The sequence below is a fragment of the Coregonus lavaretus genome (assembly GCF_964263955.1).
Source record: "Coregonus lavaretus genome assembly, chromosome: 25".
Classification (NCBI taxonomy): Eukaryota; Metazoa; Chordata; class Actinopteri; order Salmoniformes; family Salmonidae; genus Coregonus; species Coregonus lavaretus.
The window spans coordinates 23,354,533-23,426,621 of record NC_140012.1 but is presented as its reverse complement, the minus strand read 5'-3'; the positions used below and the strand labels follow the sequence as shown (position 1 = coordinate 23,426,621).

General features: G+C 44.4%; 1 protein-coding gene across 1 annotated transcript; it reads right to left on the bottom strand.

Annotated features, from left to right (window-relative positions):
* Positions 1-16,977: 16,977 nt before the first annotated feature.
* On the bottom strand, positions 16,978-70,137 carry LOC311100825 (myocardin-related transcription factor A-like). Its single transcript, XM_084141797.1, has 17 exons — positions 70,040-70,137; positions 68,698-68,765; positions 53,326-53,511; positions 32,925-32,990; positions 31,170-31,225; positions 30,881-30,956; positions 30,470-30,637; positions 29,462-29,619; positions 29,168-29,296; positions 28,754-29,001; positions 28,390-28,558; positions 25,371-26,747; positions 24,783-24,995; positions 19,465-19,581; positions 19,162-19,317; positions 18,593-18,653; positions 16,978-18,450 (listed from the first exon to the last, which is right to left on the bottom strand). Exons 3-17 carry the CDS (start codon positions 53,447-53,449, stop codon positions 17,930-17,932), a joined length of 3,639 nt encoding a protein of 1,212 aa, XP_083997923.1. The 5' UTR covers positions 53,450-53,511; positions 68,698-68,765; positions 70,040-70,137; the 3' UTR covers positions 16,978-17,929.
* Between the last annotated feature and the right edge of the window lie 1,952 nt (positions 70,138-72,089).

Below are 72,089 nucleotides of genomic sequence, written 5' to 3'. Positions count from 1 at the left end.
CAGCCCATTTACTAAGCCAAGAAGATGGAATGAACTCTTATTTTGAGAAACAGGAACCAGAGGTCTATGTGGAACCTGAACCATCACCTGTTGAGTTTGCTGCATTAGGTGCAGTTCCAAAGACCCCACTACAAAGAGTTTTACAACAACCGACCACAAAGCCATCAAACCCTATTCCGAAAACAGTCGTAAACCACACTCTTCAGCAGCCAACAGCAAGGTCTAGCAATCGACACAGAATCAACACTGCGGGTATCAGCCATAATACCAGCCATGATAACCTCTCTACTGTCATGCAAAGGCAGAATGAAATTGCTGACCTCCTTGTACTACAGCACAAACAAGCCACACTCCCTGTTAGGGAGATACCTATGTTTGACGGTGATCCTCTAAACTTTAGGCCATTCATGCGTGCATTTGAGCATGGTATAGAAGATAAGACAAGCAGTCACCAGGATAGGCTCTATTACCTGGAACAATACACCTCTGGTCAGCCCAAGGATCTGGTCCGTAGTTGTCTGCATATGGAAGCCAGAAGAGGCTATGCAGTAGCTAAGAGGTTGTTAAAGGAACACTTTGGCAATGAAATCAAAGTCACCACTGCTTACATGGAAAAGGCTTGGAACTGGACAAACATCAAACCCGATGATGGAAAGGGACTGGGTGGTTATGCACTCTATCTAAGAGGTTGCTGTAACGCTATGCAAGACCTACAGAACATGGAAGAGCTTAATCTTCCCTCCAACATAAAGCTGATCATGTCAAAACTTCCCTACAAACTAAGGGAAAAATGGAGGTCTATGGCATGTGATATTTTAGAGAGAAGTCACCTGAGGGCCCAGTTCAGTGACCTGGTAACGTTCATGGAAAAACAGGCCAAAATACTGCAGGATCCGTTGTATGGAGATATTCAAGATCCCCTGTACAACAAAAGGTTTTTAAAACCCAAAACAGAAGCTGACTTTAAACAGCAGTTCAAGTCCAAGAGTAGGGGAAGCAGCTTTGCCACTACAGTAGCTGTAGTGGCAGATTGTGACTCTGAAAAACCTTTAAAAGAACAAACATTCAAAGTAAAGAGACCAGGCACCTACCCTTCTGATGCTCCCAGTATCTCATGTATATTTTGTGCTGGTGCGCATTTATTGGTCGACTGCCAACAGGTGAAGGCACAGCCATATGAATTCAAGGTTGAGTTTCTGAGATCAAAAGGCCTTTGTTTTGGCTGTTTGATGAGAGGACACTTAAGCAGAGAATGTAAAAGAAGGATGACCTGTCAGAGCTGTCAAAGAAAGCACCCCACTATCCTGCACATTGAAGGAAGAGAGAGATTTAGATCTCAAAAGGCAGATATGAGTGGTGTAGCAGTAAAGCGGGAGGAGACTGTCAGCAGTGCTCTTGTTTCACTGGAAGCTGGTGAAGATACCGGGGCCGGTACAGATTGTGCACTTGCAATTGTGCCAGTTCAAGTAAAGGTGGCAAATGGAAGCAAGTCTGTGTTAACCTATGCGTTTCTCGATTCTGGTAGCTCAGCAACATTTTGTACGGAGAGACTCATGAGGCAGTTGCAAGCTAAAGGCAGTGCGACTGAAATTCTGCTACGCACAATGGGGCAGGAGAGTCCTACCAAGAGCTTTGAGATATCCGGATTAGAGATTGGCAATGTGGAAGGCGACACATTTCTTGCATTACCAAAGGTCTACACCCAACATAAGATCCCAGTGACAAGAGAGAACATTCCCACTCAGAAAGAGCTCAAAAGGTGGCCATACCTGAAAGAGGTTCAGTTGAAGGAGATTGATGCCGACGTCGAACTTCTGATTGGCGTAAATGCTCCAAAGGCAATGGAACCCTGGCAAATCATAAATAGCCAAGGCAACGGACCGTATGCAGTGAAAACCCTCTTTGGATGGGTGATGAATGGTCCTCTCAACAGTTGTACCATGGCAGAAGAATCCGGGCGTCCTACGGTGATGGCCAATCGTATCTCAATGGCCGACCTGGGGGTTCTTCTTGTAAATCAGTACAACCATGACTTCCCTGAGAGAGAGTATGAAGAGAAAAGTGAGATGTCAGCTGAGGATCGTAAGTTTATGGAGATAGTATCAAGCTCCATAACCCTCAAAGACCATCACTACTACTTACCGTTGCCCTTTCGCAACAAAGATGTAGTCCTGCCAAACAACCGTGACATGGCAAAGCAGCGGGCTCTAAATATTATCAGGAAGTTCAAGAAGGACAAAGGTTACGCTGCAGAGTACAAAGGCTTCATGGAAGAGATGATAACAAAAGGTTACGCCGAGAAGGTACCACAAGAACAGCTCCTCAGAGAGAAAGGCAAGGTATGGTACATACCACACCATGGCGTTCACCATAAGCGCAAAGGAACGATACGAGTGGTGTTTGACTGTTCATCATCCTATAAAGGTACATCTCTTAACAGTGAACTCCTTCAAGGCCCTGACCTGGCAAACACGCTTATAGGAGTCTTGCTAAGATTTCGGCAAGAGCACATTGCCATGATGGCAGACATCAAAGGAATGTTCCATCAAGTACGTGTCCATGAAGATGACTTAGACTTCCTGCGATTCCTATGGTGGCCGGATGGTGATACTAACAAAAGATTGGAGGAGTACAGAATGACAGTACATCTTTTCGGTGCTATATCCTCTCCAAGTTGTGCAAACTTTGCACTGCGAAAGACTGCAGAAGACAACTGTGAGGGGTACGATGAAGAGGTGATTCAAACAGTCAAGTCCAACTTCTATGTTGATGACTGCCTCAAGTCAGTGGCCACAGAAGAACAAGCCATAGCTCTCACAAGAAACCTCAGGGATGTGTGCTCTCAAGGTGGGTTCAAATTGACCAAGTGGGTCAGCAACAGCCGCACTGTACTAGCTTCTATCCCTGATGAACACAAAGCCAAGCAGATAAAAGAACTGGACCTGGACAGAGAAAAGCTGCCTGTTGAAAGAGCACTTGGAATCCGATGGAACATTGAAAGGGATGTGTTTACCTTCCAGGTCACTGTCAAGAACAGACCCCTTACAAGAAGAGGTATTCTCTCAACTGTCAGCTCTATTTATGATCCATTAGGTTTCCTCGCCCCATTCGTATTAAAGGCAAAGCAAATTCTTCAAGTGCTCTGCAAGCTAAAGTGTGGATGGGACGAAGTCATCCCTGAAGAACACTCTATTTCATGGAAGAGATGGCTCTCAGAGCTGGACCAGCTCTCCAGATTCCAGATCAACAGGTGTATGATGCCGGAGAACTTTGGTCAAATCAAGACCGCACAGCTGCATCACTTCGGTGATGCAAGTGAACAAGGTTATGGCACGGCAAGCTACCTTAGGTTCACAAACGTTATGGAAAAGGTCCACATCGCATTCATACTGGGGAAATCAAGGGTGACCCCACTCAAGCAGATGACGATCCCCAGACTGGAACTAGCTGCAGCAACATTGGCAGTGCGAGTGGACAGGATGTTAAGGTTGGAGCTCCAGATTGAACTTGAGGAGTCAACTTTCTGAACAGACAGCCAGTCGGTGCTAAAATACATCCGCAACGATACCAAGAGATTCCATACTTTTGTGGCTAATAGGGTTGCTATGATCCGTGACCTATCGAAAGCAAAACAGTGGAGGTATTTGAACTCCAATCACAACCCAGCCGATGATGCCTCAAGAGGATTACATGTTGAAACTTTCCTGAACTCAAAGAGATGGCGCAAAGGACCAGAATTCCTGGAGAAAACAGAAACACAATGGCCGAAAGTCCCCGAGGAGCTTGGCTCCATCCCTCCAGATGATCCAGAGGTGAGAAAAGACGTCATCGTAAACAGTACATGTGTGGAAGAAAAGAGTCCGACCAGCAAACTGATTGAGTACTATTCAACATGGAACAGCTTGAAGAAAGCAGTTATCTGGATACTGATTCCTGCATCAATGCCCTGCGCAGGTTCATCTGTCGAAGGGGCCCAGTAACAAGTATCAGAACAGACAATGGCACCAACTTTGTCGGAACACACAGAGAGCTAGGAGAAGCTCTGAAAGAGCTGGATCACAACAAGATTAAAAAAAAATTACTGAAGGAAGGAGTGACATGGTCATTCAACCCTCCCTCTGGAGCCCACCATGGGGGGGTATGGGAGAGGTTGATCCGACTGGTGAAAAAGATCCTCTATTCAGTCCTTAAAGAGCAAGTACTGGATGATGAGGCTTTGCAGACAGCCTTGTGTGAAGTTGAGGCGATTATGAACGACAGACCAATCACTACTGTAACAAATGACCCTAACGATCTAGAACCCCTGACTCCGAACCATCTGCTTCATCTGAAAGCAAAGCCAGTCCTGCCACCAGGACTATTCCAGAGAAGTGACCTATACTCAAGAAGGAGATGGAAGCAAGTACAATATATCACTGACCTCTTCTGGAAGAGATGGATCAGGGAGTATCTTCCACTTATGCAGGAGCGGAACAAGTGGAACAAAACTAAGAGAAACTTCAGTCCTGGTGACCTTGTGGTCATCGTCGATGACACCACCCCAAGGAACTCTTGGCTAATGGGGCGTGTGGTGAAGGCTTTGCCAGGGGCCAAAGGTCTTGTCCGGAGCGTCATGGTTAAGACTAAGACCAATATCCTACAGAGACCTATCAATAAACTCTGTCTGCTCCTTGAGGCGACGAAGTGAGACACACACACACACAGTGCTCCATCTTTGAATCACGTGCACCTCTGATTCGTTGATGTCGTACTCTTACATTCTTTGATGTCATACATTTTGTGGACGTCAAACTCTTGAAATTTTTTGGAAGTTGAACACCTTTACACTTCAACTCAGACTGAGATCTATGGACTATTTTCCTATATGGCACCTTGTATATTTGTATATAGCTATGAACTGTAATGGTGCTCTGGTATAGAATGTTTTTGTATTGGCTCTACGTTTGAATATTAAGTAATTGTTGTGCATTCAGTGCAGTCAACAATTAGGGGCCGGTATGTTAGAGCCGATTTGGGCATATTTTGTATAAAAGACTGAACATACTGAGCTCCATGTACATTTGTGTAAATATATTAAATATTAATGTATATGATGAAATATTAGGTACGTACATTTATGATTTATTTACCGGATTGAGATATATTCATTTGTTATTAGTGTAACTCAGTTTTTGGCCCCCCCTCTCGCCCATTCATTGTACTGTGTTAATTGTGTTAGTATAAAGGCAGGAAGTTGGGCATTCGGGGGGAGGAGTCCTTGCTAGATGCGGGAGCGGTATAGTTTTTTGACCATATAGACATACAGAAATACAGACAGACAGGTCATATTATATTATGTATTTGCATTTCAAGTAATCTCTGCTTTAAGTTGATTGGAGAATACCTTTTTGTTAGATAAGAAGAATAAACATTTTCTGTTGCACTATATCCCTGGATCTCATTGAATGTTTGGCCGTTTGGAAACGAAGAGTGTGGACTGTATGCGTCCGAAACAACCCCGCTTCAGGCTAGGGCAGTGGCTATGGTAAAGAGGAAAGGAAGCCACTACAATACTCATTTAAAGAGGAGGGGGAAGAGGAGTAGGAGGAGAAGAGCGAATAGGGGAGTCTGACTTTACTTTGCCCTGTAAGTACAACACAATAAGTGTGCTTTGGGAGTGGAGAGAGGAGCCAAGAAACATCCCAAAACACTACCAAGAGCATCACCTCAAGCTTCTCCCATCCAACCACCAACCCCCCAACCCCTCAGCCCCCCAGCCCCACCAGAGCTTAACATGCTTTGATAATGAGGACATTAATAACTCTCTCATTAATGAACATTCGCAGCTTTGAAAAAAAAGTCAAAAGTTTGGAGCAGTGCAGAGAAGAGACTCAGGATTCTGTTTGTCTGTGCTGAAGTGGTGGTGATGGAGTTAGTAGTTGGTAGTGGGGTGTTGGGGATGGGAATTACTGTAACTATAGGGGAAAATACATTTGCACATTCAAGTGTTGGAGATCAATGAATATGACCAGCAAAATGTAAAGACTGCCTCCTGCAGTGTATACCACCATGTGTGGTTTATTGGCAACAGTTCAACCCTACACATTGTTTTACCACAGATTATTTATAATAATAATAATAATAATATGCCATTTAGCAGACGCTTTTATCCAAAGCGACTTACAGTCATGCATGCATACATTTTTGTGTATGGGTGGTCCCAGGGATCGAACCCACTACCCTGGCGTTACAAGCGCCGTGCTCTACCAGCTGAGCTACAGAGGACCATTTCTCTCCTGGTTCAAGCCCATGGACATCGTTGTGATCCAAATCAATTAATTGTTAGTAATTCCCATAATTGGCTCACAAAATCTTCCCGATTACATCTCCACGTTGTCCCATTGTGTTAGGGTTGGAGTCCAGGACCGTTATGACAAAGACACGAGTCAATTAATTGATATTAAAATCATGACACCTCAACCCAACTCTCACCATGGTCATTCTAAATGAAGGTTCCAAATGATGCATTAATTCTAGGTTAATTACCATAAGAGTGAATTACAATAACGATAATTCACCATAAGGGTGATGCAACAATTTATATTGTCTGTATTGTAGGGATGTGTTTTGAATTGTGACTATGTAATTCGGTAATGAATGGGTAAGGCTTTTTAACCCTCGGCTTCCAGACTTTCTCGTTTGTTCGGAACCCTAACCCTAACTTCATGTCCACACCCCGGTTTAACCCTAACCCTAGTCATGACCCTAACTTTAACTCTAACCCTAGCTTCATGTCCCAGGTGACAGAGCAGCATAGAGATGTATACCAAAAATGTATGTGCAAACAGACAACTAACTGTGCCTGTCTACCCTCTTCATGTCAATACGGTATTGTAGACTACCTAGCTGTCAGTCTACCTGTCGGTCAGCTTACTATAGGTCTCCCATATGCTCATGGATATTCATTACATTTTAGTCATTTAGCAGACACTCTTATCCAGAGCGACTTACAGTTAGTGAGTGCATACATTTTTCATACTGGTCCCCCGTGGTAATCGAACCCACAACCCTGGCGTTGCAAGCGCTATGCTCTACCAACTGAGCTACAGGAGGGCTAATTCATAGATGTACGATTGTGACTCTACAGTAGCGTAGCTCTGCAGTCATTGTCAGCAGTATGCAACACACCACTCCCCTCTCATTCCATCACAGCAGTCCAGAATTACAATTTTCCTCTGTGCGTATGTATGCGCAAGTGCCTCCCCACCCCCCTCACTCCCTCCCTGCCCACACCCTCTTCTCTCTCTCTCTCTCTCACACACACACACAGAGAACAAAATGAAACAAATCTAAAACTGGCTATCATTAGAGCATTGCGTAACTCATACAGTTTAGCTGTCCAGAGGTTACGTTAATAAAGACTTGCTTAAATTGTCAATTGTTGGCAGAGTCAACCCACTAAATCGGCGACCGGGTGTCACTCTTCACAACCAGTGGTGTCAGAAGGCATGCCATCACAGCAGGGAAAGACTGGCCAAACCCAGCAGCTTTTGGGCTCAAATCTGGACATTTCGCCAAGAAATTAAGGAGTGCGTGTGTGTGAGTGAAAAGACAGGGGCGCTCATACACACAAACACACATACACAGGCATGCACACTCCCACAAGCCCTCAAACCTTTTCTAATTCCACACTTGAACATACTAAATCCACACAATTAAACATTTTGCCCCCTCCAGTTCACTCTGAGCTGTTTATCCACATGAGCCACAGTCCAAGAGGCAGTGCTGTGTGTGTGCTGTATGATGTCTGTGTTGTATGATCTAAGGCCCCCATACTCAACTGGTGGACCGCGATCCGGATCCCGACCCAGAACAGTCGAGTACCCCTGATCTAAGGCTTAGGACCCAGGCTGGCTGTATAAGAGCCTGTGGAGTGTAGCTGTTAATTATTGGCAGCCAGAACCTGACTTCTCTTCTCTCCAGTCCCTTTGTGTGGAGGGCAGACGCCTCGGCACTCAGGGAGCCGGCATCATAACACACAGTCGCACATGTCTGTATAGAACATGGACACACTTGGACTCATCTGTCTCTGTGAGACTGTGACAGGCTGTCAAGGAGGGAGGGATGGAGGGATTGGAGGGAGGAGGTGATATTAGGGTTGAATTCACAGCGGGGGACATATAGAAAAGGCTGACGTTGATGTCCCTTTATAAGAACTGTTCAAATCCAGAGATCAGTAATTATTGCCTTTGTCCTGGGTGAGCTCAGAGGGAGAGGTGGTGTGTGTTTTATGGACTCAAATCTGTCCCCTAAAACAGGGTTTCCCCAAGAGAGCGGAGTGTGTAAGTATGTGCAGAGGGAGAAATTGGGAGAATGAATTCACTGATGTGGGTAATACAGTATCTGCATGGAGTAGAAGGAGGGTGGGGGAAAATGTGTGTGAGCGTGTTCGTGCGTGTTGGGGAGGTTCAGAAATTGCACAAACATTTCAGGCGCATTCCTATGCTTAGACGTTGCTGACACCTGACAGATCTTACAACGCCTGGATAGGCATTTTAAGTATCAGCTAACCATGTTATAGAAATGTGTCAGTCGATGACACACTACGCAACCATTGGTTGTTGTGACGCCTCGCCTTAGCTGTGGAACCCGCCCTTCATGTTTTAGCTACAGTACCAATTAGATCCAGACCTGCTGATTCTGTTGCAGAGTAAAAGGAGTCTCTGTCTCACATCCTTTAATACTTCTGGTAATTTGTCATGAAAAAATGCACGTACTGAAACAGAGGGGTGATGCAATTTATTAGCAATGTCTGCACCATGCCTGTGTGTGTAGAGAGAGAGGGTCTAGAATGCACACTGAAATCCCATGATAAGGAGAAGAAAAGGGTTAAATGACTAAATGGGATGAGGTGCACCCAAAATGTCTGAAGAGATTAGAGAGAGATGATTTCATTTGAAAAGACTGAAGGTAAGGATTGGGTGAGACCTGGTTTGCATCTCAAATGGTACTAGGGTTGAATAGTTTCCCTGTATTTTACAAATCCTGAGAAAAAAATCACTTTTCTCCAGGGTAACCCAAAACCAGAAGTGTCATTCAAAAGCATTATAAAGTATATAAATAGGCCTATGTATGGATTTGATTGGAGCCTTGATAGAAAATTCAAACCTGATGCTACCTGAGCCTGATGAGCCATACATTAAATACATTTTATGAGCCCTACATTAAAGACATTTATTGAGCCCAAGCCCAAATGATTGTGCCGTTATCTAATACATACAGTTGAAGTCGAAAGTCTATGTACATACACCTCAGCCAAATACACTGCTCAAAAAAATAAAGGGACACTAAAATAACACATCCTAGATCTGAATGAATGAAATAATTGTATAAAATACTTTTTTCTTTACATAGTTGAATGTGCTGACAACAAAATCACACAAAAATGATCAATGGAAATCAAATGTATCAACCCATGGAGGTCTGGATTTGGAGTCACCCTCAAAATTAAAGTGGAAAACCAAACTACAGGCTGATCCAACTTTGATGTCATGTCCTTAACACAAGTCAAAATGAGGCTCAGTAGTGTGTGTGGCCTCCACGTGCCTGTATGACCTCCCTACAACGCCTGGGCATGCTCCTGATGAGGTGGCGGATGGTCTCCTGAGGGATCTCCTCCCAGACCTGGACTAAAGCATCCACCAACTCCTGGACAGTCTGTGGTGCAACGTGGCGTTGGTGGATGGAGCGAGACATGATGTCCCAGATGTGCTCAATTGGATTCAGGTCTGGGGAACGGGCGGGCCAGTCCATAGCATCAATGCCTTCCTCTTGCAGGAACTGCTGACACACTCCAGCCACATGAGGTCTAGCATTGTCTTGCATTAGGAGGAACCCAGGGCCAACCGCACCAGCATATGGTCTCACAAGGGGTCTGAGGATCTCATCTCGGTACCTAATGGCAGTCAGGCTACCTCTGGCGAGCACATGGAGGGCTGTGCGGCCCCCCAAAGAAATGGCACCCCACACCATGACTGACCCACCACCAAACCAGTCATGCTGGATGATGTTGCAGGCAGCAGAACGTTCTCCACGGCGTCTCCAGACTCTGTCACGTCTGTCACATGTGCTCAGTGTGAACCTGCTTTCATCTGTGAAGAGCACAGGGCGCCAGTGGCGAATTTGCCAAACTTGGTGTTCTCTGGCAAATGCCAAACGACCTGCACGGTGTTGGGCTGTAAGCACAACCCCCACCTGTGGACGTCGGGCCCTCATACCACCCTCATGGAGTCTGTTTCTGACCGTTTGAGCAGACACATGCACATTTGTGGCCTGCTGGAGGTCATTTTGCAGGGCTCTGGCAGTGCTCCTCCTGCTCCTCCTTGCACAAAGGCGGAGGTAGCAGTCCTGCTGCTGGATTGTTGCCCTCCTACGGCCTCCTCCACGTCTCCTGATGTACTGGCCTGTCTCCTGGTAGCGCCTCCATGCTATGGACACTACGCTGACAGACACAGCAAACCTTCTTGCCACAGCTCGCATTGATGTGCCATCCTGGATGAGCTGCACTACCTGAGACACTTGTGAGGGTTGTAGACTCTGTCTCATGCTACCACTAGAGTGAAAGCACCGCCAGCATTCAAAAGTGACCAAAACATCAGCCAGGAAGCATAGGAACTGAGAAGTGGTCTGTGATCACCACCTGCAAAACAGTCCTTTATTGGGGGTGTCTTGCTAATTGCCTATAATTTCCACCTGTTGTCTATTCCATTTGCACAACAGCATGTGAAATGTATTGTCAATCAGTGTTGCTTCCTAAGTGGACAGTTTGATTTCACAGAAGTGTGATTGACTTGGAGTTACATTGTGTTGTTTAAGTGTTCCCTTTATTTTTTGAGCAGTGTACATTTAAACTCAGTTTTTCACAATTCCTGACATTTAATCCTTGTAAGAATTCCCTGTTTTAGGTCAGTTAGGATCACCACTTTATTTTAAGAATGTGAAATGTCTGAATAATGGTAGAGAGAATGATTTATTTCAGAATTAATTTATTTCATCACATTCCCAGTGGGTCAGAAGTTTACATACACTCAATTAGTATTTGGTAGCATTGCCTTTAAAATGTTTAACTTGGGTCAAACGTTTTGGGTAGCCTTCCACAAGCTTCCCACAATAAGTTGGGTGAATTTTGGTCCATTCCTCCTGACAGAGCTGGTGTAACTGAGTCAGGTTTGTAGGCCTCCTTGCTCACACACACTTTTTCAGTTCTGCCCACAAATTTTCTATAGGATTGAGGTCAGGGCTTTGTGATGGCCACTCCAATACCTTGACTTGGTTGTCCTTAAAACATTTTTACATTTACATTTTTAGTCATTTAGCAGACGCTCTTATCCAGAGCGACTTACAGTTAGTGAATACATTTTTTTATATTTTTTATTTTTATACTGGCCCCCCGTGGGAAACGAACCCACAACCCTGGCCTTGCAAACGCCATGCTCTATCAACTAAGCTACATCCCTGCCGGCCATTCCCTCCCCTACCCTGGACGACGCTGGGCCAATTGTGCGCCGCCCATAAGTCTCCCGGTCGCGGCCGGCTGCGACAGAGCCTGGATTCGAACCAGGATCTCTAGTGGCACAGTTAGCACTGCGATGCAGTGCCTTAGACCACTGCGCCACTTAAGCCATTTTGCCACAACTTTGGAAGTATGCTTGGGGTCATTGTCAATTTGGAAGATCCATTTGCGACCAAGCTTTAACTTCCTGACTGATGTCTTGAGATGTTGCTTCAATATATCCACAACATTTTCCTTCCTCATGATGCCATCTATTTTGTGAAGTGCACCAGTCCCTCCTGCAGCAAAGCACCCCCACAGCATGATGCTGCCACCCCTGTGCTTCACGGTTGGGATGGTGTTCTTCGGCTTGCAAGCCTTCCCCCTTTTTCCTCCAAACATAACGATGGTCATTATGGCCAAAGAGTTATATTTTTGTTTCATCAGACCAGAGGACATTTCTCCAAAAAGTACGATCTTCGTCCCCATGTGCAGTTGCAAATCGTAGTCTGGCTTTTTTATGGCGGTTTTGGAGCAGTGGCTTCTTCCTTGCTGAGCGGCCTTTCAGGTTATGTCGATATAGGACTCGTTTTACTGTGGATATAGATACTTTTGTACCTGTTTCCTCCAGCATCTTCACAAGGTCCTTTGCTGTTGTTCTGGGATTGATTTGCACTTTTCGCAGCAAAGTACGTTCATCTCTAGGAGACAGAACGCGTCTCCTTCCTGAGCGGTATGATGGCTGCATGGTCCCATGGTGTTTATACTTGCATACTATTGTTTGTACAGATGAACGTGGTACCTTCAGGCATTTGGAAATTGCTCCCAAGGATGAACCAGACTTGTGGAGGTCTACAATTTTGTTTCTGAGGTCTTTCTTTTGATTTTCCCATGATGTCAAGCAAAGAGGCACTGAGTTTGAAGGTAGGCCTTGAAATACATCCACAGGTACACCTCCAATTGACTCAAATGATGTCAATTAGCCTATCAGAAGCTTCTAAAGCCATGACATCACTTTCTGGAATTTCCCAAGCTGTTTAAAGGCACAGTCAACTTAGTGTATGTCAACTTCTGACCCACTGGAATTGTTGGAAAGATTACTTGTGTCATGCACAAAGTAGATGTCCTAACCGACTTTCCAAAACTATAGTTTGTTAACAAGAAATTTGTGGAGTGGTTGAAAAACTAGTTTTAATGACTCCAACCTCAGTGTATGTAAACTTCTGACTTAAACTGTATACAGTGCAATAGGAAAGTATTCAGACCCCTTCCCTTTTTCCACATTTTGTTACATTACAGCTTTATTCTAAAATGGATTAAATAAATACAAATCCTCATCAATCTACACACAATATCCCATAATGACAAAGCAAAAACAGGTTTAGAAATATCATATTTACATATTTCAGACCATTTACTCAGTACTTTGTTGAAGCACCTTTGGCAGCATGGTGCCAGGTTTCCTCCAGATGTGACGCTTGGCATTCAGGCCAAAGAGTTCAATCAAACCAAGGCCTTTCTCCCTCGATTGCTCAGTTTGGCCCGACGATCAGCTCTAGGAAGAGTCTTGGTGGTTCCAAACTTCTTCCATTTAAGAATGATGGAGGCCACTGTGTTCTTGGGGACCTTCAATGCTGCAGAAATGTTTTGGTACCCTTTTCCAGATCTGTGCCTCGACACAATCCTGTCTCGGCGCTCTACGGACAATTCCTTCGACTTCATGGGTTAGTTTTTGCTCTGACATGCACTGTCAACTGTGGGACCTTATATAGACAGTTGTGTGCCTTTCCAAATCATGTCCAAATCAATTGAATTTACCACAGGTGGACTCCAGTCAAGTTGTACAACCATCTCAAGGATGATCAATGGAAACAGGATGCACCTGAGCTCAATTTCGAGTCTCATAGCAAATGGTCTGAAAAATAAGGTATGTTTTTTATTTTTAATACATTTGCAAACATTTCTAAAAACCTGTTTGCTCGGTCATTATGGAGTATTGTGTGTAGATTGATGAGGATTTGTATTTATTTAATCCATTTTAGAATTACACTGTAACGTAACAAAATGTGGAAAAAGGGAAGAAGTCTGAATACTTTCTAAATGCACTGTATAGGGCTATATATCAAACTAGAACAGTATTATCTATTTTTTATGCAATTTTAATGAAGTTGATGGAGAGAGAGAGAAAGGCTGCGAGTGTGCTCGCGTGTTCACTGCTGTAAAGCAACGATATTCGAGTGATAGGCTGTTTTAAAACGTGCAGCTGCAATATACAGTGGGGAGAACAAGTATTTGATACACTGCCGATTTTGCAGGTTTTCCTACTTACAAAGCATGTAGAGGTCTGTAATTGTTATCATAGGTACACTTCAACTGTGAGAGACGGAATCTAAAACAAAAATCCAGAAAATCACATTGTATGATTTTTAAGTAATTAATTTGCATTTTATTGTATGACATAAGTATTTGATACATCAGAAAAGCAGAACTTAATATTTGGTACAGAAACCTTTGTTTGCAATTACAGAGATCATACGTTTCCTGTAGGTCTTGACCAGGTTTGCACACACTGCAGCAGGGATTTTGGCCCACTCCTCCATACAGACCTTCTCCAGATCCTTCAGGTTTCGGGGCTGTCGCTGGGCAATACGGACTTTCAGCTCCCTCCAAAGATTTTCTATTGGGTTCAGGTCTGGAGACTGGCTAGGCCACTCCAGGACATTGAGATGCTTCTTACGTAGCCACTCCTTAGTTGCCTTGGCTGTGTGTTTCGGGTCGTTGTCATGCTGGAAGACCCAGCCACGACCCATCTTCAATGCTCTTACTGAGGGAAGGAGGTTGTTGGCCAAGATCTCGCGATACATGGCCCCATCCATCCTCCCCTCAAAACGGTGCAGTCGTCCTGTCCCTTTTGCAGAAAAGCATCCCTCAAGACTGATGTTTCTACCTCCATTCTTCATGGTTGGGATGGTGTTCTTGGGGTTGTACTCATCCTTCTTCTTCCTCCAAACACAGCGAGTGGAGTTTAGACCAAAAAGCTCTATTTTTGTCTCATCAGACCACATGACCTTCTCCCATTCCTCCTCTGGATCATCCAGATGGTCATTGGCAAACTTCAGACGGGCCTGGACATGTGCTGGCTTGAGCAGGGGGACCTTGCGTGCGCTGCAGGATTTTAATCCATGATGGCGTAGTGTGTTACTAATGGTTTTCTTTGAGACTGTGGTCCCAGCTCTCTTCAGGTCATTGACCAGGTCCTGCCGTGTAGTTCTGGGCTGATCCCTCACCTTCCTCATGATCATTGATGCCCCACGAGGTGAGATCTTGCATGGAGCCCCAGACCGAGGGGGATTGACCGTCATCTTGAACTTCTTCCATTTTCTAATAATTGCGCCAACAGTTGTTGCCTTCTCACCAAGCTGCTTGCCTATTGTCCTGTAGCCCATCCCAGCCTTGTGCAGGTCTACAATTTTATCCCTGATGTCCTTACTCAGCTCTCTGGTCTTGGCCATTGTGGAGAGGTTGGAGTCTGTTTGATTGAGTGTGTGGACAGGTGTCTTTTATACAGGTAACGAGTTCAAACAGGTGCAGTTAATACAGGTAATGAGTGGAGAACAGGAGGGCTTCTTAAAGAAAAACTAACAGGTCTGTGAGAGCCGGAATTCTTACAGGTTGGTAGGTGATCAAATACTTATGTCATGCAATAAAATGCAAATTAATTACTTAAAAATCATACAATGTGATTTTCAGGATTTTTGTTTTAGATTCCGTCTCTCACAGTTGAAGTGTACCTATGATAACAATTACAGACCTCTACATGCTTTGTAAGTAGGAAAACCTGCAAAATCGGCAGTGTATCAAATACTTGTTCTCCCCACTGTATATATTTTTAAAATTTACAATCAAAAGATAAGGTGACCCCCGAAAGCCAGATGGAGATGTGTAAATTAGACGCACATTCGGTCTTTATATTACTGTAGCATAGGCTATGCTGCAGCAAATGCATGCCTACCTCTACATGCATTGTGAACTGCGCTCCATACTGTGATGGTCTGTCCCTACCCTGAGCGTTAATGATTCATCATGCAGAGGCCGTAGAGAAGCCAGATTTAGACATTGCATATAATTTAAGTTCCATTTCATGCCATGCTGTTCTTTATAATTTATTATAATTTACAGGTTTCTCTCATTTTTTTTTTATCCAGGGAAAAGGGAGTGGTTTTGGGCGGTAAATCCCGGTAACCAGGTTCCCGCCATTCAACGATAAAAGGCACTCTATTCCCTATATAGTGCACTACTTCTGACCTGGGTCTATTGGGCTCTGGACAAAAGTAATGCACTGTATAGTGTTATGGAATAGGTTAGACAGCACACTACCACTTCCACTCAATTCCCCCAGTGGGCAGCAACAACCTTGTCCAAGTGCTGAACCTGATTGATAAGCACATAAGTGCTGCCAATTAAGGTGATGGTCAGTCAGTGTCCCAGCTGGTAAGCTGTGAGGCTGCTGGGTTTGTTTGGTGGCCATGATTTGCATGCCTGTTTGTAGTTTTCCTTTTTGTATATATTTCTTTCTGTCACCATCTGAACATAATAATTAGCTTGGGCTTGCCGACCCAAAGTAATCAAGACAATGCTGGCCCTAAGGTAAGGTTGCCATATCTCTGGGCACATGTGCATCCAAATCAGTCCTCAAACGCTTATTTCTCACAAATGCACACATTAATTTAGGTTAAAAAACAGTTAACTAGGCCCAAGACTTAGCGAGCGCAGCAATATTACATTTTAGTCATTTAGTAGACGCTCTTATCCAGAGCGACTTACAGTTAGTGAGTGCATACATTTTTCATACTGGCCCCCCGTGGGAATCGAACCCACAACCCTGGCATTGCAAGCGCCATGCTCTACCAACTGAGCTACAGGAGTCCTATTAGTAGGCTAGTAAATCGATTTTGTAACAATAGGCAATAGGATGCGATTTGGGATGCAGCCCTGGTCTCCCATCAGACCAGACTGATTTAGGAGCCCTCCACCCCACTCCTGTTCCCCATCGCTACCCTGAACCCATGACTACATTTCTAATGAACCTATTTTAGGATAGAATGAATGTGTCATGAACTGGAACATAGAGCATGGATTTGTGGGGGGGGAGAGGGGGATGGAAAGGAGTTAGAGGGTGACTGAATGACTGACATAGCAAAATATAGATGAGCGTGTGAGTGTGAAAGTGAGAGTGTAAAGTTTCGATAGAATAAAGGGAAAAAAACGAGAAGTGCAGTTGATCTGTTAAGGGAACTCTCAAGCAGTATTTTTTCAATGATAATGTTGCCCTCCAGTGGCTATATCCAGTAATACAAAGACTGTACCAAGGTATAGACGTCACCAAATCAGTGTGCATTTACAAAAGGTTATGGTATAATAAAATAATACAAAGACATTTTCAGGTTTTCATTGACTTTTTATTTTTATATATATTTTTCATATAAAATGACAAGGTCCAAGTTGTTTGGAAACCAAGCCGTGACCCCTTTATTCCCCACCTGCTATTCTAAGCAACCGGGAAGAAAAATATGAACAATCAATAATACACACCCCATATACAGAAATGCATAGTGATCTAGCAAACACCTCTAGTAACTGCCTCCTCCAATGAGATTCATTTCATCAACTGGAGTGCGTTCAATTCAATGCAACGATTGCTACGTTGCGTGGCGGTTTGTAGTGAACGACACGCTTCCCCAAAACAGTGTGTACTGTTCTTCAACAGCCTTTGAGGTACGTTTGCTCCTGTTTGGTGGATGTGGCGAGGTTGATCAATATGGATGTGACCATTTAAAATCTTAAAACTAGTGCAGCACACACCATACACAATCTCCGTCTGGGCCACCATAATCACACCGTTCTTCCACTGGTCGTTCAGTACAGTGCAGTTTCCGTTGAGTTAAACACAATTGTAAACGCTCCCCTGGTTTGCACCAATGAGGTTCGATTCATTAGGTTCCCACCAATGAGGTTTGTTCATTACAGCTTTCCACCAATCAACAGTCTCAGCATAAGTGCAGGCACCACTGACACATCGGGGCTGCCCTCCACGTGTATTACCCTTTGTCACCATAAGGGTGTGTGAGAGCATGACCAAGCTCCACTAATGCAGTATTCTCCTTCACCCACTGCCTCTGATCTAAAGTCAGTTTTGTTCTCTAGCCTGTCCAAACATGAGGCCAGAGTGAACACAGGGCAAGGCACCCCGTCTCAGTGTATGATGCTGGGCCAGTGAACCTCCAGAGTGGTGGACCTGCTTAGCGAGTAAGAGTATGTGCGTGAGAGATAGAGCCTGTACGCAGTATGCGTGAGCGTGTGTCTTTGTGTATGTCTTTACCACTGCTCACTCCGTAGGAGCTACAAACAGGAGTCCCAGTGCAGAGTGAGGTCCGAGCTGTCCAGAAAGTCTGCTGAGAACACACTGGGGGGCGTGTGGGGGCCCAGAGGGGCGAGACTCATCCCCCCTCCACCTCCCATGGAGATGTCCAGCCAGTCCATGCTGTCCAGGGCTGGGTCCTCAAAGTCAAGCCCTGCTGGGTGGGGGGAGAAGCCCAGGTCGCTGGTGTCCATGTCCATCGGGGAGGGGGGATGGTCCAGGATGCTGGAGGTGCTCAGCATTTGGCTGTGGAGGTCGTCAATTAAAGTCAGGCCACCGTCAGGCTCCACCCCCAAGAGGGGCGTGCCTGTGGTGCTCTCCAGGAAATCCTCCAGACGACCACTTCCTATGCAGGGCGATGGCGAGGGCTGCTGGGAGGGCAGGGAGTGCTCCGGAGGGGGGGTGGGGGGCGACAGGTGGAGAGGGGACAAGGGAGGGGTGGGGGGGTTGGAGTGGAGGTGGGACAGGGAAGGGTCTGGGTTTGCTCGTAACCCAGAGATTTCTGGGTGGGGAAGAGAAAGAAAAAGCATGAATATTAACAATGCTCAAACAAATGGGTTTACGCTCATGTATTGGTAGTAAGACATTATGAAGATATTTATGTGTGAGTGTTATGTTGTGTGTGTACTGCTCTGTTCTCTTACCTCCACTCTTCAAGAGGATGTCAAACAGGTCGTCCATCTGTTGACTGCTCAGGCCGTTCTCCTTGGGGCAGAGAAGACATTTAGTACAGTTTACAGTACTCATGGCTGCTTAACAAAACCGGCAAACATGTTCAGTACTATAAAATCACTACGATACTTTGAGCAAATTTGAGATGAGACAGATGCTAACAGATGGACTGGGAGAAAATGCGAGAAAAGAAAAGATGGAACAGAAAAATAATGGACAGAAGAGAGAGAAGAAAAGAGAAAAGACATGGATGGACATGCAGAGGGACATGGCAGGAGTGAAGGGCATACTCTGAGGCGTTGAGTGGAGGAGAAACAGGTCTGTTTAGGAGAGCGAGGGGTGAACAAAGTGTGCCGGTCAAAAGTCGGACACACTTCTTTCTGAAAGGATGGAAGGAGAGAATAAAGAAAGGATGAAGGGAAAGAAATAGGCTGCAAAGAAAGAATGAATGAAAGTAAAAAATGTAGACGCAGATTAATGAAAAGCCAAATATGAGATGATGTTGACATCCAATAAATGATCATTGCAGAATTGGTCTTACCTTGAGGAAGGGGGGAGCGGTGCTTTGGCTTTCAGACGAGTTGGACGCCTCGTCAAAGAAAGGATGGAGATTGGGCGGAGCAGAGACGGACTGACTCGGCTCTGGCACTCCATTGGTCATGCCATTGGTCTCCAGATGTAGACCCGCCTTCTGTTCCTGAACGAGACGGGGGAGAGGAAGAGGAAAAAGGACAGTAATGATTTTAAGAGTATTGCCAGACAGTGACAGCTAAAATTGTGTGTGTGTGTGTGTGTGTGTGAGAGCAGACCTTGTTTTTGTCTTGATTTGTAGTAATTCTCATACCTTTTTGATAGGCTGGTTGACAGGGCCTGGTTGTAACTGTTGTTTTGATTGGGTGTCGGGGCTGAATATCTCAGCTGGCGATTGGCTGGGGAGTTTGCTTGGAGTTGACTGCAATCGCTAGAGGAAGAAATGGGAGATTGAATTCACCATTAACCATTGATGGGATTCAATTAAACTGGCCCGGGTGCACAGAGTTTGCACCGGGTGAAAAGTGATTGCATTTGTTTTGGATCGGGTTGCATCCCTTGCGTGAGCTGGGTGCCCCGCTCTGGCCGACGTTGAAATCGGCTCAAAACAAAAGTGACATAGGTTAAGCATGTGGAGTAATGAAAATTCTAACATATATTTTATGGAAAAGGGATGTTGTATGTTTTTGAACAATGCAGTCATATTGTCTGTCTTGTTGACAATATGACTGGGCGAGTCAAAATCACTTTGAGTCAAAATGCAAGCCGAGATCTACTACTCAAATAAAAATAAATAAAAAATAAATAAAAAATCTGTAACAATGAGGTTTGTGCAGTAGGCTATAGGCCCAATACATTATCACTGCATATTGGCTACGCTTGACCTGCCAATGTCGTTCTTCTCAGACCATATAGAAAATATATAAAAAAAAATAAAAAAAAAGGTATATGATCACACTGGTAATACAGTTGTGGACAAAAATATTGGCACCCTTGCAATTTTTTCAAATAATGCACAATTTCTTCCAGAAAACGGTAGAAATTAAAAAATATTTAGGAATCCACATATGTATGTCTTTTGGTTTGCAGTTGAACAAAACAAACAAATCAGAATAATTTACTAAGAAATCCTAAAATGGCCTGGATAATATTATTGGCACCTTCTAGAAGTCGTTAGAAATAATTTGATTTCAAGCAGGTGATTCTCCTTTACTTTGGACTTGAACTCACCTCTGGTGAGTTGCAGGTGCCTGCAATATAAAATCCCTAATTCAACCAGTTTGAATAGAGAAAAGGACTCATTCTCCTGTTTTGTGTCACTGTGTGTACCGCAATGAGCATGCAGAAAAGAAAGAAAACCAGAGAATTATCTGTGGAGGTCAGACACAAGATTGTAGCCAAGCATGGACAATCTCAAGGCTACAAGTCTATCACCAGAGACCTTGATGTTCCTGTTTCCACCGTACGTCATGTTATCAAGAAGAAGGCCCATGCCACTGTAGCCAACCTCCCTGGATGTGGCCGCAAGAGAAAACTTCATGGAAAATTGCAGCGAAGGATTGTTCGAATTGTGGAGAAAGCACCTCGATCAACTGCCACACAGATTCAAGCTGACCTTCAGACACAAGGTACGACAGTTTCAACTCGCACCATCCGTTGCCAACTCAATGAAAGGGGGTTATATGGTAGGAGACCCAGCAGGACCCCACTGCTGAGAGAGAGACATAAGAATGCGTGACTGCAATTTGCCAAAACACATCTGAACATGCCAAAATGCTTCTGGGAGAATGTATTGTGGACCGATGACACCAAATTAGAGCTTTTTGGTAAAGCACACCATCTCTATGTTTACAGAAAACAAAATTAAGCCTTCAAAGAAAAGAACACCTTCCCTACAGTCAAACATGGAGGAGGTTCAGTGATGTTTTGGAGTTCCCAGCCTCTGGCACTGGGTGCCTTGAATGTGTGCATGGCATCACAAAATCAGGAGAATACCAAGGCATTTTGGAGCGCAATGTCGGACCCAGTGTCAGAATGCTGGGTCTCTGTCAAAGGTCATGGGTCTTCCAGCAGGACAATGACCCCAACACACTTCAAAAAGCACCCAGGAATGGTTCAAGACAAAATGCTGGACTGTTCCGAGTCCAGATCTAAATGCCATTGAACATTTGTGGAGAGATCTGAAAAAAGCAGTAGGGAGAAAGCAACCTTCAAAACTGGGAGAACTGGAACAGTTTGCACAAGAGAGGGACAAACTGCCAATACAGAGGTGCAGGAAGCTCTTTGATGGCTATAGGAAGCGCTTGATTGCAGTTATTTTGACCAAAGGCTGTGGTACCAAATATTAAGTCTAGTGTGTCAATAATTTTGGCAATACCATTTGTTTATTTTCTGATTTAAATTTATATATTAAGTTCTGAATCAAAAACAAAGGTTCTGTAATATTAACAGTGAAATAAAGAATTGTGGAGACCAAATACCTTGGTCAATTTCAACTTATTTTTGGGGAAAATTGTGAGTTACTTGAAGAAAGTGCAAGGGTGCCAATATTTTTGTATATTATTTACATTTTAGTCATTTAGCAGACGCTCTTATCCAGAGCGACTTACAGTTAGTGAGTGCATACATTTTCATACTGCCCCCCCGTGGGAAACAAACCCACAACCCTGGCGTTGCAAGCGCCATGCTCTACCAACTGAGCTACAGCTATTATTTGTTGTATTACTTGTTGTATTACTTGTATTACTTGTGAGGCACAGCTGACTGTTGGCCTGCATCTGATTGTCAGTCTGAGGGGAGGGAGGGAGCAGTGGTGAGGCTGCCTCTCTCCCTCCCTCCGCTGAGAAAAGGGGACACGGTCTTCCAGCTGATGGCGAAACTTAAGTTGCACTGCATTACTTCTGCCTCACGCACCAATTCATGATGTTACTCCTATGACCAGAGAAAGTGAAATGTACCTCTATATATTTAAAAAAAAGCCGCAAATAATAACAACGCAAGCTTATCTAAACGCGCGCATTTTATGGCTTACAAAAAACTGTTGAACAAAGTGTTTACAGTGATGAATAACAACTTAAACATGAACTTACTCAACAAATACAGCAAAGAGCTGCTGTTTTTATGAGTCTCTCTCTAGTCATTGTTTTAAAAGTTTTGAAATCTCACATTATCAACTTTGCTCTGCGTACACGGCTTATTTTTCCAGTTTACATTGGCTTCGGAAAGTATTCAGACCCTTAGACTTTTTCCACATTTTGTTACGTTACAGCCTTATTCTAAAATTGATTACATCGTTTTGTTCCCTCATCAATCTACACACAACACCCTATAATGACAAAGCAAAAACAGGTTTTTAGAAATTCTTGCTAATTAATAATAAATAAATAAAAAGTATTTTAGACCCTTTACTCACTACTTTGTTGAAGCACCTTTGGCATCGACTACAGCCTCGAGTCTTCTTGGGTATGACGCTACAAGCTTGGCACACCTGTATTTGGGGAGTTTGTCCCATTCTTCTCTGCAGATCCTCTCAAGCTCTGTCAGGTTGGATGGGGAGCATTGCTGCGCAGCTATTTTCAGGTCTCTCCAGAGATGTTCGATCGGGTTCAAGCCTGGGCTCTGGCTGGACATCTCAAGGACATTCAGAGACTTGTCCGGAAGCCACTCCTGCGTTGTCTTGGCTGTGTGCTTAGGGTCATTGTCCTGTTGGAAGGTGAACCTTTGCCCCAGTCTGAGGTCCTGAGCTCTCTGGAGCAGGTTTTCATCAAGGATCTCTCTGTACTTTGCTCCGTTCATCTTTGCCTCAATCCTGACTAGTCTCCCAGTCCCTGCCGCTGAAAAACATCCCCACAGCATGATGCTGCCACCACCATGCTTTACCGTAGGGATGGTGCCAGGTTTCCTCCAGAAGTTACGCTTGGCATTCAGGCCAAAGAGTTCAATCTTGATTTCATCAGACCAGAGAATCTTGTTTCTCATGGTCTGAGAGTCCTTTAGGTGCTTTTTGGCAAACTCCGAGCGGGCTGTCATGTGCCTTTTACTGAGGAGTGGCTTCTGTTTGGCCACTCTACCATAAAGGCCTGACTGGTGGAGTGCTGCAGAGATGGTTGTCCTTCTGGAAAGTTCTCCCATCTCCACAGAGGAGCTCTAGAGCTCTGTCAGCGTGACCATCGGGTTCTTGGTCACCTCCCTGACCAAGGCCCTTCTCCCCCGATTGTTAAGTTTGTCCAGGCAGCCAGCTCTAGGAACAGTCTTGGTGGTTCCAAACTTCTTCCATTTGGAGGCCACTGTGTTCTTGGGGACCTTCAATACTGCATAAATGTTTTGATACCTTTCACCAGATCTGTGCCTCGACACAATCCTGTCTCGGAGCTCTACGGACAAATCCCTCGACCTCATGGCTTGGTTTTTGCTGTGACATGCACTGTCAACTGTGGGACCTTTTATAGACAGTTGTGTGCCTTTCCAAATCACATCCAACCAATTGAATTCACCACAGGTGGACTCCAATCAAGTAGAAACATCTCAAGGATGATCAATGGAAACAGGATGCACCTGAGCACAATTTTGAGTCTCATAGCAAAGGGTCTGAATACTTACGTAAATAACGTATTTCTGTTTTCAAATTGTAATATATTTGGTAAAATTTCTAAAAACCTGTTTTCACTTTGTCATTATGGGGTATTGTGTGTAGATTGCTGAAGATTTAAAAAAAATGTAATCCATTTTAGAATAAGGCTCTAACGTAACAAAATTTGAAAAAAGTCAAGGGGTCTGAATACTTTCCGAAGGCACTATATGTCGTGAGGAAACTGCAGACACTGATCTGAGCTATCTGATTTGACAGCACTAGGCCTATATGTGCACTTGATTTGCTCTCTGGGCCTGCAGGGTAGGCTGAGTTCTACCTTCAGACATATGAAATGGTTCAAAATTGGAACACTTTGCCTTCCCGGCGCTAGGGCTGTTGAATCAAGTGCACCTGCCTTCAACAGCGCAAAACACATTTTTAAAAAGAGTAACGCAAGGCTTTATCGTTGTTTTTTTTACAGAAATGTTTGGTGATCGACTAGGAATGTCTAAGAGATCGACCAGTCGATCGGTTGGTGACCACTGTACTAAGCTATATGGAATTGTTTTAAGGTCATACCAAGGATCATTTAGCTATTTGATTTACTGCTATTAGCCCATTCAAACACATTGAATAACAGATTCACTACATGGAACAGGAAGTTTGTTCTGAAGCGTCTGTCCTATATCCGAGAGATACACTATACATACAAAAGTATGTGGACACCCCTTCAAATTAGTGGATTTGGCTATTTTAGCCACACTTGGTTGCTGACAGGTGTATAAAATCGATGCGAAAGTGCGATTGGCGGATGTAGGGGATTGAGACACATCCGATGCAAAAAAAACATGTCTCTAGCTTAAACTAACAGATTTTTATGGGGATATTTTTATTATGCTAATTCGATTTCCAAGGGGACGCGGAAATCCACTCGAGGAGGTTAAAATGACAAAACAGCTCAGAGCAAATTTACTGCACTGTCCTACCATCTTACACAATAATTTCACCTCTTAACATAGAGACCTGTAACACTTATTAGCAGATTTCCAGCGTAACTGCACCTGCAGTGTGATGCGTTGTGATACACTGGTTTTGCCCAATGAGGTCACGCCATTCTGGCCCTCTGCATTGTGATTGGTCAGTGCTATCAGGTAGTGGTTGCCGTTGCCGTCGGTGACAAGGGTCGGCGTGGTGCCCGACTTGAGGAGGTCCAATGAAAAGGTCTGGGCGGAGACCTGGGTGCCATTCTGTTGGCCGATGAAGACTGGAGTGACCTGGAGAGAACAGGAGTAGAGCAGAGACATATTCAAACCAACAGCCCAACAGAGAAGGGGAAGAGACAGACTTGGTTCCAAACACGGGTCTCCCGCGTGCCAGACAGTTTGCCCGCTGAGGTAAAGAATCTGTCTTCAGGTTTCAGACAAGTTTATTCCGTTAAATATGTATGTATGGTTTCAGACAAGGTTATTCCGTTAAATATGTATGTATGGTTTCAGACAAGGTTATTCCGTTAAATATGTATGTATGGTTTCAGACAAGGTTATTCCATATGAAATATGCACCTGATGTGCGGTGACTGTCTGTGGTGTGTATAGCTATTCTGTAGATCTATAGACTGTATGATATAGAGCTGTAATGACTGAATGTACCTGTTGTGTGGTGACAGTCTGACTCAGTTGTTTGTTCTGCTGCTGTCTCTGGGCCTGTCTCTGCTGCTTCCTCTGCTGGGCCTGCAGCTGTTTGTGTTGCAGCTGGAGCTGTTTCTGCTGGGTCTGCTGGATGATCATCTGCTGCAACTGCTGCTGTTGCTGGATTAACAACTGGGCTGATGTCTTCTGCTGCTGCATCTGCTGTGTCTGTTGTTGCTGTTTTTGTTGCTGGAGCTGTTGGGACTGCTGTTGTGTCGGTTGTTGTTGTTGTTGTGTCTGTAGTAGTTGCTGCTGTTTTTGTTGCTGGAGCAGTTGGGACTGCTGTTGTTGTTTCTGCTGTTGTTGTTGTGTCTGAAATAGTTGTTGTGTCTGTTGTTGAACCTGTATCCGGTGGATCTGCTGCAGTTTGAGAAGAGTCTGCTGAGAGCACTGTGTCGGCTGAGGCTGTCCCTTAGGCTGAGTTTCGTCCACTCCTTCCATCTCTTCTTGCGTCTCTACCTCCTTCTTGACCCTCACCATCTCTCCGTTGGTGAGAGAGGGATGGAGGATGGTTGAGGTTTTGATGGGGGTGGTTTTGGTTTGGGCCTCCTGGGCATAACCATTCACCACCACACCCTGTACTCCCTCTATCTCTCCTCTCTCCATCTCTCTCAATCCTGTCTGTTTCCCCTGCTCCAGTTGGGAGCGCAGGGTCTCCACCAGCCTCTGTTTCTGCCTCAGCATGCGTGTCAGCTCCTCGATCTGCTTGTCCTTCTCCTGGAGCAACTGGTTCTTGTCCAAGGGGGAGGCCTCCATGGCTGCCACAGCCAGGGGCTCCTGAGGTGGGGTGGCAGGCTGAGGCGCGGTGGGCGAAAGCCGGGACTGGGAGAGGCTGCAGGTGAGTAAGTGATCCTGGTTCTCCTCTTTGATGGAGGCTGGGGAGTGGTGCAGGCTGAGCTGGGTCAGGGGAGAACTCACCATCTCCCCGAATAAGTCTCCATTACAACTGGTCTCGTCGGGGCTCATTACCGCCAGTGACCGTTCTGACGGGGTGGGAGACACAGGAGGGGAGGAGTTCGTACTGCCAAACCTCATAACATGGGCCGGAGCAGCACTCTGAGCCAATGAGAAAGTGGGTATCTTCCCGCCTGCCTCTCCTGATTGGTGGGTGAGGGTATTGGTCCCGGTCTGGGGGGGGGCAGGGATGGTGAACCCAGCAGGTTGGGTTGAGGCATGCTGTGGGGTTGGTAGGCTGGGTTTAGAGGTTACAGTCGCAATAACACCAGCTCCACCTCCAACATTCTGCTCCTGGTAGTTCCTCAGCCTCTCGATCAGGTCCATCTTGGTTCCAGACACAGTCAGACCCCGCAGTTTCAGCTCCTGTTTCAGCTCAGCAACCTGGAGGGGAGAAGAAGAGGTAAAAACATAGTTATGATTCTGATCCTTACTCCCTTATGTACACTATACTATATATACAAAGGTATGTGGACACCCATTCAAATTAGTGGATTCGGCTATTTCAGCAACACCCGTTACTGACAGTTGTATAAAATCGAGCACACAGCCATGCAATCTCCATAGACAAACATTGGCAGTAGAATGGCCTTACTGAAGAGCTCAGTGACTTTCAACGTGGCACCGTCATAGGATGCCACCTTTCCACCAAGTCAGTTCGTCAGATTTCTGCCCTGCTAGAGCTGCCCCGGTCAACTGTAAGTGCTGTTATTGTGAAGTGGAAATGTCTAGGAGCAACAATGGCTCAGCCGCGAAGTGGTAAGCCACACAAGCTCACAGAACGGGACCACCGAGTGCTGTCCTTGGTTGCAACACTCACTACCGAGTTCCAAACTGCCTTTGGAAGCAACGTCAGCACAAGAACTGTTCGTCGGGAGCTTCATGAAATGGGTTTCCATGGCCGAGCAGCCGCACACAAGCCTAAGATCACCATGTGCAATACCAAGCGTCCATTGGAGTGGTGTAAAGCTCGCCACCATTGGACTCTGGAGCAGTGGAAACGCATTCTCTGGAGTGAGGAATCACACTTCACCATCTGGCATCTACTCACTTTGAAGTCATCCAAGTTGGCTGGTATCGTCAAAGGTTTGGCCCCTCCCACAAGGGTTTGACTGACGACTTGGCCCATGCTGACGAATCTGAGTTTGGCGGATGTCAGGAGAACGCTACCTGCCCCAATGCATTATGCCAACTGTACAGTTTGGTGGAGGAGGAATAATGGTCTAGGGCTATTTTTCATGGTTTGGGCTAGGCCCCTTAGTTCCAGTGAAGGGAAATCTTAACGCTACAGCATACAATGACATTCTAACAAATCTGTACTTCCAACTTTGTGGCAACAGTTTGGGGAAGGCCCTTTCCTGTTTCAGCATGACAATGCCCCCGTGCACAAAGCGAGGTCCATACAGAAATGGTTTGTCGAGATTGGTGTGGAAGAACTTGACTGGCTTGCACAGCGTCCTGACCTCAACCCCATCGAACACCTTTGGGATGAATTGGAATGCCGACTGCGAGCCAGGCCTAATAGCCTAACATCAGTGCCCGACCTCACTAATGCTCATGGCTGAATGGAAGCAAGTCCCCGCAGCAATGTTCCAACATCTAGTTGAAAGCCTTCCCAGAAGAGTGGATGCTGTTATAGCAGCAAAGGGGGGACCAACTCCATATTAATGCCCATGATTTTGGAATGAGATGTTGGACGAGCAGGTGGCCACATACACTACATGACCAAAAGTATGTTTATCTGTCTATGGGTGCATATCAATAGTCTAAAGGGACTCTCTTCTAATCTCCTTTCCTTTATCAGCACTGATCTGAAAGAAATGGACAGGTGAAAGTATCCACCATGTTGATTTCACCCAACTTGCGTTTCAGATGAGTGCAGATTTTTTTTAAAGGGACTCTTACAACGCCTGGATAGGTATTTTTGTATCAGCTAACCTCAGTCGATGACGTGGCATTGGTTGATGCATGCAACGTCTGAGCAAGGGAACGCGACCTAAGTGTATTTCTATAAACATCTACTCACTTTGAAGTCATCCAGGTTGGCTGGTAGCGTCAAAGGTTTGGCCCCTCCCACAGGGGTTTGGCTCTGACGATTTGGCCCATGCTGATTGGAAGGGGCCGGGGTCGTCAGGGGAACACTGCGCGAAGGGGAGGGCCCGGGGTTGGTTGAAGGTGGCTGCTCTGCAGGTGGTCTGAGGAGAGACAAGAAACAACAGAGATGAGTCAGTCGACACGCACACAACCACACACAGGGTGGCGCAGTCGCCCTTACACACAAAACCACATGCCATTAGACGGCATGGAGTGAATTATGTGATGCCTCTTATTTTCAAACACACACCGCCAATTCCAATCCCCACACACATCTCTTTCCCTCACACACTCACTTGGGTGGTGCAGGAAGGATGGTGTGGTAGTTGTAGTGCTGCTGTTGTTGGTTGAGGATCTGCAGCTGGAGGAAGAGCTGCTGCTGGTGGAGGATCTTGGCGTAGGTGGAGTCCAGCTGAGGGGGAGGCTCCCGGTCAGCCTTCTGGTCCGGAGGGATGTACTGGTGGTACTTCAGCTTCTTCACCTTGGGCTTCATGTCTTTGGCCTTCTTAGGCCTCTGGGGGAGGCGCTCCAAGCTGGGCTTGGACTGGAAAATATGGGAGAGAGGGGGAGGGATCGATAGAGTGAGCGAGCGAGATCGACAGAGGGAGGGAGGGAGAGAAAGAGTAAGTAAGATATGATTGCTTGTATATAGAAGTATTATATTCCAACCTTCATAGCAAGATATCCTAACGACAGGGGATGTCTCTCACCTTGATTTGACCACTGGCAGGGCGGGAAGCAACTGGCGTCGCTGTCCCATTGGTCAGCTTCTGTGCTTGCAAGGAGTCATGGCCATTCAGCAACAGTGGAGGAGGGGGAGGAGGGACCTGGGTAAAGAACTAAGAAAACATCTGATTGGTCAGTTGAAGCATCAATAATGGGACAACTCATGTGATTACTTGTCTATGTAAGCATGCATGAATACCAGTGGCTACATGGATATCTCCATTCTGTGGCTATAAGTACCGTACAAAAATAAAAAACATTTTTAGAATGGTCTGTACCTGTGAGGGGGACATGTCCCCATTCTGAGTGAGCATGTCAGAGGGGGACAGCTGGGAGACAGGACCCAGTGGAGAGTCGTGATTGGCTAGAGTGTCCGGAGAAAACGCATCACTACTGTCCTCGTCCAATGAGGATTCTCCTGCACCCTTTGGAGAATCTGTGCGTGGTAGAGAGATACATTTACTTCTCACCAAACAAATTATCTTCTACAATAACAAGTTGATAAGTTGTGAGGTTCAGTATCACTACAACATCTATTTCAAACTAAGAGATTAGTATTTGGCAATAGAAAAAGAGGCGATTGCCAAACCAGAATGACTAATGATGGAATTGGTCACACACAGTCTCTCCAGTCTCCACCATGAGGATTTAGCAATAACAGTTTCACGACACCAGTTCAGTATTGTGACATCGCAATGATAACATTTTGAGGAACATTTGAACGTGAACCATGACCAGTGATTAATTGAAGAATTGAAAAAAAAGAGTTTCTCATACACAGTGAGAGAGCGTGTATGAAGCTAGTAGGAGAGTCTGGGAGTATTTGGGTACATGTGTTAGTGAGGGACTAATTTATCTAGCCAGTAGAGGTGTTGCAGTGGGCTGTGCACAGGCAGGACGCTCCTAGCCAGTAGAACATGTTCCTACCCAGTTGCAGGATGCTCCTACCCAGTTGACCAAGGTGTTGTTGTGCACATTCACAATAGGAAAGTTCCAGTATGTACCCAGTAGAGTGTGTGGCAATGAGCAGTAGGACTTGCCTAGACCTGCCTAGTAATGTATGTTACAGTGGATAATAAGAATGGGTAAATACCTAGAACAGAAGTGAGTGTTTCAGTGTGTGTACGCTTCATTTTTTAAAAACCTTTATTTTAGCAGGAAGTCCCATTGAGACCACTGCCACTTTTTCAAGGGAGCCTTCTTTTTCACAACCCAGTAGTGTGTGTTGCAAAGGCAAGTGTGTGTGTGTGTGTGAATATATTGCGGTAGACAGTGTGTGTCCATACCCAGTAGTGAGTGTTGCAGAGGACAGTCCAGGTCTACAGGCAGGATGTTCTTGTGGAGGAGCTCTATAGGACCAGGTCTGTGGGAGATCTTATCATTGAGGTCATCAGCCAGCCTGGCCCTCTTCAGCTGCAGCTGCTTGGCCTGCAGAGACGGCTCTGCTGACGTCTCTGTGTGAAGAGAGAAGGGGAAAAACACACAGTTTCACAAGGATGTACAGACACCACTCACACAAGACTCACTATTAGGTACACAAAGTCCTCAAAGACCATTAAAGAAGTGCATAACTAAACATACTTATGTATATAGATCTGCACAAACAGACGTGGTATACTTGGCTCACTGCCTCTAGAGAAGTAGCATGTGTGAGGGTGTAGTTCTGTGGTGATCAGAGAGGGGGCGCTCTGACTCACCCTCCAGTATGTGCATCCTGACCAGCTCTGAGCGCTCAGGACGACTCCTGATCTTCCTCTTCAGATAGTCCTCAGTCTGGAAGGGAGGAGAGGAGAGATGGAAGAGAAGAGACAAGTTGTATGGGAGAGGGGAAGGGTAGAAAAGATGAACAGAAAAAGGAACAGGAGATGGAGATGGAGAAAGAAGCGAGAGAGAGAGCGATGAGTGTTGTCTCAGAGAGAGAATGCAGTTCAACAAAGACTGCACATCTTGAACTACAGAGAGAAAGACAGACATGGAGAGACTCACCCTGGCTCTCTCCAGACTCCTCCGCTGCTCGTGGAAGGCTGCCGGACTCTTCAGTGCTGTGGACAGCGAGGGAAAGAGGGAGAAACGAAGAAAGAAGTGAGAATGACTGTGAATGCGAACTCCAACAAAGGAGTACAGACTATGCTGTGAGCTCTTCACCACCACTGGAGACTGACAGTGTGAGAACACACGCTCAAACCAGAACTCTATATGTGAAAAGGTCAAAGGAGCTATATCCACCAAACAGTAAGAAGAGAAAATAGAACATTGTGTTTTTGTATTGACTGGTGCATGACCTGTTTCAGCAGAACAGTGAAAGAGGAACAGCCTGCTATAGCATGAGAGAGGCGTACGCCTGAGAACCCATAGAACAATCAATAAAGATCTGATTTACAGACCAGACAGGATCTTTGAAGAACGAATTTCTGAGAGACGGACTTTCTAAATCCATCACTCTACTCAACTGTATTGGTCCTCAGCATGTCCCTGTCCGTATGTGTATATTTAGTCTGTGTGTGTGTGTTTGCGCCTGTGTGAGTGTCTGGAGGATGTGTGTGTGTGTGTGTGTGTGTGTGTGTGTGTGCGCGTGTGTCACTAAGCATCTCTGCATCTCACCCCAGCAGCCCCCATCATTCAGAAGTGGGAAAACACAAACGTGGACATTCATGTAAGCTCACAAACATACACACCAAAACAAGACTAGCAGGCCTAAATATTGGCCAGGGATTCCTGTGATGTAACCACTCACATCAAGTCAACATTTGTCTCCAAATACATGCAAATGGATCATGGAGGATCCTGTCTATTATGTAATTCACTCTTATTTATATATCCAACAGTAATGTGACTGTAAATCCATGGCATGAGCACTACTGTCTACTAACTCTACAGGACCTTGACAGTAAAACAGTTTTCTGCTACAGCCTTGGGCCATAGTCATAACAAGACACTTTTAAAGGTTGGGTTGTAATACCTCCTCCACAGGAAGACAACCTGATCCTCAGTAATCTGGACTAATCTGTAATAAAGTCCTGTATGTATGTTTGTCTGTGTAGGGCTACAGTGGAGAAACACAGTTAGTTCCCCTGGCCTGTTGTTGTTGTGTAGTAAGAGTGGGAGCACAGGGGAGAGGCCCATCTTAGGGCCAGGTTAGCCACTTTACACCTGAGTTGTGACCCATCATAACTAGCCTCATACAACCATCCGGAGTTCTCGCAAGCTTACATTCTGTTGAAGTGAAGCGAAACAAGAGTGAAGCGGTCAGGATGGTCTTGGATCAGGCTACGTCATAACAGAAGCAATTCCTGAATTGAAATTCGAACAGACCCCAACCCTGGTGCAGATTGAGTGCATTTGTCAAGGAGAGTCAGTGACAGTGATAACACCCTCTGAAGGGTGCAGGTTAGGCTGCAAGTTAGGAAGTGAGTCAGCTTCTCTCTCTCCTGTAAGAATGAGAGCTAGCCCATGCACTTCCTCCTTCCCACAGCTGAACACTGAGTCTATTCAGCTACTTAACAGAACACAAACAGGAAGTGGACACAGAAGAGGAAGCTGGCTGGCCCACTTCATAACACAACAACGCAAACACAAGACAACACAATGCAAATTACAACGCTAACACAACACAACAGGCCTGTCAGTCCAAGGGGACCGGGAACAAAAACTGTGCTGGTCAAGCATGCAGAGGGTGATATTATATTATATTTTCTGGTCTAGACTACAGAGATATGGATAAAGAGATTGGGCACTACTTACGTGGCATGATCCCTTGGCTGACCAGTTCCTCCCGGGTGCGTCTCTGCTGAAGTTTGAGCTGGAGGACTGCATGAGGACAGTGAGAGAGAAGTAGAGGAGAGTAAGCAACTGTCAGCATGGAAACAACAACAACCTCTTCAAAAAAAAGAGTTTCAGGTCCAGGCTGCCATCCTACACTGAAGAATCCGTCTGCAGGGTAGAGAGGGTATCCTTATGTCAACAAACACAGGAGCAGAGGGATAGGGCAGGACTCAATGGACAGGACCCGTGCTCTCTTTCACTTCCTCCCTCGCACTTTTTTTTTTTTTTAGCTGTTGCAAAGGAGGGCGGAGTACAGTGACATTATTACACATTTCCTGTATCTAAAGAATGTGTGTATGAGACAGACTCCTTGTTGCATGTATGCCCGACACATCATTATTTCAGAATAGGAAACATGTCTTACATAATGACTCAGAGATACAGGCGGTAATACAATCACACAGTCAGCCTTGTCTGTCAGCAGACTGTGTTCTCACTGTTTAACCACTGCCATTCTTAGGATGACCTATTAATTCATTCCTCACAGTAGCCTGTATTATCAAGCCAGCTATGGTATGCAATGCATCAATGTGGAGAATGCAGAAAGGTGCAAGCACAGAATAGTTTGTAACAATTAAAGTAAGTAAGTAGACCCTTCTCGGTCTTCCAATCAGAACAACTGACCACTACCCACCTAAATGACTGTGTTTATGAGTCACACTGGTGGCAGGTAGCTTAACGGTTAGAGCGTTGGGCCAGTAACCGAAAGGTTTGAATCCCTGAGCCGACAAGGTAAAAAATCTGTCAATGTGCCCTTGAGCAAGGCACTTAACCCTTTTCTCCTGGGTCACCGTTGATAATGGCTGACCCTGGCCGTGACCCCACTCTCTGAGGGTGTCTCAGGGGGAATAGGGATATGCAAAAAACACATTTCCAATTCACACGTGTATAATACACACTTGTGCATGTGTGAAATAGGACAAATATAAGCACCCACCAAATACTTATTATTATTATTATTATTGATACTCTGTCCTGCTACTGTGTCAGTAACTTGTTTGTGACCTTTTTGTTAATGCTTTCTGGGAAACTCACCCCTGGTTTAATTATTGTATGCATTCAGGAGAGTCCCAAGCCACTGCTGCATTTCTAGGAGTGGACTATTTGTTTATCATCAGTTGCCGTCTCTATGTAGTAGGCTAGTCTCTGTGGAGCGGCCATATGCAGCGTGTATGTGTGTGTGTGTGTGTGTGTGTGTGTGTCTTTCTCTCTCGCCTGACACTTTAAGGGCAGGGAGCACCTGTTAGGGAGGGCTGATACCATGACATCATCAGAAGTGCCAGGGAGTCTGAGTATAGTCAGCTGTTCTGAGTCTGACCTTCAATCTCACAGCATCTCAGGGATTACGCCGTCCCTTCTGTAAGCAACGATATTCATTTCTCTCTCAGCTCTCGCTGACACACACACAAAACACACTGGAGACTCACGTGTATGTAACATAAACATAAACACACTGTTACACACATACACTAGACTCACGTGACTACGCAGGCAGACAAGCACACACACAATAACACAAACGTGGAACGTGCCAGCCCAGGGCATGCCACATGATAGATGCCACACCACTTGGCAACCACAGGAAGTAGAGAAGAGAAGGATCTATTCTGGGAGAGAGAATCACTATCACTCCCTCACATCTCTCCCCCTTTACCCTCTCTCCTAACCTTGCTTCTTTCTTTCACAGGCTCCCTGAGGCAGGTCATTCTGAATTCTTTCTCTCTTCCTCTTTCTCTGGGGAACTTCACATTTAGTATCTCACTATACCCTTACCTCTTTCTCACTCTCTCGTCATTGCCTTGCCACCCACTCCAAGCCTCCCCCTGCACTATTTCTATCCACAGAACGAGAGAGCAGAAACACTATCTGACTGATACCTAACACATCTGATACTCACTGGCAGTATTAGTGTTAATAAGATGACACTGTAAAACAACCCATTAAGTCCACTTCCATCTTGATTCAAATAAAAAATAAAATAAACATTTTCTGCTGTTTAATGTTTCAACCAGTTCATTCTAAGCCAATCAAATGTTTTATTATTAAAGTTATTGACCGTTGTGTAAGTTCCCACTAGTGGCCAATTTCAAAGCAGCAAAAAAACATTGGGGTTGAGGCGACCCTCAGATAAACACATTTTCGATATTGTTTGTGCCTTCTCAGATAAGTGATCATACTTTATGTGAAATTAAGAGACTAATGTGCTGATATATGCACATTATAGCATATTTCATGAGCATTAATTACTATTTCTTGCCATTTTAAAAGATGGATTTTTCATGCTAGCGGTCATGCCTGCATGTCACAATCAAACAGTAGCAACATAACTTGGTGAACTACAAGAAGATAATAGATTTCAGGCATTCATATCAGATTTTTTTTTTTATGCATTATTTCTTATTTTACTGTTAAATGAACCTTGCATTTTTATAGATAAATGTCAAATTTACAAAAATGGCATCTATCTCAGGTGGGCTTATATGGCGTAGTAACACAAAAAGGACTCTACAGAATGTAAATGGCAATAAATAAATATTGGTCAATATGATCAATACTAACTTCGCATTATAATGGAGTCTATAGTGAATATTTCTACCCCAAAACCATTGGTTTCCAAATATTTTATGAGTATTTTTCACCATAAATCACTGTTGTTCCAATTCAGCCCAGTATGCATTGAAACACATACAATAGTGTTGATATCCCTAATAGTCAATGAACATGAGCATAAATGTTGTTTTTTTTGTTCAGATTTAAGTTGGTTAAAACACACAAACTACAGGTATGCATATTATGCATCTAGCCATGATGCCTTTACCAAGATTAGAAACCTCTGTACTCTCCAAGACGTTTGGAGTGGACAGGTAGTCGTTGATGCAGAGAGAGTAGAATAAGATCAGGCTTGAGGGATATCAGGGACAGAAGAACTTTAAGTGATGGACAGAAATGCAAAAAACAATGAGGGACAAGAAGATGACTTGGGCGACTACTCATGCACTTTTGGGTGAGGGCATTGTCATACGGTTGTCTTTCATTCATCCAGGTGATTTCGTTTTTTGGTCCATCACCTGTACCTTTGTAATACAACAATAGAGAGGGATATTTGAAACTGTCTTCAGATAGGCTTTAGGAAGACAAGTTGAACTAATTAACAAGAATAGCAGTACATCAAATGTGAATCAGCTTTCAGATAATTTGTTCAAAGTTGTGTTATGGTCTTTGTGCAAGGCTTCTTATCAACAGAGGGCCAGAGTGGGTGCAGTTTTTTTTGTTCTAACCAAGCAACAACACACCTGATTCAACTAATCATGTCTTGATTTAAGTCTATTATTAGTTGAATCAGGTGTGTACTGGTTGGCAAGAACAAAAGCCTAAATCCACATTGATCTCTGTGGATAGGATTGTTATGAGTGCTACTTTCATGATGAATTTTAATGATCAGATTATATTCATAACTTTAGGGGACATTAATATAATATAATTTACATAAGAAATGTTAGTTTGTAAATTTTGAACATTTGGAAATTCATTCAAATTGATTATTTAAAAGGTGGGCTTATTTGGAACACCCATGGGCTTAAAGGGTACATTTGATACCCATCAAGCCCAGTCCCGACATATTTTATCAAATATTGTTATGTCTTATTAAAAAATGTTGTAAGTAAAGTCATAAAACTTCACAAGATTAAACTTTCATTTTATCTCCAATTTTCTTATAAGAATTAGGTCAGTATATGTTAGAAATGTCTAAACCTAGATTTTGGTGGGCTTAATAGGTACACTTACCCCTACATCTATATTTGATTAATTTTTATAGCCTGAACTATGTGACAAACTGGCAAAGACATAAGAGTTCCCTTCAGTCCAGACCTATATTCATCCAAATGCTAGCCCACATCTTTCCATGTCTTCATTCCTTCTTGACCACTGAAAGCAAGGGACACAGTTCCAACTTCCACCATATAACCTTCACCAACGAGATGAGATCCCTCTGGATCTGCAGATGTCATATAGGAAGTAGGGATATTTATTAGAATATTAGGACAAAGCCAAACTCTGGCCCCAGGCCTCCAGAGTTAGAGAGAGACAGAGAGAGACAGAGACAGAGACAGAGACAGAGACAGAGACAGAGACAGAGACAGAGAGAGAGAGAGAGAGAGAGAGAGAGAGAGAGAGAGAGAGAGAGCTAATCCCAGTGTGCTCATGTGTCATTGGGTCTAATAAATATGTCTGCCACTGTCCCCAAAGGGCCCCAGACCTGGCACAGCACCGCCCACACCTGCTGAGCACACACAAGGCACACACACATCAACCTAGAAGTCTCCCTTATAAACTCGCAGGCGCACACACAGCAGCCGAAAACTTGGCATGGCCTTTGGAACACTTCTATTTGCAAAGCGCGCGGTAATGATCCAGTGACCTCACCATTTGGATGTTAGATTGACCATTACACAATACAACCAGGGAGTTACATTCAAACAGACATGAGGAATGACCAAAATGAATGTCTTATTATGGTTCATGGCATGCATCAATAAGCAAGGAGCAAGAAGAGGATGCATCAAAAGCTTGAAAGAAATCTGGTCGCCATACAGAATCAAACCCAAAGCTTGCGCTAGACCATAAACTAGTGAATTATAAAATCTAGGGCTAGGCTACAAATCTAAAACACAAATCAGATCAGATTTCCCCTCTCCACTGGGTGTCTTCTAACCCCACCCACCTTCTTTTAGGCTGTGATAGGCATGTCTCTCGTAATCCATCAAGTCCTGCTTGTCCAGCTCTTCCCCCATTGGAGGAGAGTCCAAGGGGGCGAGCTCAAAGGACAGGAAGTGGTTGGTGTCCAGCATGATCATTTAGACAAAACAAATAAAAAAGTCATAAAGAGTTGTCGTCGTTCAAGTCTTGAATGGATCCTGATATAGCGGTGGCCAAAGATATGGAGCGAGAGGCAGGTGATGGGTCTCTAAAAAGAGGTCTCGTCTGCAATAGACCACATCCAAGATCTAATTGGTTTTCCTCTCACTAAGGTCGAGGCAGGGAGAAGACGTTAGTCTTATTCATTGCTTGTCCGGATGACTTTTGACTGTGCTTGTCAAAGGTTAAGAAAAAGTAGCTTGAATATTCTATCAAAAAAGGGGATGTGATTTGATATCAAGAAAACTTGCCGTCTTCATGGGTCAGAACATCGATTTTCTTCTTTCTCTCTGCCCTTCCCTTGTTTTCTTTTGTCGTGACAGTCAGCTAGGAACGATGGAGCTGCTCTACTAAGGTGTCCAATGAGACGGTGGAAATCCACAGGGTAAAGCCAAAAGATGAAAAAGAGAGAGAACAAGGGAGGAGAGAAAAAGAGGGCAGCAGCAGAGGGGAGAGACCAGAGAGACAGAGAGAGAGAGAGAGAGACAGAGAGAGAGAGAGAGAGAGACAGAGCCCAGAGAGAGAGAGAGACTGAGAGCCCAGAGAGACAGAGAGCCCAGAGAGAGAGAGAGACAGAGCCCAGAGAGAGAGAGAGACTGAGAGCCCAGAGAGACAGAGAGCCCAGAGAGAGAGAGAGAGAGAGAGACTGACAGAGCCCAGAGAGACAGAGCGACCAGAGAGAGTGAGAGAGACAGAGAGCCCAGAGAGACTGAGAGACAGACAGAGAGCCCAGAGAGAGAGAGAGAGAGAGACAGACAGAGAGCCTGAGAGAGAGAGAGAGAGAGAGAGCCTGAGAGAGAGAGAGAGAGAGAGAGAGACAGAGAGCCTGAGAGAGAGAGAGAGACTGCTCTGGTTGCAGCTCCTCACTCATGACAGTAAGGAACACACACACACGGTGGTGTCGGTGATAGAGTTATCCTGCTCAGCTGTTGCCATTCATTCATGTCTCTGCCCACATACCTTCCCCCTCCCCTCCACAGCTCAACCTACAGAACCAGCCTCCCCCCAGAGAAAACTGATTTGTTGATAAACAACAAAAAACACTAAACTCCACACATGTTATCCTGATGACATACTTGAGACATTTAAAGCAACACTTGGTAATTGTGTTAATGGTTTTGAGAAGTCATCATTAATAGTTAAATGCAGGAGAATTTATCAAATCAGTGACGACAATAACCTAGAAGTACAACCGGTTTTATATTTCTCTCAGTACTGTACTTTTTATTCTTTGATGGAACATATTGATACATTGAGTATCTATGGCTCTTCAGGAGATGTGCAACCTTTCTCTAGTAGAGGAAACAACTGCAATGGAATACCTCATGCAACTCCTCTACTGAGCTGCGGCAGGCAACTCCTACATCACATGCTAGAATACAGTGACAGAGATGATCGCAGAATCTACCATTCAACCATGACAATGCAGGTTACAGTCAAAGCTATTGCATTTGGGCGACACGTCCTGTCGACAACCTGAATGCATGCAAAGCCTTTCTGTCCTGTCTGTGGCTGCTCCAGAATGCTGCTGAGGTCCCCCCAACAAACCCCAACCCACCCCCCCCCTTCTCCCCCGCTCTCTGTGTTTTAAATAGTAGGGACAGCTGGCCATAGGGGGCTATATTCAGCTCAGTATCACCTGTGCGGCTGCTGGGTAGGGTTACTTACAGAAACCCACACACTAACATCGTGACACACACATTGGCACAACCGGCGTACACGCTCATGCACACACACAATTTCAACTTTCACCGCTGGTGCATTTTTCCAGCGTGTACCCATAGGTTCGCCCCTCGCTGACTAACAGTTATCATTGAAATACATGGACAGAATTTGATTCATTTTTGGCCTGCTGACGTCTTTGTGTGTAGGTAGTTGCACTCTTATGATCAGGCCATGGTGGACAGACTGTCCATAGAGAACAGAGCACCACCTTGACCAAACACTTCACAGGCAGCAGTGTGAAAAACAGGACCAAAGTCCACCTAGCTTTAGCGTACAACTTCCCAGTCTGGAAGAGATAGGACTGTCAGACCACTCCAAAGACACTGAGTAATACATGATCTGTCCTGACTGTCGTTATCATTATCACTGTACTGTGATGATCACAGTTATCTCCTCAGAGGAGAAAGGTAGTATTGTAGAAAAGGTTTCTGGTTTTAGGAGCAGCCCAACCTAATGTGTGGGTGGTTACAGCAGGGCTGTTTCCCATGGTTTTATTGTACCTGGGTTTGAGGGTTAGGGTTAGATTTTTAGGGTGAGATTGTCTGAGGCGTTCACAGTCATTCTGTCATCAACTATCAATCAGTTCATTAGACGACAACTCAGGCATAGTCTCGCAAGTCGTAGTTTGAAGCCTCACACCAGGGCTGATTGAAGAGACTCCCTAAGGCCTAGTGTTTCCCACCTTCCCCTACCATTGAATTTAGGCCCCTGCTAAGCCAATCTTTATTTTTTATTTTTTTCATCTTATCCAGAGGGCAATCAGCTAAGGAAGGCAAAAAAAAAACTCTTCCATGTTGTTACAGCAGGATACACTATTCTTATGGAGTTGTGACTAATTCAATGCTCAGAGACATCCAGGGTAAGGCGGTAGGGCACTGACTCCCCCACACAAAGGTCATCTTGCTGGGTCGCCCTGCCCCAGTCCTGGGGAGAAGGCTGTAACGCCTGGAGACACACAGCCAGACCGATAACCTCCCACAACCCAGCCTCCTTTCCCTCCTTACACTTGTGTGTGTGTGTGTGTGTGTGTGTGTGTGTTTGTGTGTGTGTGTGTGTGTGTGTGTGTGTGTGTCTGTGTGTGTGTGTGTGTGTGTGTGTGTGCGCGCGCGCTTGCCAGCTCTAGTATGGGTAAGACTGCTAAAAACATTTCAAGTGATACGGGCTGTAGGGCAAGTTTGCTCAAAACAAACTATAGGCCTAGTACCTCTCTGTTCACTCTGTCACAGTCTCTTTATCCTTTGCTAAACGGACTGGATCTCAATAACACCACCCTGTGGCTGCAGTACTGGAGACGATATCTACCAGGTGTATAGTAAAAATCCAGTCACATAATGTGAGCAGTGTTGGGACAAATAAACACCAACATCTTAAATAGGGTAGTAGACTAACCACAGAATGGCCAAAGCACAGAGGCACGCCCAGTCCCATTGATCTCAGTCTTAACAGAGGGGGAATGTATGTGGTTAGGCAGGCCTGACAGACTCCAACAAAGACCCTGGCTGTGGGTTCATTCCCTGTTAGGTGGGGTAAGGTGGTATTATATCTGAGGAAGTCTGTTCACCGGAGTAGTAACAGAACCGTGTGTTGTTTCACAAGGTAGGCAAAGTATGTAAATAGAAGGGTTTGATTGTGTGATAGTAAGCAGACATTAACAGTGTCACCACTGTTTACTCCACAACACGCCTCACTATTCAGCAAACAGAGTGGGTAAGAGGAAAGAACACAGACACTCAGGCAGCGGGGTAGACAGACACACAGACACTCAGGCAGCGGGGTAGACAGACACACAGACACTCAGGCAGCGGGGTAGACAGACACACAGACACTCAGGCAGCTGGGTAGACAGACACACAGACACTCAGGCAGCGGGGTAGACAGACACACAGACACTCAGGCAGCGGGGTAGACAGACACACAGACACTCAGGCAGCGGGGTAGACAGACACACAGACACTCAGGCAGCGGGGTAGACAGACACACAGACACTCAGGCAGCGGGGTAGACAGACACACAGACACTCAGGCAGCGGGGTAGACAGACACACTGACAAACACTGTGGGGTAGACACACTGTGGGGTAGACAGACACGCAGACAAACACTGTGGGGTAGACAGACACACAGACAAACACTGTGGGGTAGACACACTGTGGGGTAGACAGACACACAGACAAACACTGTGGGGTAGACAGACACAGACAAACACTGTGGGGTAGACAAAGACAAAGAGTCAACAGAAAAAAAGAGCGAGAGGGGGAAGGAGGGAGAGGGAAGGAAAGAGCTATAGGAGGTAGGGTTTCCAAATTCAGGCCTGCAGTTAGCATTTGTTAATATGGTGCAGCAGAGCACGAGGGAGGGAGGGAGGTGAGGCTGAGTTCAGCGAATGAGGTTTTGGGCAGCAAGAGAGAAAGAAAGGGAGAGGAGAGGGAGTGAGGGGGTTCCTCTTCCAGCCAATCCATTTTTGGACGGACATCTGAGATCACTTTATTCTGCACCCCAAATCCCACTAGCTTACTTCACAGAAAACAGATTCCATATCCTTCCTCTTACGGTAACAGTCAACCCCCTAAAGCACCAGCAGGCATGCAGTCTGGAACGTGGAACAACGTGGAACTCGTTACATGTGGCGAAGAAGAGACAAGAACAGTTTCATTCATTCAGAAAGAAAAGGAGGATTCATGTGAAAAGAAAACCACAGAGAACAGCAAAGTCAGATTCATTTTGTGATGGTTACTTCTCAAATTTGGATCAAATTACTCAACCGCAAGAGCTTTTTATGTCTCTTTTAAGTAATGTGTTTCTCTGTCAGTGTTTTCCTCAAAATATACCCTTCACCTCTGTGGTTAGACGGATTGATTGTTCCTCTCCTCCTCTCCTCTCCTTGTAGCAGAGACCCCTCTGTGTTGGTCCAGCAACAATGGGAAGACTTTACACACTGACAGAGAAACACATTACTCATAATAATGTCTGAAACGGAGCGAATGGAATGGCATCAAACACCTGGAAACCATGGAAACCATGTATTTGATACCATTCCAACGATTCCGCTCCAGCCATTACCACAAGCCCGTTCTCCCCAATTAAGGTGCCACCAACTTCCTGTGTGTGATATAAAGTATACTGATATACTGCATGTTTCCTAATGTACTTATTGTAGACCAGTGTGTTGAAACTTTATAAATCTACCCGCCTTGACAGATTTTTTATCTAGTCAGCGACATTTCAGTTACTGGCCCAACGCTCTTAACCGCTAGGCTACCTGCCGCCCTCATCTCTAGAAGAGTGTCTGTAGAAGAGCAGCGATCCCCATCTCTGATCACTATCGCTGCAGTACCACTATCACTCCTCTAGTTTTCACCTGGAGTCTAATGTAACACTAGTACGGTAAAGGACAGCAGTTCAATGGGAGCGCAGGGTAGAAGCTTCCTGTAGGAACAGATCTAGGACAATAGATCCCACTAACTGTATATCAAGCTAACTAGAAAACACAACACATAATTTAGGAGGCTACAATAATAAACCAGTTAATTAGACTTATCATAAAACATAAAGGCCTACATCCGGTTACATCATCAGCACCAACCTGAAGTTATGGTTTTTCAACTGAAGTGCAAACAGGCGTGTCAGTGAGTTTTTATGGTGAGAGATTGTGCACATTGATAATGTGAAGGCAGTGGTAGACTAACTGATAAGATACAATTTCTTTTTAGTAGAATGAAAGTCTAGTGAGGAGAGGCCCTAGCCTAGTATGGTTTACATCTCTCGGTTATCAACACAATTCATCTCCTTCAGGATGACTCATAATAACAAACCAAAGTCCACAGAGATTAATAAAGCATAATGTTTAGGACAGTGTTTACTATGAATCACTAGGTAAAGTCTATTCTATACAGACAGACATCATTTGTGGAAGGATAATATGTGTGTGAGAAATCAAGGAGTTTCGTTTCCAAGTGAAAATGGACACTGCAATGTATGTGTGATACGTTTATAAATGTGTGAATACTTTTGAATGTGTATGTTGAAAGATGATCTACGTATGTGTACATTGTGTATGTGTGTGTTTGTGTAGGTGTACGTGTGGACGTACATCTTTCCACTGTGTACATAGCAGCCGTTGCAAAGAGCAATAGGCTCTGGTTGGCTGATTAAGCAGTTTCTATAGCTTCAGGGTACAACCTATCCCAGGAGATTGTTCCGTTGTGCTCAGAGTTTTTATTACTGATTGACTATTGGATAACAAATCAAAGCTGTACTGATGTAACTGCACTGTGTGTTGGTGATGGCACTGTGATATGTGCTGTGCTCTGTCAGTGCCTGTGGGTTCCTGTCTATTTCTCAACAGTAACAAGCCTTGTGTTGGCTTGCTGTGTGTGCGTGCGTGTGTATATTTTGCAAGAGTACATGTACAGTGCATTAGGAAATTATTCAGACCCCTTGACTTTTTCCACATTTTGTTACATTAGAGCCGTATTATTAAGTGGATTAAATTGTTTGTTTTTCCCTCAATCTACACACAATACCCCATAATGACAAAGCAAAAACTGGTTTTTAGATTTTTTTTGCAAATGTATAAAAAATATAAAAACTGAAATTTGACATTTACATAAGTATTCAGACCCTTTACTCAGTACTTTGTTGAAGCACATTTGGCAGAGATTACAGCCTCGAGTCTTCTTGGGTATGACGCTACAAGCTCGGCACACCTGTATTTGGGGAGTTTCTCCCATTCTTCTCTGCAGATCCTCTCAAGCTCTGTCAGGTTGGATGGGGAGCGTCGCTGCACAGCTATTTTCAGGTCTCTTCAGAGTAGTTAGATCGGGTTCAAGTCCGGGCTCTGGTTGGGCCACTCAAGGACATTCAGAGACTTGTCCCGAAGCCACTCCTGCGTTGTCTTGTTGTGTGCTTACGGTCGTTTACGTGTTGGAAGGTGAACCTTCACCCCAGTCTGAGGTCCTGAGCGCTCTGGAGCAGGTTTTCATCAAGGATCTCTCTGTACTTTGCTCAGTTCATCTTTCCCTCGATCCTGACTAGTCTCCCAGTCCCTGCCACTGAAAAACATCCCCACAGCATGATGCTGCCACCAACATGCTTCACCGTAAGGATGGTGCTAGGTTTCCTTTAGGTGCCTTTTGGCAAACTCCAAGCGGGCTGTCATGTGCCTTTTATTGAGGAGTGGCTTCGTCTGGCCACTCTACTATAAAGGCCTGATTGGTGGAGTGCTGCAGAGATGGATGTCCTTCTGGAAGGTTCTCCCATCGCCACAGAGGAACTCTGGATCTCTGTCAGAGTGACCATCAGGTTCTTGGTCACCTCCCTGAACAAGGCCCTTCTCCCCTGATTGGTCAGTTTGGCCGGGCGGCCAGCTCTAGGAAGAGTCTTGGTGGTTCCAAACTTCTTCCATTTAAGAATGATGGAGGCCACTGTGTTCTTGGGGACCTTCAATGCTGCAGACATTTTTTGGTACACTTCCCCAGAACTGTTTTCGCTTTGTCATTATGGGATTTTGTTTTGGGATTCCATTTTAGAATAAGGCTGTAATGTAAAATTTTTTGGAAAAAGTGAAGGGGTCTGAATACTTTCCAAATGCACTGTGTTTGACTGCATTGCATTTTTGTACATGAGCCAGTAACAGAGATGGACAAAAATACAATCGCTACAAGGACAGAGAGATCGAGACAAACGGAGGGAAAAGGGGAAGGGAAGAGGGAAAAGAGGGGGCGAAAAGTGTGTGTGCTGCTGTAACTGAGTAGATGACACAGAGACAGCTGTGTGTCACGCCCGCATTATCTAAGCAGGGACAGGGAGGCCCCTCTAGCTCCTTTTTCCTCTCCCTCCATCCTCAACCTTTTCCTGCTCTCCTGTCCCCGTTTCGTCCCTCTCCTCGTCCCTTATCCCTCCCTGTCCATATCTCTCCCTCTCCTCCTTTCCCCTCTCCCTCCACCCATCTCTCCCTCTCTGCTCTCTGTTCAGGGCCAGTGAGAGTGTGCTGGAGCCTCTGCAGTATGCTGGGATGGCTGGCTGGCACTCTTCCCTCCCTGTTCCATAAACTCAAACCACACAGCTCCTCCACAGCCTACCACTGCTGCTAGAAAGCTCCACAGCTTACAGGCTGCCTCCGCTCACACTGTACCCACACTAAGAGTAACGGGAGAGGGGGACAGAATGTGGGAGTGGGACATCCAGGGTACTTTCCAAGTTTCCATACAATGTGTGGTTTTGTGTACATTTACGTAATTATTTATGTAGCCGGAATCCTACTAATGAAAACGTAACTTTTTCCATGTAATGGAATATTCTATCTGCAGGCAGGCGCTAAGAATCTATATTCTTCAAATAAATGTTGTGCCTCTAACCATGAAAAATCACTAGGCTTGCACTGCACGGGGAGAATAGGTGTTGATTGGACAGAATGTATTCCGAAAGAACCGATGACTATTTCCCCCATTCGCTCTAGTTTAGACAAATCAGAGCCACACACCTTTAGCCATGCATTAACATACCCCACCTTACTCTGTTGCAAGGTGTGGGAAGTATCATCAGAGGTGAACAGTCTCTAGTCTCTCCTATTCATTATTGACAGACAGATAGACATGACTGATGACCAGCCCTGCCAACCCTGGAGCCAGCCTGTTTAACATGACAAGCCCTCAGCGGGGCTGGGCTCCACAACACAACACCCAGGATAATCACAGCGAGTCAATCAGTCAATCAACCTCTCTGGGGGTTACAGGTCTAGCTCTGTGCTTTGCTACTAACAGTTTATCTGAGAGCAACTCTTCCAATCCCAAACCAAACTTTATAAGAGCCAGAAAAGCTGAGAAAACGGGACAGTGTCCCAAATCTCTCCTGATGGAGTGGGCAGTCATAACAGCCAAGCCAGCTGCTTTCAATGAGGGGCTGTCATCTCAGAAAGAACAGTCAAATTCATCACCCCCCACCAACCTTCCACCCTCCAGCCCAGCTCTGCTCCCCCCACCCCAGCCTCCCCTGTTAGCGGGAACCTACTCCAGGGCACCTCGGCCCCCGGGCTCCCCTGCCTGCCCATATCTGCCACTGAGCCAGGAATAAAAAAATAACCACATCTGGGCTACTTTTACAGCGCAATCTTTCTTCTTTCAACGGCGTGAGACAGTTGTTAGGTAACTTTATTACAGTAAGCACCGAAACTTGCAGACACGCATGACAGAGTTTCATTCATTTATTCACAGCCCATTCATTCAGATGGATTTTATAATAGCTTCAAAAATATGTTTTAAGACCATGCTAATGCTGGCTGGGAATGACACGATGATTACAGTTAATTTTCTTTGTTCAATTGTCCTTGAGATTAAATAAACTTTAACACAGAGCAATAAGTACTTCACACAGCTGAGGGCCTGGCCATTGAACAATAACACTCAGTTAAAGTTACACTGCTGCTATGACATTACGCACAAACACACCCTTGACCTACTGGTAACAGGTATACTGACACCTGAGAGTGACAACACCCACAAGCCACAGCTGATATTAACAAATACTCAGCAAAAATACACTTTACCTGAGTGTATGGCCATATCCCTCTTCACTATAAGGATAAAGTACAACCTCCCTCCAAGTTTAGCAATCCATACTCCTAAGAGAACAGCAGGAAAGAGAGGCTACAGGCAGAGTTGCGTTTCCAATAACAAAAAAGTGTTCCACGGCAGTCCCGGCACCCCCCTCTGTAGCAGTAATTCTCCACAAGATCTACAAACACGGCGTGTTTGTGAGTGTGTGTGTAGCCCACGTCTTCTAACACTGGCTGCACTCAATCCCTGCCTGCTGTACCTGTCTGTGAGTGTGTGCACACCCTGACAGAAAGGGTGTGTGTAGGTCTGTGTGTGTTTGAGGCAGTGAGTTTTTCCTTCTTCCTCATTGCTCCTTGGATTCCATCCAAGTCCAGGCCCGAGTTCCTAACCTCTCTGGGGCGATACCTACTTTTTCCCGCTCAGTGACATTTTTTTCTTTAGAAAGGCAGGCAGGCTGCAGGCAGAATGTCACTGCTGTTGTTGCTCAGGCAGAATAATTAAAAGTCCAGGAGAAAACAAGGGGAAAAAACACTGGTGCCTGCCGATCTGCATTCCAGATCATCTTTTTGCCTCAAATATTATCACTACTCCCCTCCATTCTCTCGCTCTTCCTGTTTTCCTGTCTGCCTCTTTCCTTCCTATATTCTACAGCGTTATGCAATTCCGTCTTTTGGACGACTCCCCCCTTTTCATCCCCCAGTCTCCTCCTCCTACAATATTTCTACACTCCCCCTCTTTCAAACCCCCTTACGCCTCCAAGTTCTAAATTATCTCAAAAGGCATTATTACACCATGTTCTCATACTCTCTCCACAAAGTTCTAGTGGATTAGAAAACGTCGCTATTGGCCTTCTCACTCAGGGCCATGTTATCATAAAGAAAAGTGCTAACGTAAATCAACATTTGCCCTTTTTTTCTGTCTTTCCTCATTTCTTTCTCTGACAAATAGGCCTGTCTGCCTACACACACACCCACACACCCACGTGCTGAATGCTGACACCCGACTCAACCTCGACATGAAAGCCTGTAAATATTCACTTGAAAAAAAGTCCCAACCTATTTCCTATTTAGTGCACTGCTTGGGCTACCTATAGGTCCTGGTCAAAAGTAGTGCACTATGAATATTGTGCCATTTGGGACACAGCCCATAGCTACCATGCAGAGGCCATTAAGATGGTTGTAGACTAGATAGATGTAATGGACTGATAGCCTTGCTAACATTCCTCTGTCTCTCTTCCACCATGTTGTGTCAGATAAGAGACTGGGAAGGTCCTGCTACAACATGTCTGCTACTAGCAGCCAGGCTGTATGAAGCGTTAGTAGCCCGGGTTGGCGGTGTTTAAAATGGGGAGTGGTGCCCTAGGGCTGGGGGAGTGAGTGGGGAGTGGGGGTTAAACACTAAACCTCAACCTTTTATCATTGTAATTCACTTTGCAGGGAGGGTCTATCCATCCTGGCCTTGACTGAGACTGCAACTTTAGTTTCACTCCCCTTACATTTAGCTGATCATATTTTACATATTTTAGTCATTTAGCAGACGCTCTTGTCCAGAGCGACTTACAGTTAGTGAGTGCATACATTTTCATACTTTTTTCATACTGGCCCCCCGTGGGAAACAAACCCACAACCCTGGCATTGCAAGCGTCATGCTCTACCAACTGAGCTACAATCTAGGCATATTTTACAAGAGGGACCTGTTCAAGATAACCGCAGTAGCACATAAATACATATCAATACATCAACTCCATCATCATGAACAGTATTACAGTCTCAGTTTCAGCAACGATCCTTCACTCCCTCCACCTCTATGGCATAGTACATACCCTCCATCTCCGTCACCCTCATCTGACCACCTAATCTCTCTCTCTCTCTCTAAACCCTCTCCTGTGGAGACGTAAACTGTCCACTGTATATGGCTGGGAGAGCTGTACAGGCACGCCTCATACTGAACTCCTGCTTTTCATCCTCCAACCTAACACTTAGAGATGGCCATTTATTTATTTTTTACTATTCGAATAATATCATGACATTTCTTTGGAAATTAGGATAGTCAAAACACGTGTTTTTTTGTAATTTTGTTTAAACTTGGACACTTGCTTGCTACGCAGCTTGAGCGACTCGGGAGAGCGCTTTAGCAGGGTGGGGGATGGGCAGGGGCCGGTGTGTGACATGGGAGACAGAAAAAAAGTAGCCACTGACTCTCGCTAGTTAGACAAACTTGTAAATACCATAGGTTATCTATCTCCCGGGTGGCGCAGCTGTCTAAGGCATTGCATCTCAGTGCTTGAGGCGTCACTACAGACCCCCTGGTTCGATTCCTGGCTGTATCACAACCGGCCGTGATTGGGAGTCCCATAGGGCAGCGCACAATTGGCCCAGCGTCGTCTGGGTCTGGCCGGTGTAGGCCATCGTTGTAAATAAGAATTAGTTCTTAACTGACTTGCCTAGTTAAATAAAGGTTAAATAAAATAAAACATCTAATCGATGTAAAGAAGCTAGCTAGGCTAGATGAGGCTATTTTGCTGCACTCCCGATTATTTTCTACAACAACTCCATTCAGATTAAACAGCAGCCCACCTGTCGGTTGCTCGTTGTTGCCTACTGCTTCTCATTTTGCTAACTTAATTCCGTAATTTTTATTCCATTTTGCATTGATTAGAGATCTTCCCCTTCATGTTGCTACACATGGAGCCTCTGACTGTAATGTGCATAGCTGCGGGAAGTAGGGGTGCTGAGCGTGCTGCAGCACCCCCTGAAAAATTATTATTACTCCTGTATGAGCGGACAAAAATGGTAGTCAGCAGCACGGGGAGAAAATTCTCTCAGCACCACTTTGGTCAACAAAAAATGTAATGGCTTATTTGCTACGTGAGGTTTATTTGAGTTTAGTTTTCGTAATGCTTAAGGTGTTACGAGTGTAATGATATAAGTAGAACACGTGACACCATGGCAACTGAGAAAAAACACTTTATATCAGAGTTGTCTTGAGATGGCTATGCATATTTATGGCATGAGGCTAGTAGCATAGCATCTCTCTCCACTGATTACAGGTGGTTGATGTTAACAACCCTCATTGAATATTCAAAAAATAATTACAATAATGAGATGTATCCACCTGTCCAAAGAAAGGATAGGTGGGAGCGAGACAGCCCGCTGTGCCGCTTTGTGGACAACGACTCCCCTCCTGTACTCCCCGTTCACTCATGACTGCATGGCCAGGCACGACTCCAACACCATCATTAAGTTTGCCGATGACACAACAGTGGTAGGCCTGATCACCGACAACGACGAGACAGCCTATAGGGAGGAGGTCAGAGACCTGGCAGTGTGGTGCCAGGACAACAACCTTTCCCTCAACGTGATCAAGACAAAGGAGATGATTGTGGACTACAGGAAAAAGAAGAGGACCGAGCACGCCCCCATTTTCTTCGACGGGGCTGTAGTGGAGCAGGTTCAGAGCTTCAAGTTCCTTGGTGTCCACATCACCAACAAACTAACATGGTCCAAGCACACCAAGACAGTCGTGAAGAGGGCACGACAAAACCTATTCCCCCTAAGGAGACTGAAAAGATTTGGCATGGGTCCTCAGATCCTCAAAAGGTTCTACAGCTGCACCATCGAGAGCATCCTGACTGGTTGCATCACTGCCTGGTATGGCAACTGCTCGGCCTTCGACCGCAAGGCACTACGGAGGGTAGTGCGTACGGCCCAGTACATCACTGGGGCCAAACTTCCTGCCATCCAGGACCTCTATACCAGGCGGTGTCAGAGGAAGGCCCTAACAATTGTCAAAGACTCCAGCCACCCTAGTCATAGACTGTTCTCTCTGCTACCGCACGGCAAGCGGTACCGGAGCGCCAAGTCTAGGTCCAAGAGGCTTCTAAACAGCTTCTACCCCCAAGCCATAAGACTCCTGAACATCTAATCAAATGGCTACCCAGACTATTTGCATTGCCCCCCACCCCTCTTTCACGCTGCTGCTACTCTGTTTATTATCTATGCATAGTCACTTTAATAACTCTACCTACATGTACATATTACCCCAATTACCTTGACTAACCGGTGCCCCCGCACATTGACTCGGTACCGGTACTCCCTGTATATAGCCTCGCTATTGTTATTTTTACTGCTGCTCTTTAATTATTAGTTACTTTTATTAGTACTTAGGACAACGACCCTAAGTACACAGCCAAAACAACGCAGGAGTGGCTTCGGGACAAGTCTCTGAATGTACTTGAGTGGCCCAGCCAGAGTCCGGACATGAACCCAATCAAACATCTCTGGAGAGACCTGAAAATAGCTGTGCAGCGACGCTCCCCATCCAACCTGACAGAGGCTTGAGATTATCTGCAGGGAAGAATGGGAGAAACTCCCCAAATATAGGTGTGCCAAGCTTGTAGTGTCATACCCAAGAAGACTCAAGGCTGTAATCGCTGCCAAAGGTGCTTCAACAAAGTACTGAGTAAAGGGTCTGAATACTTATGTAAATGTATTTTCATATTAATTTTTTGATTTATTTTTGCTTTGTCATTATGGGGTATTGTTGATGAGGGGGAAAAAACAATTTAATCCATTTTAGAATAGGGGTGTAACGTAACAAAATGTGGAAAAAGTCAAGGGGTCTGAATACTTTCCGAATGCACTGTAGGTAAAGTATTCTACTATGGGGTTGTCTGATATTGCTTTAATAACAACATTACATGGCAAAAATAGTAGCACTGGAAAGTTATCACATCCTGAATGATAAAGTACAGTGAGGGAAAAAAGTATTTGATCCCCTGCTGATTTTGTATGCTTGCCCACTGACAAAGGCATGATCAGTCTATAATTTTAATGGTAGGTTTATTTGAACAGTGAGAGACAGAATAACAACAACAAAAATCCAGAAAAACGCATGTCAAAAATGTTACAAATTTATTTGCATTTTAATGAGGGAAATAAGTATTTGACCCCTCTGCAAAACATGACGTAGTACTTGGTGGCAAAACCCTTGTTGGAAATCACAGAGGTCAGACGTTTCTTGTAGTTGGCCACCAGGTTTGCACACATCTCAGGAGGGATTTTGTTCCACTCCTCTTAGCAGATCTTCTCCAAGTCATTAAGGTTTCGAGGCTGACGTTTGGCAACTCAAACTTTCAGCTCCCTCCACAGATTTTCTATGGGATTAAGGTCTGGAGACTGGCTAGGCCACTCCAGGACCTTAATGTGCTTCTTCTTGAGCCACTCCTTTGTTACCTTGGCCGTGTGTTTTGGGTCATTGTCATGCTGGAATAACCATCCAAGACCCATTTTCAATGCCCTGGCTGAGGGAAGGAGGTTCTCACCCAAGATTTGACGGTACATGGCCCCGTCCATCGTCCCTTTGATGTGGTGAAGTTGAAGCCCATTCCAGCCTTGTGTAGGTCTACAATCTTCTCCTTGACATCCTTGGACAGCTCTTTGGTCTTGGCCATGGTGGAGAGTTTGGAATCTGATTGATTGATTGCTTCTGTGGACAGGTGTCTTTTATACAGGTAACAAACTGTGATTAGGAGCACTCCCTTTAAGAGTGTGCTCCTAATCTCAGCTCGTTACCTGTATAAAAGACACCTGGGAGCCAGAAATCTTTCTGATTGAGAGGGGGTCAAATACTTATTTCCCTCATTGAAATGCAAATCAATTTATAACATTTTTTACATGCGTTTTTCAGGATTTTTGTTGTTGTTATTCTGTCTCTCACTGTTCAAATAAACCTACCATTAAAATTAGACTGATAATTTGTCAGTGGGCAAACGTACAAAATCAGCAGGGGATCAAATACTTTTTTCCCCTCACTGTATAGGCTTTGAATGACTTTACTAGCAGCTACAGTAGGCTACACACCGCAGTAGGTTACACACACAGCTGCACACACAGAGTTGAGCGACACGGTGGTGTGCATTATAGACTGTTAAATTCCTCTCATCTGAACATCGGAATATTAGCAACAATCATGCATGTCAGTTCAGTGCACACAGCATAACAGAGAACATACAATATTTGAGGTTACATTTATTTGACCTTGATACGGTATGGTATGTCTGATAGTTGATGAAAGAGGAGGATCGTATGGGGGAATAGGGAATGTTTTGCGTGCGACACAAACTCACCGTTCTTCCTGTCTCGCACAGGCATGTCGTTGGAGGCGGGCTGCAGAGTTAACTCCTGAAGCTCATTGGTCACTGCTTCGCTCTGCGGGCTGGGGGCGGAGCCAGGTGCCATGGCAACTATCATGATGCCAGGACTTAGCTCCTCCCCACCCCGTGGCTCCAGCGTCGCCAGGGTGACAGAAAGACCTGTGAGGTATAAAATACAATTGGTCAGTTAGGTTTGCAAATGGTCGCATGCAGAAAATATAGTTTCAACAAAGGGTGGGGAACTCCGGTCCAAGAGAAATGGTACGCAGGCTTTTGTTCCACACAGGCATTAACACACTTGATTCTAGGCTTGGGCGGTATACCGGGGTATTTGGAAATAGCCACGGGATGGCTTTTCAATATAGTCAATACCATTGAAACTATTTCTTTGAAGTTTTTTAATAAATTTTTATATTTGTAGCTACTTTTTAAATAAATACCTACAATCAACTTGTGCAATAAGTTAGTAGGTAAAGAAGAACGCGTTCTTCATTTCACCTGTCACATAATTTTCATTATGAAGTTTACCGGTAGTCCCCAGTCACGTGGTGTTTGTTTACAAGCACACAACGATGAGACCGGTGCCTTGTGAGTCACTCACTGTTGTGCAGCACGCGCCAGGTTATCTACTTACAGTATGGAATTCACAACTAAATGTTTGCCAGCTATGCATCTTATAACTATTAAGTTAACTGTGCATTTGGTTTGCTAATTTAGTGGCTAGCGCCCCCTATCTAGCTAAGTGGTTAGCTTCTTCCAAAATCAAGCTTTGATTGGTAAAAGCAGAGAATCACCTCCTGAATCAAGAGCCTTGCTGTCTAATATCTGTTTTGTGCCTGCAGCAAACTGTGAGTAGCATTTTTGAGTTAATTGGATAACTTTATGAACTGGGATATCCTTCTTGCAGATAGTTTAGGTCAGAGATTGTATAAAATGTTCGCAATGTGCTCATTAGCATTTAGTTAGCATTCTCTATGGGATTTCACATGTACTTGTTAACATTGCTAACTTTTGGATTACAAAGGCTGGGTGGGGTTTGAAATAGCGCCCCTTGTGTTCAGTGCCAGTATTACAAATATCCCGGTATTGCACAAGGTCGGTATGAAGGTATGACAGTCTGGATACCGCCCAAGCCTACTTGATTCAGCTTATCAGCTAATAATGGATTTCAATATAAACCACCATTAGAATAATAAGGTGTGTATTACAGCTGGGCTAGGACAAAACTCAGTGGCTGTCCAAGACAAATGTTGCACATACTCCTTTATCGTGACCCGATCTATAGAAACTTGCAACCAGAATCGTGAGTCACAGTGGCAAAGGGTTAGGGTAGATAGATGTAGCCTACTCTCCCTCTCTGTTGCTCAGGGCTGGGAGGTAGAACCTGGAACAGGCTGGAACAAGCTACTGGAACACTGAGCATCTCTTGTGCAACTATGGAACTCAGACGCCGAAAGAACACTCAATTTAGGAATGCATATCTGCAGGCTAAGGATTATAAAGTCAACTATCTGGAGGAATAGGCATTTAGTGTTTTCCTTCACCGGAATCTTTAGTAATTTTGGTAATTAACAGAAAATCTATGGCAATGGATCTTAACTTTGGTAATTTATACCTGAATAACTTTTTATTTATTTTTATTGACATATAGTATTCATTTTTTTATATCGGTGTCCATGTGTTTCTAGTATATCGACCATATGGTTGAAGAGAAAATAGCCTAATTAACTCAACAACCCTATCCAACTACTGATTTCTGTCACAACTGCCACCAGTTTGACGTCAAAACATTGACAACAAATAAATATGGACATAGTAAAATAAAAGTGTGTAAAAATCTTAAATGATATTGCAGAAACCCTCATATTAAACCACCAATGGTATTCACCAAGTTGATGGTTTGTATTTAAGATAATGTTTTACAGCTTGTCATTTTATTTTCTATTTTAAAATCATCTTATTGAACTATTTCATATATTTTACATGTGATAAGGCCACACAGAGGGACAGAGATAATTAGACAAAATTAGACAAAAGCTTCCAAAAAGGGCAACTAGACCTTGAGAGATTACATAAAATCCTTGAAAGATACCAACATTCAGATAATTTATTGATAAACTTTGAAAGTTTCCAGTAATATACCCTCCTATTGCAACCCTACCTCTGACACTTGTTGAAGTTATGGTTTTTCCCCGACTGACAACAACTTCATCCCAGTGCTTGACAGAAGTTTTATGTATCACCTCTGAATGGTTTACATGAGTAAAGAAAGACATGCAATGTCAACACTGCAGGGTTAATTAGGGGTTCAGAGGTGCAAAGCTGCTGAAGCCCTACTGTATTTGTTCCAGATCATTAGTTATTATTATGTTTATTTTTCTGCCGTTTTGGTGAAAAAAATGCAAATTCCCCTGAGATTATAAGACCCAGGACTGTGCAATTTAGCATGGTAAAGGCCCAAGGGCCACACCCTCTCATGCAATACCATGCCAATTGGCCACATGGTGGCACTATAACAAGCGATTGAAAACGCTAACTTTGAAAGGTCAGCCCCGGCATCCCATGTGACCTAGAGTCATGAACCCCGGCAATGCTGCTTGCAGCTTTAATTCAGTTTGTTTTCATGAGTGTGTTTTCTACCCATGGAGTGCAGCAGGAAATACCATTACAACAGAGCAGGCCTAGCCTGTCAACAATAAGGTTGTGTTGTCTGAGGATCTCTCCCTCTCTCATTCTTGCTCTAACTCTTCTTTTCACTATCAATCTCTCCATTTCTGTGTTCAGCTCAGGTTATTGCTGATATGTTTTTTGGTTTGTCTCACTCTACCTAGCCTACATCTCAACCTACTATCTGTCTGTCTCCCATACCTATCAGTCTCCATCTATCAGTCTCTCTCCATGACTGTCTAGGTGTGGCAGCATACAGTACCCTCTGGTTCTCAGATAATGTGTGACCGTAAGGAGCGGTTCCCTGGCACTGGCTCTGGAAAAACCATGTTCCAATAGCCAGAGGAAGTCCAGTCTCCTCTCGGACGACACACCCAACTGAAAAACATCTTCTGATCAATCTCAACAGGTTTTCTACAGCGAAACACTCAGTTTCATCCTCCAAATCTGTCACACCAGCAGCCATTTCCACCCACTTTACCACAACAAAATGTAACTGACCTTTATTATCTCTCTGGGAAGCAGAAGGGTGGAGGTGTGTGTTTCATGATTAACAACTCATGGTGTAATTGTAGTAACATACAGGAACTCAAGTCCTTTTGTTCACCCGACCTAGAATACCTCACAATCAAATGTATTATCTCCCAAGATAATTTTCTTTGGTTATAGCCACGGCCGTGTATATCCCCCCTCAAGCCGATACCACGACGGCCCTCCCCAAACCAGGACGACGCTAGGCCAATTGTGCGCCGCCTCATGGGTCTCCAGGTCACGGCCGGCTGCGTAGTGACGCCTCTAGCACTGCAGTGCCTTAGACCGCTACGCCACTCTGGAGGCCCCTAGTGTTTTTAATGTTCTTCATTTTCTTATCATCAGCTGTTCTTCATTTTTTATCATCAGCTGTTTTGTTTTTGATAACATTGAGTTTTATTGCATTGACACTATAGCTTTTTTGTTTCACCTGGCTGCTGGTTCCTGATCTTTTGAAAACATCAATTGAAGAGTCACCTGAAGCTTGAGAGGAATGGAGTGAAGGAATGCAGTGCTGAGGCAGAGGACTTGTAGTGGTGAGCTTTCTGGTGCCCAGAGCTGCTGAGGCATCAACCAAGTGGGTGCCATACATTGTGAAGAAGGAGAAGTCCTGTGGCTACATGACTCACGCTGGTTCCCAGAGTAGCCCTCTACATGATTGTCACCAGACTCATCAACCATCTCCCTGATCAACCTTCCTCTGATCAAGCCATGAACTGTCCCTCTCCATCTTTGGAGGATGCATGCACTCAAAGACTTGGCCTCTATTGGTTGACCTAACTATAGCTAGGCTACTCATGATGATGTATTGTTTGTTTGTTTGTTTTTTGCTTCTGAAGCGCTTTGAGGTTGTTCTGAAAAGAGCTATAGAAATTGTATACATTATTATTCATGTTGTCATCCAGAGTCATATTTAAATTTTCCAAGCTATAGCACACAATATTTTACATACATCAGGTTATTAAAGGACAAAGAGTTTGGTCTGCTTCGTGTTTTCATTTTTGCAATGGAAAAAATATTGCGATGCCGGTATTGTCCTTTTTTTTTTATTCTTTTTTTCGTTCCAGTCATTGGCAGCAGAGAACTGGAAGGAATGGCGGCCAAAGGAGGTGTTGGCTTTGGGAATGACCAGTGAGATATACCTGCTGGAGCGCAGACTACGGGTGGGTGCTGCTATGGTGACCAATGAGCTAAGATAAGGCGGGGATTTGCCTAGCAGTGATTTATAGATGGCCTGGAGCCAGTGGGTTTGACGACGAACATGTAGTGAGGACCAGCCAACAAGAGCGTACAGGTCACAGTGGTGGGTAGTGTATGGGGCTTTGGAGACAAAACGGATGGCACTGTGATAGACTACATCCAATTTGCTGAGTAGAGTGTTGGAGGCTATTTTGTAAATGACATCGCCGAAGTCAAGGATCGGTAGGATAGTCAGTTTTACGAGGGCATGTTTGGCAGCATGAGTGAAGGAGGCTTTGTTGCGAAATAGGAAGCCGATTCTAGATTTAACTTTGGATTGGAGATTCTTTATGTGAGTCTGGAAGTTGAGTTTACAGTCTAACCAGACACCTAGGTATTTGTAGTTGTCCACATACTCTAGGTCAGACCCGTCGAGAGTGGTGATTCTAGTCGGGTGGGCGGGTGCCAGCAGCGTTCGATTGAAAAGCATGCATTTAGTTTTACTAGTGTTTAAGAGCAGTTGGAGGCTACTGAAGGATTGTTGTATGGCATTGAAGCTCGTTTGGAGGTTTGTTAACACAGTGTCCAATGAAGGGCCAGATGTATACAAAATGGTGTCGTCTGCGTAGAGGTGGATCTGAGAGTCACCAGCAGCAAGAGCGACATCATTGATATACAAGGAGAAAAGTGTCGGCCCAAGAATTGAACCCTGTGGCACCCCCATAGAGACTGCCATAGGTCCAGACAACAGGCCCTCCGATTTGACACACTGAACTCTATCTGAGAAGTAGTTGGTGAACCAGGCGAGGCAGTCATTTGAGAAACCAAGGCTATTTAGTCTGCCAATAAGAATGCGGTGGTTGACAGAGTCGAAAGCCTTGGCCAGGTCGATGAAGACGGCTGCACAGTACTGTCTATTATCAATCGCGGTTATAATATCGTTTAGGACCTTGAGCGTGGCTGAAGTGCACCCGTGACCAGCTCGGAAACCGGATTGCATAGCGGAGAAGGTACGGTGGTATTCGAAATGGTCGATGATCTGTTTGTTAACTTGGCTTTCGAATACTTTCGAAAGGCAGGGCAGGATGGATATAGGTCTGTAGCAGTTTGGATCTAGAGTGTCACCCCCTTTGAAGAGGGGGATGACCGCGGCAGCTTTCCAATCTCTGGGGATCTCAGACGTTATGAAAGAGAGGTTGAACAGACTAGTAATAGGGGTTGCGACAATTTCGGCGGCTAGTTTTAGAAAGAAAGGGTCCAGATTGTCTAGCCCAGCTGATTTGTAGGGGTCCAGATTTTGCAGCGCTTTCAAAACATCAGCTGTCTGAATTTGTGTGAAGGAGAAGCGGGGGGGGGCATGGGCAAGTTGCAGCAGAGGGTGCAGAGTTGGTGGCCGGGTTAGTGGTAGCCAGATGGAAAGCATGGCCAGCTGTAGCAAAATGCTTGTTGAAATTCTCGATTATTGTAGATTTATCGGTGGTGATAGTGTTTGCCCTACAATTCAATGAAAGTCAAGAACTCAACATTTTTGAGTGTGGATGATGTCATAATGCAGCAATAGAACTCAGGGTCGTTCTTTTTCTGACTGCATCCGTTTTGATTTGAACGAAACCTTCCATAAATGTTTGCCCATGGAAGAAGTGTTCTGTAGTGTTGAGCAATTAACCAAACATTTTCTGTGAGTTCAATGCACATTTTCTCACTGCAGTTTCTCTAGAGATCAAATCAAGCAAATCAAATCAAGCCCGAACTGTGCGATGTAGTAAGGCGTTGTAGTTTCCAACAGGCCAATATTCTACATAGTTTAGCGATGAAAACGAGATAATTAACTACAATGACCATAATTTACAATGAAGAACACCTGGCGCCGACGAAGATGGCGGCCTCGCGACTAGCTCTTAGGAAACTTTGCGGTATTTTGTTGTTTTATGTATTATTTTTTACATTATTCGCTCAGAAAGTGTTTTGTATCATTACATACAGCCGGGAAAAACTATTGGATATCAGAGCGGCAGTAACTCACCAGCATTACAACCAGGAATATGACTTTCCCGAAGCAGATCCTTTCTTTGCTCTCCCCAGGGCAATTGAACTGATTCCAGCGGCTGACCCAAAACATCGCCGGCGGAGGACAGGCACTCGGAGCAGCCTGCTTGTTCGAGAGACATCAAGGCCTGTAACATACTTTGTTTCACGGAAACATGGCTCTCTGGGGATATTCTGTCGAAATAGATCCAGCCAGATGGGTTCTCAGTTCATCGCGCAGACAGAAATAAATATCTCTCTGAGAAGCAGAAGGGCGGAGGTGTGTGTTTCATGATTAACGACTCATGGTGTAATTGTAGTAACATACAGGAACTCAAGTCCTTTTGTTCACCCGACCTAGAATACCTCAATCAAATGCCGACCGTATTATCTCCCAAGATAATTTTATTCGGTTATAGTCACGGCCGTGTATATCCCCCCTCAAGCCGATACCACGATGGCCCTCAAAGAACTTCACTGGACTTTATGCAAACTGGAAACCACATATCCTGAGGCTGCATTTATTGTAGCCGGGGATTTTAACAAAGCAAATTTGAGGACTAGGCTGCCGTATTTCTATCAACATATCGACTGTTGTACTCGGGCTGCTAAAATCCTCAACCATTCGAACTTCCTTGGTGGCTACAAGGCCCTCCTTTTGGCAAATCTGACCACGACTCAATTTTGCTCCTCCCTTCCTATAGGCAGAAACTCAAACAGGAAGTACCCGTGCTAAGGACTATTCAACGCTGGTCTGACCAATCGGAATCCACGCTTCAAGATTGTTTTGATCACACGGACTGGGATATGTTCCGGGTAGCTTGCGGAAAAAAATTAGACGAATACACTGAAACGGTGACCGAGTTTATCAGGAAGTGTATAGGAGATGTTGTGCCCACTGTGACTATTAAAACCTAACTTAACCAGAAATCGTGGATAGATGGCAGCATTCGTGCAAAACTGAAAGCGCGAACCACCGCATTTAACCATGACAAGGTGACTGAGAATATGGCAGAATACAAACAGTGTAGCTACTCACTCCGCAAGGCAATTAAACTGGCAAAACATCAGTATAGAGACAAAGTGGAGTCGCAATTTAACGGCTCAGACACGAGACGTATGTGGCAGGGCCTACAGACAATCACGGACTACAAAAGGAAAACCAGTCACGTCGCCGACACCGACGTCTCGCTTCCAGACAAGCTAAACACCTTCTTTGCCCGCTTTGAGGATAACACAGTGCCACCGACGCTGCCCACTACCAAGGACTGTGGGCTCTCCTTCTCTGTAGCCGACGTGAGTAAGACATTTAAGCATGTTAACCCCCGCAAGGCTGCCGGCCCAGACGGCATCCCTTGCCGCGTCTTCAGAGCACGCGCAGACCAGCTGGCTGGTGTGTTTACGGATATATTCAATCTCTCCCTATCCCAGTCTGCTGTCCCCACATGCTTCAAGATGGCCACCATTGTTCCTGTACCCAAGAAAGCAAAGGTAACTGAACTAAATTACTATCGCCCCGTAGCACTCACTTCTGTCATCATGAAGTGCTTTGAGAGACTAGTCAAGGATCATATCACCTCTACCTTACCTGTCACCCTAGACCCACTTCAATTTGCTTACCGCCCCAATAGATCCACAGATGCAATCGCCAACACACTGCACACTGCCCTATCCCATCTGGACAAGAGGAATACCTATCTAAGAATGCTGTTCATTGACTATAGCTCAGCATTCAACACCATAGTACCCTCCAAGCTCATCATTAAGCTCGAGGCCCTGGGTGTGAACTCCGCCCTGTCCAACTTGGTCCTGGAATTCCTGACTGGCCGCCCCCAGGTGGTGAAGGTAGGAAACAACATCTCCACTTTGCTGATCCTCAACACTGGGGCCCCACAAGGGTGGTTGCTCATCCCCCTCCTGTACTCCCTGTTCACCCATGACTGCGTGGCCAAGCACGCCTCCAACTCAATCATCAAGTTTGCAGACGACACAACAGTAGTAGGCTTGATTACCAACAATGACGAGACAGCCTACAGGGAGAAGGTGAGGATTCTGGGAGTGTGGTGCCAGGAAAATAACCTCTCACTCAACGTCAACAAAACAAAGGAGATGATCGTGGACTTCAGGAAACAGCAGAGGGTGCACCCCCCTATCCACACTGACGGGACCGCAGTGGAGAAGGTGGAAAGCTTCAAGTTCCTTGGCATACACATCTAACAAACTTCAAATGGTCCACTCACATTGTATGAATTTTAAGTAATTAATTTGCATTTTATTGCATGACATAAGTATTTGATACATCAGAAAAGCATAACTTAATATTTGGTACAGAAACCTTTGTTTGCAATTACAGAGATCATACGTTTCCTGTAGGTCTTGACCAAGTTTGCACACACTGCAGCAGGGATTTTGGCCCACTCCTCCATACAGACCTTCTCCAGATCCTTCAGGTTTCGGGGCTGTTGCTGGGCAATACCGACTTTCAGCTCCCTCCAAAGATGTTCTATTGGGTTCAGGTCTGGAGACTGGCTAGGCCACTCCAGGACCTTGAGATGCTTCTTACGGAGCCACTCCTTAGTTGCCCTGGCTGTGTGTTTCGGGTCGTTGTCATGCTGGAAGACCCAGCCACGACCCATCTTCAACGCTCTTACTGAGGGAAGGAGGTTGTTGGCCAAGATCTCGCGATACATGGCCCCATCCATCCTCCCCTCAATACGGTGCAGTCGTCCTGTCCCCTTTGCAGAAAAGCATCCCCAAAGAATGATATTTCCACCTCCATGCTTCACGGTTGGGATGGTGTTCTTGGGGTTGTACTCATCCTTCTTCTTCCTCCAAACTTCTTCCATTTTCTAATAATTGCGCCAACAGTTGTTGCCTTCTCACCAAGCTGCTTGCCTATTGTCCTGTAGCCCATCCCAGCCTTGTGCAGGTCTACAATTGTATCCCTTATGTCCTTACACAGCTCTCTGGTCTTGGCCATTGTGGAGAGGTTGGAGTCTGTTTGATTGAGTGTGTGGACAGGTGTCTTTTATACAGGTAACAAGTTCAAACAGGTGCAGTTAATACAGGTAAAGAGTGGAGAACAGGAGGGCTCTTAAAGAAAAACTAACAGGTCTGTGAGAGCCAGAATTCTTACTGGTTGGTAGGTGATCAAATACTTATGTCATGCAATAAAATGCAAAATAATTACTTAAAAATCATACAATGTGATTTTCTGGATTTTTCTTTTAGATTCCGTCTCTCACAGTTGAAGTGTACCTATGATAAAAATTACAGACCTCTACATGCTTTGTAAGTAGGAAAACCTGCAAAATCGGCAGTGTATCAAATACTTGTTCTCCCCACTGTGTGTGTGTGTGTGTGTGTGTGTGTGTGTATGTATATATATATATATATATATATATCTCACACACACACACACAAGGACCAGTCAAAAGTTTGGACACACCTACTCATTCAAGGGTTTTTCTTTATTTTTACAATTTTCTACATTGTAGAATAATAGTGAAGACATCAAAACTATGAAATAACACACATGGAATCATGTAACTTAGTAACCAAAAAAAGTGTTAAAAAAATTATACAAATTAGCCACCGTTTGCCTTGATGACAGCTTTGCACACTCATGGCATTCGCTCAACCAGCTTCAACTGGAATGCTTTTCCAACAGTCTTGAAGGAGTTCAAACATATGCTGAGCACTTGTTGGCTGCTTTTCCTTCACTCTGCGGTCCAGCTCATCCCAAACCATCCCAATTGGGTTGAGGTCGGGGGATTGTGGAGGCCAGGTCATCTGATGCAGCACTCCATCAATCTCCTTCTTGGTAAAAGAGCCCTTACACAGCCTGGAGGTGTGTTGGGTCATTGTCCTGTTGAAAAACAAAACCCAAACCAGATGGGATGGCGTATCGCTGCAGAATGCTGTGGTAGCCATGCTGGTTAAGTGTGCCTTGAATTCTAAATAAATCACAGTGTCTCCAGCAAAGCACCCCCACACCATAACTCCTCCTCCTCCATGCTTTATGGTGGGAACTACATATGTGGAGATCATCCGTTCACCCACACCGCGTCTCACAAAGACACGGCGGTTGGACCCAAATATCTCAAATTTGGACTCCAGACCAAAGGACACATTTCCACCGGTCTAATGTCCATTGCTCGTGTTTCTTGGCCCAAGCAGGTCTCTTCTTATTGGTGTCCTTTAGTAGTGGTTTCTTTGCAGCAATTCAACCATGAAGGCCTGATTCACACAGTCTCCTCTGAACAGTTGATGTTGAGATGTGTTACTTGAACTCTGTGAAGCATTTATTTGGGCTGCAATTTCTGAGGCTGGTAACTCTAATGAACTTATCCTCTGCAGCAGAGGTAACTCTGGGTCTTCCATTCCTGTTGCGGTCCTCATGAGAGCCAGTTTCATCATAGCGCTTGATGGTTTTTGTGAATGCACTTGAAGAAACTTTCAAAGTTCTTGAAATGATCCGGATTGACTGACCTTCATGTCTTAAGGTAATGATGGACTGTCGTTTCTCTTTGCTTATTTGAGCTGTTCTTGCCATAATATGGACTTGGTCTTTTACCAAGTAGGGCTATCTTCTGTATACCCCCCCTACCTTTTCACAACTGATTGGCTCAAACACATTAAGAAGGAAATAAATTCCACAAATTAACTTTTAAGAAGGCACACCTGTTAATTTAAATGCATTCCAGGTGACTACCTCATGAAGCTGGTTGAGAGAATGCCAAGAGTGTACAAAGCTGTTATCAAGGCAAATGGTGGCTATTTGGTTACTACATGATTTCATGTGTTATTTCATAGTTTTGATGTCTTCAATGTAAAAAATTGTAAAAATAAAGAAAAACCCTTGAATGAGTAGGTGTGTCCAAACTTTTAACTGGTCCTTGTGTGTGTGTGTGTATGTATGTGTATATATATATATATATATATATATATATATATATATATATATATATATATATATATATATATATATATATATATATATATATATATATATATATATATATATATATATATATATACACACACACACAGTGAGGGAAAAAAGTATTTGATCCCCTGCTGATTTTGTACGTTTGCCCACTGACAAAGACATGATCAGTCTATAATTTTAATGGTAGGTTTATTTGAACAGTGAGAGACAGAATAACAACAACAAAATCCAGAAAAACGCATGTCAAAAATGTAATGAATTGATTTACATTTTAATTAGGAAAATAAGTATTTGACCCCTCTGCAAAACATGACTTAGTACTTGGTGGCAAAACCCTTGTTGGCAATCACACGTTTCTTATAGTTGGCCACCAGGTACTAAGTCATGTTTTGCAGAGGGGTCAAATACTTATTTTCCTCATTAAAATGTAAATCAATTCATTACATTGGCCTACCATTAAAACTATAGACTGATCATTTCTTTGTCAGTGGGCAAACGTACAAAATCAGCAGGGGATCAAATACTTTTTTCCCCTCACTGTATATATATATACATACATACATACATACATACATACAGTTGAAGTCGGAAGTTTACATACACCTTAGCCAAATACATTTAAACTCAGTTTCACAATTCCTGACATTTAATCCTAGTAGAAGGTCCCTGTCTTAGGTAGAGTTAGGATCAATACTTTATTTTAAGGATGTGAAATGTCAGAATAATAGGAGAGAGAATGATTTATTTCAGCTTTTATTTCTTTCATCACATTCCCAGTGGGTCAGAAGTTTACATACACTCAATTAGTATTTGGTAGCATTGCCTTCCACAAGCTTCCCACAATAAGTTGGGTGAATTTTGGCCCATTCCTCCTTACAGAGCTGGTATAACTGAGTCAGGTTAGTAGGCCTCCTTGCTCGCACACGCTTTTTCAGTTCTGCCCACAAAATGTCTATAGGTTTGAGGTCAGGGCTTTGGGATGGCCGCTCCAATACCTTGATTTTGTTGTCCTTAAGCCATTTTGCCACAACCTTGGAAGCATGCTTTGGGTCATTGTCCATTTGGAAGACCCATTTGCAACCAAGCTTGAACTTCCTGACTGATGTCTTGAGATGTTGCTTCAATATATCCACATCATTTTCCTTCCTCATGATGCCATCTATTTGGTGAATTGCACCAGTCCCTCCTGCCAGCAATGCACCCCCACAACATTTTTACATTTTACATTTTAGTCATTTAGCAGACGCTCTTATCCAGAGCGACTTACAGTTAGTGAATACATATTTTTTTTATACTGGCCCCCCGTGGGAATCGAACCCACAACCCTGGCGTTGCAAACGCCATGCTCTATCAACTGAGCTACATCCCGGCCGGCCATTCCCTCCCCTACCCTGGACGACGCTGGGCCAATTGTGCGCCGCCCATGAGTCTCCCGGTCGCGGCCGGCTGCGACAGAGCCTGGATTCGAACCAGGATCTCTAGTGACACAGTTAGCACTGCGATGCAGTGCCTTAGACCACTGCGCCACTCAGGAGTGATGCTGACATGATGCTGACACCCCGTGCTTCACGGTTGGGATGGTGTTCTCCGGCTTGCAAGCCACCCCCTTTTTCCTCCAAACATAACGATGGTCATTATGGCCAAACAGTTCTATTTTTGTTTCATCAGACCACAGGACATTTCTCCAAAAAGTATGATCTTTGTCCCCATGTGCAGTTGCAAACCGCAGTCTGGCTCTTTTATGGCGGTTTTGGAACAGTGGCTTCTTCCTTGCTGAGCGGCCTTTCAGGTTACGTTGATATAGGACTCGTTTCACTGTGGATATATAGATACTTTTGTACCCGTTTCCTCCAGCATCTTCACAAGGTCCTTTGCTGTTGTTCTGGGATTGATTTGCACTTTTCGCAGCAAAGTACGTTCATCTCTAGGAGACAGAACGCGTCTCCTTCCTGAGCGGTATGACGGCTGCGTGGTCCCATGGAGTTTATACTTGCGTACTATTGTTTGTACAGATGAACGTGGTACCTTCAGGCATTTGGAAATTGCTCCCAAGGATGAACCAGCCTTGGAAGTCTACACATTTTTTTCTGAGGTCTTGGCTGATTTCTTTTCATTTTCCCATGATGTCAAGCAAAGATGCGCTGAGTTTGAAGGTAGGCCTTGAAATACATCCACAGGTATACCTCCAATTGACTCAAATGATGTCAATTAGACCATCAGAAGCTTCTAAAGCCATGACATAATTTTCTGGAATTTTCCAAGCTGTTTAAAGGCACAGTCAACTTAGTGACCCAACTTCTGACCCACTGGAATTGTGAAACAGTGAATTATAAGTGAAATAATCTGTCTGTAAACAATTGTTGGAAAAATTACTTGTGTCATGCACAAAGTAGATGTCCTAACCGACTTGCCAAAACGATAGTTTGTTAACAATACATTTGTGAAGTGGTTGAAAAACGAGTTTTAATGACTCCAACCTAAGTGTTTGTAAACTTCCGACTTCAACTGTACCTCCAGGCTATGTCAGAACTACCTTAGAAGGAAATAACAAGATGGTAGGCTTCAAATCATGGAATGTCCAGCACAGTCTCCAGACTTAAACCCCATCGAGCTTGTTTGGGATGAACTGGGCAGAAGGGTGAAAGCAAAGCAACCTACAAGTTCAACACATTTGTGGGAACTTCTGCAACAGTGTTGGGAAGAACTTTCCGAACAATATTTGATTTCTATTGTACTAAGAATGCCACGAGTGTGTTCGGCTGTTATGTCTGCAAAAGGTGGCTACTTTGATGAGTCAAAAATGTAGATTACATTTTGTTAAACAAAACGATTCCATGATTCATTTTTTGTCGCCAATTGTTTATTTGTTCTATGCTTTAATTTCAGAGTACATTAAGACATGAAACTGTGTACATTTAAATAAAAACTGGACAAATGGAGGTGTTCTAAAACTTTTGACCAGTAGTGTATATGAACATTAATTTATTTTTTTTTACAAGTTTTTTGATAATTGACTTTTAAGCTTAAAAAAGTACAATATTAAAATATATATATATATATAGTTTTACAACCCTGTTTGTAAGCTTTCAAATGATTTCAAACTCAACCGTTTATCTTTTTCAGTGATGAAGACTATGTATCATGGTATGGTGGGATATGCAAATTTTGGCATTCAGGTCCAAAAAGTCCCCTTCTGACCACTTCTACCATGGGCAAACAGGTATGGAAGGTTTCATTCAAATCAAAAGGGAACCCCTCAAATGTCACAATGCAATGCAAGATATGGTATGGTCATGATAGAATAGCCTACATCATAATCATTGCAGTAGGTGGAGTTATGTGATATTAACAATGTATTATTAGAACATAGTCACATTTTGGAGGTGAAGGCAATGTCACAATGTAGTTGATCACAATCCTTGAGCAACCAAGTTGTCACAGGAGCAGAAATATCTTATATTAGATACCACCCAAACAACAATATCAGGTTTTCATATTATACATTATCACAAAAACAATTATGATCTTGATAATCTGCAGATTGCAGGCATGCCAACATCCACCCGAAGGTTGTTTTTTATTCCTTCCCAGCACCTCTCCTGTATGAGGGTGTTGAAACATGTAGTGCATTGTGCTAACATAATAGCATGGGGAGGGACAGTGAGTTCTCTGGCATTCCTCCCACTGCACGCCTACACTAGTCTGTGCAGATCTGCTCTGAACATGTTTGCAAAGCAACACAGCAGGCAACCTCCCACCTGGCTGGAATGTGGGTTTTACATATTAGAAGTGAAAAACAGCTACACTGACTGTTAGCAACCCCACTCATCAGCTTGTCTCAGAGGAGAAATGCACAGTGATGATGTATGAGATGATATATCTATAAGTTACAGTCATCAATGGAAGGTAAATGGAGATCTAGCTAAGCTATATTATGACAACAATAAGAAATTAGTGATGGACTGGATGTTGAACAGGAAATGTGAACTTACCTGTTCCGCTAAATCCTTGAAAACAAATGGGATGGTGTTTCCATTTCAGCACACAGCTAGGAGGAGTGCTGAAGGAGAGGAAGGAAAAGAGAATGTCATTAGTCCAAGCACATTGTTACAAATAGGCCTAGCAACTATTCATCAATCATTTTATCCAACCTCATGACATGAATACAAACTAGCTAGCTATCTAGGTAGCTATATATGTAGCTGTATGGTGCAACATGATGAAGAGATACTCTCGTTTGGCCTTTATCGATATCAAGGGCAATGTGTATGATTAGATAGCCAAATCCACAGTTAGCTATTGCGCTAACCACAGACATCACGACAGCTGTCATTGGTTCTTATGGCTGATAGCTAACAGCTAACGGTAGCTTATGTTACACAATACCCGTTGAGAACAATACAATAGCTACCCAGTACCCAGCAAACATGACCCCATGTGAGTATTTGGTGGGCAAGGTGGGCACAGGCTAGCCCACACCAGCCCAACATGGGCTAGCCCACACCAGCCCAACATGGGCTTTCCTCTCCAAGCCCACACCAGTCCAACACAGGTTTGCCAACACCAAGCCCAGCTACTTCATAATGTTGAGGTGGGGACTCATTAGAATATTTGGGGGAGTGGTTTGCAAATACCCCAATTCATGTTAAGTTAAAAAATAATACAATATATGAAAATTGTAGACACCATTCAAACCAATGAGTTTAGAACATTAAAGGCAATTATCTCCGAGTCATCTTTTTTCAGATAGAACCTTATAGTTCTAATGTCACAAGTTATTTTTGTGCAATCTTACTAGTGTTAATATATATATATATGTCACACCTTGCACATTGCCAGTTTGACGAAGTCTGTAAAAAAAAAAACTGAAATAAGTGCATGTGACATATGACAACTAAGTTTCTCTGGTAATAATATATATCTGATAACAACAACATTGTTGTCTTTCTGATACAATGATACACGCAGCCTATCCAAACGGGTGGGCTCATTTCAGGAAAAGTGAGGGCTGCCCTTGGAGCCTATGAGCAAAGCCGCATCGGCCCAATCTGGGCAGCCTACATGGGTTTAACCCGCATTGGGCCCACATCATGCCAATGTGGGTACGTTTTCTGGGAAAAGACAGTCAACGTTAGGGATACCCTCACCCCCACACTGAGCCAATGCCTTGTGTGCAAATGTGGAGCCGATGAGAAAAGGCGCATCGGCCCAATGTGGGAAGCCTACATGTGGCCAATATTTTCGCCCGGCCGCATTGGGCCCACATTGTCATTGTGCCAATCTGGACATGTTTGCTCGGTATCTAGGCTAGTTAGCTACGCAGTGGGAGCTCACCTGAAAATTGTCCAACGCAGAACTATTGAATAACGAAATCCAATACTTCCACAACAGCAAAGAGAAAAGGGGTTTAAGCGAATATATCGACAGTAAAGCTAGACAAGTCCACCTTCCCGGCTTCAGACAGCTAAAGTTAGCTACAATAAATAGCTAGCTTAGCATCTGATGCTAGCAGCTACCTGTCAGTCTAGTCACACGGTGGAGCATGCAGTTGTAAAACCTAATAGCGAGGTATCTTGCTCTGTGTCGTGGTTTCAAAGATTTAATTCATGCTTGTTCTCATTAGCTACGTATCATTGTCGCTGTTATTGTTGTTAACTAGGGTAAACGCCTTTGGCTTTAGTGGTACACCCCTTCCGACTCACAAAGGAAACTTTGACCGGAAAACCCTCCTCTCAGCTAGAAAGGCAAATCGTTACTTCCTTATGGCAACAACTTGATGACCAGTATCAAAGATATACTCACATCTAACCACACGACTGGATGAGATGTCAACTACTTGGGGAATAATATAGCTTAATGTAGCTATGGCATATACGTATTTGCTGTCTTGCCTTGCATTGAAGAGAAGTTGAATCATGGCAATAAACTCTTTCTGTGTTGTGGGCTTGTGGAATTAAATGCATGGTCTGTGGCGCCACCTACTGGTTATTATTTCTGATCCTTTTCCATTATTATTGTCGAATCGAATACAATGATCTAAAGTTCCCAAGTTCACAACCAAAACGTCAAAACGACGAATGAACGGTTTTTCTGTTCAAATCGACAGAAAATATGTTTTTGAAAACGTTAACGGTTCCTGCCCGCACCTTGTTGCAGTTTGTAAACCGGGGTGTCATCTCACAGTGTGCCCTTTGGGACTTGGAGGAGGACCCTCTCGACTCTACTATGAGACCGCTAAACCAGTGGACCCTTCCATGGCCGGGGCAGCCCCTGTCCGGACATGCGTCAGGCAAAAGCAGAGGCCGAGGTTGGGGGCGATGTATTCGGGGAGGACCAGACAGTAAACGGTCAGCGAAATTAGATGATGGGTGAGTTTTAGCAAGCATATGAAGTTGCGTAACAATCACTTATGAAGATCTGACTTTTAAGAAAGTGCTCATCATTATGATCAGATTATTTTACATATCTTATCTGATCTTTCACTCATCAAAGTTCTGTCGAACAATAATAAAAGTCTGTAAAACAGTGTAATAAACATTCTGCAGTGAAGTGCATGGGGCGCACACACTGCATAATTCATTAGTGTGAAACTGATTAAACGCGAAGACAAATTTCAGTTGAATGCATTCAGTTGTACAACTGACTAGGTATCCCCCTTTCCCCTCTGGAACCATTGCAAACCTTATAGCCAGCGCCACACTTGTGACTGGTAAAAAAATGTTTTTTTAATGGAAATATATATATATACACCGAGTATACAAAACATTAAGAACACCGGCTCTTTCCATGACATAGCCAAGAGACAGAGGTGCACCATATGCAGGCCGGGACCCCACAGCACGCAGAGCCTCGGTCCTGATGGGACCGACTCTCTAGCACAGTCTTCACCAACCTTTTCTTGTCAAGTTCACTTTCTGAGTCGAAATGTAAGCCGAGATCTACCGCTTGGATAAAAAGAAAAACATGACTTAAGAAATGTAAGCCTATGCAACATTAACCTATTAAAAACAGTTATGTAGCAATGAGGTTTGTGCAGTAGGCTATAGTCCCAATACATTATCACTGCATATTGGCTATGCTTGAATTGCACTGCCAATGTTGTTCTTCTCAGACCATCTTGAAATTATATTTCCAAATTTGAGGTATATGATCAAACTGGTAATAAATCATTTGCACAGCTGAGTCAGCGTAATCATTTTACTGGACTGATGGCCTGCATCTAAATGCTCAGTCTAAGGGGAGAGAGGGAGAGAGCAGCGGTGAGGCTGCCTCTCACCCGACTCACCGTCCCTCCGCTCTCCCTCTCTGCCTCTTCCAGCTGATGGCGAAACTTAAGTCGCACTGTATTATTTCTGTCTCATGCATGAATTCATGTTGTTATTCC

Coding starts and splice junctions, on each gene's coding strand:
- LOC311100825 (XM_084141797.1), bottom strand. CDS start 53,449: ATGATAGTTGCCATGGCACCTGGCTCCGCCCCCAGCCCGCAGAGCGAA. Junction 26,748..28,389: donor CCAACCTGGATGACTTCAAA/GTGAGTAGATGT, acceptor TCTCCCCTCCAG/GTTGCTGAGCTGAAACAGGA. Junction 18,654..19,161: donor CCGCTCCCCCCTTCCTCAAG/GTAAGACCAATT, acceptor CTCTGCCCCAAG/GAGAACGGCCTGAGCAGTCA.